The 60,948-nt window shown below is 41.4% G+C and overlaps 4 protein-coding genes across 5 annotated transcripts in view; 3 read left to right on the forward strand and 1 right to left on the reverse strand.

Annotated features, from left to right (window-relative positions):
* il17rb (interleukin 17 receptor B) overlaps positions 1-1,460 on the forward strand; it is a 9,208-nt gene extending 7,748 nt beyond the window's left edge. For both annotated transcript variants that reach the window (XM_080470516.1, XM_080470515.1), the window contains one exon: positions 1-1,460. This exon is cut by the window's left edge and continues 345 nt beyond it. In XM_080470516.1, coding sequence (XP_080326642.1) covers positions 1-78 — 78 coding nt within the window. In that variant the 3' untranslated portion in view covers positions 79-1,460.
* Positions 1,461-1,746: 286 nt separating this feature from the next.
* On the forward strand, positions 1,747-6,935 carry actr8 (actin related protein 8). Its single transcript, XM_080469632.1, has 13 exons — positions 1,747-2,022; positions 2,669-2,839; positions 2,952-3,062; positions 3,171-3,275; positions 3,389-3,562; positions 3,728-3,821; positions 3,984-4,116; positions 4,226-4,379; positions 4,469-4,564; positions 4,665-4,805; positions 5,034-5,355; positions 6,301-6,464; positions 6,560-6,935. Exons 1-13 carry the CDS (start codon positions 1,888-1,890, stop codon positions 6,701-6,703), a joined length of 1,944 nt encoding a protein of 647 aa, XP_080325758.1. The 5' UTR covers positions 1,747-1,887; the 3' UTR covers positions 6,704-6,935.
* Positions 6,936-7,199: 264 nt separating this feature from the next.
* On the reverse strand, positions 7,200-10,400 carry selenok (selenoprotein K). Its single transcript, XM_080469633.1, has 5 exons — positions 10,337-10,400; positions 9,840-9,930; positions 9,213-9,287; positions 8,773-8,868; positions 7,200-8,478 (listed from the first exon to the last, which is right to left on the reverse strand). The coding sequence occupies exons 1-4, from the start codon at positions 10,353-10,355 to the stop codon at positions 8,778-8,780; spliced, it is 276 nt and encodes a 91-aa protein (XP_080325759.1). The 5' UTR covers positions 10,356-10,400; the 3' UTR covers positions 7,200-8,478; positions 8,773-8,777.
* A 30,909-nt stretch (positions 10,401-41,309) lies between these two features.
* Positions 41,310-60,720, forward strand: LOC308113433 (uncharacterized protein). The gene is given in 11 exon segments (XM_080469724.1): positions 41,310-41,392; positions 43,513-43,568; positions 44,219-44,845; positions 45,118-45,744; positions 45,974-46,705; positions 46,897-47,063; positions 47,067-48,679; positions 50,043-50,219; positions 50,636-50,803; positions 59,189-59,235; positions 59,444-60,720. Coding segments are annotated over 9 exon segments (4,605 nt in total). The 5' UTR covers positions 41,310-41,392; positions 43,513-43,568; positions 44,219-44,346; the 3' UTR covers positions 60,019-60,720.
* The last annotated feature ends 228 nt before the right edge of the window (positions 60,721-60,948 follow it).

Genomic DNA, 60,948 nt, shown 5'->3' on the forward strand with positions numbered 1-60,948 from the left:
GTAGAAAAGCTGAGTAAACATCAGCCAGGTATTTTCCCAGAGAAGTTCCCTTTGATATCTGGAGTTAACAATGTTTGAAGAGGCCAGTCTCACTGTTGTTTCAACTGAATTTGAAATATATCTGATTTAACATGGCTCACCCAGCGAGGGAGAACCTGTATATTGTGTTTTGAAGTTGTGCCCATCGCATTCTCTGTCACACAGTATTTCCTAACACAATCTACATTCTGATCCAGATTGGTTGTGAGGCCCAATATAGGTCATAATAACTAACTAATATCGTGATAAAGCCCAGAAGGAATGTGTGAAGTGCTTCACCACTGTTGAGTGACACAGGTGGAATGAAGACTTCCACTTAAATATTCAAATATTCAAACAATCATGTTTATTGCAGCTGAAAATGTTACACATGAACTTATTTGCTATGCACCAGCTAAAGATGAATGTAAGATACTCCCTGTGAATCTGTGTGACCTAAAAGATAAAAAGAGGGATTTCTGCTCCCAAATCAGATTTAAATGAAGAGTTTCTGTTCTCTAAACACTGTTTTAGTTTATACATTATACTTATACTTCTGTTATGCTGCATTGTAACAGTCGTCTGTATCATGTGATCAGAAATGCTCATAAAGTCTTATTTTTTTGTCTTGTATCCTATTAAACCCTGAGGCATTTGTATATGTATTAGTGTGTGATCTTGGCAACAGATGTGTATCTGGATTCAAAGCTGGAAAACAATGTGACTTCCCTCATTTTATCTCAAGAATTTGACAGATCGTGATGATAAGGATTGATAGTTTTTCAAAACCTTAGAGTCATCTAGATTGCAGAACAATCACACCCACTTTAAAGAGACAAATGCTTGTTGGGAGAGATAACAGGATTAACAAAATGGATTTTTTAGACCGAACGAGGAGACACACTGGTAGAATTGTGGTAATCTCAACAAATATCGAAGGATTTACCGTAAACATTTTTTTCTTTTATTATTTTGCTTGAAAGAAAAGTGTTAATTTGGCTACTAAACTTGACAAATACTTGTACCCAATGTCCTTCCTGGATCAAGTGAGGTTCAAACCCAGTTCCCATCTCACCCAAGATCAAGACATTACATGAGGTGAGCTTATGCTCATTTTTACAAAAGAAATTACAAATAGAATAATAATATGCAAGCACATATTTTAATAAGAATAGTTAAAAACCTAATTGCCTGAAAGAAAGGCAAGATACACAAAGGTAAAAATATATAAAAATGATAGTTGATTGTTTTTTTTTACTTTAAAGCCCTTTTACATATTTATATTTGCTCACTGTTAAACATTATACATATTCATTTAAATGTATTGAAAATCTTATTCTTTCTTACCTGATATTTCATATTTTGTTCTGTTGATATTGTTTTGCGTGGAGCAGTGCTGTAAGGAATTTTCCTCTGGAATTAATAAAGTGTTTGTAATTATCTTCTATTTTCAATGTCTATCATCCATCCATCCATTGATTCATTCATGGGGGAAGGCGCTCAGAGACGCTTTTCAATTATTATTAATTTTTTTTTTGAATTAGCCTTATATTCCTAATATTTATTCATTTTTAATATCAATAGGACAGTATTCAATATTTTCATAAATTAATATAATTATTAATATAATATAGTTTCTCAGATTGTACCATAGGATTGTACACTGCGGACAAAAATAACGGGAACACCACAAATTCGTTTGACAAATAGAAATCGTCGTTTCGTGCCACGTGACCAAACACGGAAGTATCGTCAGTGCCTTGTTGCATGCAGCAGCTCTCCATCCAGAGAAAGACTTTTAACCTTTTCAGACTTTTAGGCGTTGTTACCTGAACTGAACAATCGTGCCCGGGTTATTAGGCAGTAAGGATGACCCAGGCTGATAAAGAGCAGGATAACGGAAAAGAGAAAGAAAAAGATCGAGAGAAGGAGAAAGATAAGGAGCAGCAGCGCGGCGTGAAGAGACCCATCGCTCCTCCGGTCATCCCGGAGCCCCTGCAAGAGGTCAGGGCTCCTCATACAATCTCATCTTGCACTTTAGGTTATTCGACACAGTCAGACTGCTGTGGTTCTGCCAAAAGCCTCAGAATATCTTAGAACAGGTGCCGTGGGCCAAAACCAACCTACAAGAAACTCCAATCCCGGTGTTGTGGCAAAATGTGATTTTAAAAGGGATTAAAATAATGTAGAAGCAATTATTACCCAAAGCCTCTATTTGAGGGATCAATAACTATTAAAAATGATGTAAAAAGCTGGTGGCGTCCTGTCAACCACAGTGTGTCAGAGTTATTTTAGAGGCGGCAATATTTGAAAAAAAAAAGAGAGAACGCACTGTAAATTGTAAGTCAGTAGGTGCTGAGGCGATGTTTGTTGGAGCTGAGTGTTCACTGAGTCGAATCTCTCAAGCTGCTGGGAACCTTTTAGAGATATTTTGCTTTGAAGAGGCCATCCACCTGTCAGTAGGATGAGTTCAGTGATTTGTTTTTTATGATGATGATGTTAGAACTAATTCTGCATATGTTCTTTAAAATAGTCCCATATAAACATTATTCTCTTGTTCCTCCATAATTATAGATATTAGGCCATGCAGTATCCCTTCTGTTCACAGTATTTTCTGCTCACTTTGATAGTTTTCTCCTTTTTTCCACAGCAAATACAAAGCAACTTTGTTGTCGTCATCCACCCGGGTTCAAGGACGTTACGCATCGGTCGAGCCACAGACAATCTGCCGATCACCATCCCTCACGTTATCGCACGCAGACACAAGCAAAGCGGACAGTCCCGATATGAAGACGCATGGCTTCTGAGAGGAGGTTTGAATGTAAGATTTACAAAGTCCGAAGCAGCGGGTGTGCAGTCATTCAGTCTGTGCATGTTCCTCTGATGGGTGGCAAATCAAGCTCTTGATGCCGTCATGTTGCGTTTGCCGACAGAAACCAGAGAGCAATGAGCAGAGGCAGAATGGGCTCAAAATGGTTGATCAAGCCATCTGGTCCAAGAAGATGTCCAATGGAGTGCGGAGAACACCCGTCTCGTCTGAACAGGTCCGTTTACTCAGGAAACAAACCTGCTGTGTCTATTCAAGTGTGCAAACTTCACAGCAGGCAGCATCAGTGATCAAAGTATCTGTTTTGTCTGTGTGTGTCCATCAGGCCAGAGCGTACAACTGTCAGATCCGTCCAGCAGTGCTGGACAGCGGCTCCAGAGTGAAGTGGACGAACACCAACCACCATCCTCTGTACCTGGTGGGAGAGGAGGTCAGTGCTGCTGTCTGAATCAGATCAGATCTCTATCGATAAAACAAGACATGATTCTGGTGATCAGTTTTTCTTTTGATTGACCGACTGTCCTCCATTCGGCCATCATGCAGGCTCTATATGTGAATCCATCTGACTGCTACAACATCCACTGGCCAATGGTCAGAGGTCAGCTCAACGTTCACGCCGGCCCCGGAGGCTCGCTGAGCGCCGTGCTGGCTGACCTGGAGACCATCTGGAGTCATGTCATTCAGAAGAATCTGGAGATCCCCCTCAAGGATTTAAAGGTGGGACAAACCTTCATTATTTCTGTGTTTTCTGTGGAGGCAGCGACGCTGGAAAAATCTGATATGTGGTGATAGATTTATACCAGCAGTGAGATCCAAGTACACTGATGGAGGAAATTCACAATTCTACTCACTTTTCTTTTCTTTTTTTCCTCTGCTTGCTAGTATTACAGATGTATTCTTCTGGTCCCTGACATCTACAACAGACAACACATCAAGGAAGTTGTCAACATGCTGCTGCTCAATATGAACTTCTCAGGTACTACATATGGAAACATATTTAGCCACACACAGTACAACAACCTACATTAACACACTCTCTGTTTAAGCCTCGACCATGGGTTCATCATTCTGTTCTACTATCAACTTCTCTTTGTGTGTGTGTGTGTGTGTGTGTGTGTGTGTGTGTGTGTGTGTGCAGCTATCATTGTGCACCAGGAATCTGTGTGTGCTACTTTTGGCAGCGGCCTGAGCAGTGCCTGTGTTGTGGACGTAGGCGACCAGAAGACCAGTCTCTGCTGTGTCGAGGATGGAGTTTCTCATCGAAACTCCAGGTACAGCTGAGAAAATGAAAGTCTGACATATAATAGTAAATATCTTAAAAAAAAAAAAACACACGTGAAAAATTTCAGTGCCTTTGATTTTGTGTCCATATTTGTTCAGGTTGTGTTTGGCGTACGGTGGGTCAGATGTGACTCGCACTTTCTTCTGGCTCCTGCAAAGAGCGGGCTTTCCCTACAGAGACTGTCAGCTGTCGAACAGACTGGACTGTCAGCTCTTGCAGCACTTAAAGGAAACCTTCTGCCACCTCAATCAAGTGGGTTATTTGTTGAGTGGAATGGTACCTGTGCATTTAGTGTTTGGACGATAGCCAAATTCATATTTCTTTCCACTTACTCACAACAGGATATATCAGGACTGCAAGATCATGAATTTCAGACACGTTTCCCAGAAGCCCCAGCTCTTCTGTACCAAGTTCGACTGGGAGATGAGAAATTACAGGTACTTGTTTCTAACAAAGTAATGAAAGACTATATTGCTCAAGACTAAAGCTGAAAAGCTCTGTGCAGTACCCTTCGTTCTGTGTGTTTCCCCTCTTTAGGCGCCCATGGGTCTTTTCTACCCGACCACATTCGGTATTGTTGGTCAAAAAATGTCATCGCTTCAGTACCGTTCACAAGGTGATTCAGAGGATCCTCATGATGAGCACTACCTGCTGGCCACACAGAGCAAACAGGATCAGGTAATGTATAAATATGCGCACACACACACACACACACACACACACACACACACACACACACACACACACACACACACACACACACACACACACACACACACACACACACACACACACACACACACACACACACACACACACACACACACACACACACACACACACGTTTAAATGATCACTTCTGGTATTTTGTCTTATTTTAGCTTAAGATCTCTTTTTCTCCAACAGTCTTCCAAATCCACTGCAGACCGCAAGGGTATTTCCAGACCAGGTGGAGGTTTGGACGGTGAGATGAGCAGCCAGGGAGGGATCGGGGAGCTGTCAGATCTGCCCAGGGGCTGTGGGAGCGGCATTGGTGGCGGCAGTGGAGGAGGAGGGGCCCAGGGCGAGATGGAGCTTGGGCCTGCACACGGGGAGTGTCTGATGGGGGCAGGAGAGGTCGAAGAGCCGCTGTCTGCTCACCTCTCCAGGAAGACTGCCATCATGAACCAGTTTGAGAGCAAAGCACTCGGCCTGGACAAGGCAATCCTGCACAGCATCGACTGCTGTGGTAAGAAAGTAGAATTGTAATCCAATGTTGATGTACCAGCACAAGGATCGGGAACCTTTGGCGTCTCACGTTTGAAATGGCAAATTAAACAAAATGAGGTAAAAACTGGGGAAAAAAAGTAGACACTTTGTTGACTGCCTCTGGTACAGTCACTCATGTTAGGAACAGAGAGCTTTACACAATTAAAATATTCAAAACTGATTGACTTTAGGTCTGCTACAATGGCAAGCATGTGTGTCGTCTCAGAGTGAGGTGGACAAACGTCTGTTAATGAGCTATGTTGTGACTTGCATAGCTTACAAACAACACTGTTATTATCTTAATCAAATATTCTAGTTTGACAAGACGTATTTTTATTGTATAAAAGCATCCTGGATGACAAATACATAAAATGGACTGAAAATTCAGTTATGGTTATTTTAATCTGCATCCTCAGCAGAAGTGAATGCTCTGGAAGTGAAGTGGGTTCTCATCCAATATGGCTGCCACACTGATACCTCCATACCTCCAATCCAGTCAATAGAGTCTACTGACAACAATAGAAAAAAAAACCCATTTACAACAGATGTTGAATTTTTTATATGAAAGCCTAAGACATTTAAGTTGAAGCTGATAGAGGGGGGTCGGTACTTTATCTCGACTACCAAACACAGAATGTCATTCATATCCACGCTCTTCTGGGAGTCCTCTCCACGAGGCTGTAACGCCCTCACTCGTGGTTTTAGCAGCGTTGCAATCAGATGCGAGGGTTCATCCTAAATATTGTGCAAAACTGATTCATCTATGACTGGTGATTCTAAACAACATGCATATTGAGAGTAGCTGGGGCTCCTGACCCCGGCACCAAGATAGAACAGCAAAGGGAAAAATGGACATGGAGGAGGACCGCTGCTTCATGTGTTTTTGTTTCAGCTCTGCTTTTTTGTTTTGTTTTGTTTGCTACAGCATCAGACGAAACCAAACGAAAGATGTACAGCTCCATCCTGGTAGTGGGAGGAGGGCTGATGTTCCATGGTGTTCAGGAGTTTTTGCTTCACCGCATCATCAACAAGATGCCTCCCTCTTTCAGAAGGCTCGTCGACAACGTGGAAGTTATCACACGTCCAAAGGTAACCTGGAACCGTCTCTTCATGGTTTTTTTCCCCAACCGTGTCCTGGAAGCACAGATTACGAAATTCTCTCTTAATCCTCTAACGTGCCGAAGGACATGGACCCTCGGCTGATCTCGTGGAAGGGTGGAGCAGTGTTGGCCTGTCTTGACACCACCCAGGAGATGTGGATCCACCACAGGGAGTGGCAGCGCTTCGGTGTTCGGATGCTCCGAGAGAGAGCAGCCTTCGTCTGGTGAAGCGCACTGCAGCGTCATTGGTGCTGTGTTCAGGGATGTCAATTTAAAGTGTTTTTTCACCTCGTGGGACAAACGACCTTTTGTGAATAAAAAAAAAGCATAATTTTAGCTGTATTAACACCTTGTTCAAAACTTTAGTACAAAAATCCTTTTAGATAAAAGCATCTTGTATAAATCAGATTCTTTTCTGCAGCGGAGTGTAACCCAATAAAAAATTTCCTAACTGATCTTCCATTGCTTGAATTCATTTTCAGATACCAGATTATCTGCGACTGACATGGCTGTGGCTCAGATAAAGTGAAGTGAAAAAGTGAGACGTGTAAAGCACCATATGAATGTAGCCAGGTTGAAAATTGTTTAAAATAATATTTTTTTCATGTATTTCATTTGAGTTAAAATGTCAATTTCAAGTCTGTGATTTTTTTAGTTCCTTTTTATTTCATTTGAAGCAATGCTTCATGTTGTTCTGTGTTTGATTCGTTGTGTGAACCTTCACCTGTGACGGGGAAAGGAGCGTCAGAGATCAGGTGAAAGGAGTTGTTGATTTAATTAGGAGGTCAGCTGGAGACTCGAGGGGCGTTGGCGATCCAGACACACCGGTCCGGACACGGGGAAGCAGGCGGGCGTTTTTGCGTGCCCCGGTGGACAGATCTGTCGGTGAGACGGTAAAAGGACAGCTGGGTGTGCAACAGATAACTTCCACCCGAAGTTGCGATCTGTGGCTCTGACAGCTGGAGGATCACTCACTAGTTCAGTGATTAATTCACCTCACCACCGGCCACCGAGTTCAGAGGCGGCTACCACAGCTGAGCAGGTAGCTCACCCTGCTGTTTCCCACCTGGAGACAGCGAGACGAAACCAGATAGCGCGCTGAGTGACCGGAAAACTGGTGCTGCAGTGTCGCCGATCAGCTGTTCCCGGACTGAGCCTGTCAGACTGGTAGGAGGGAATCCTTCCAGTTAAGTGGGACCAGGTACCGCTTTGTTTTTTCTCCTCCTCAGCGAGGAAAAGACTGAGGATATTCCTTATTTTGATGTGTGGAATCCCGGGCAACGAAGCAGGCCTGCGCTTTGAGTTTTTGGGTTATAATTATTACGGACTAATTACCAGTGTGCACACTTTGATTGAAAATACCTTTTATTTAACCCGATTATATCAATTGGCTAATTTTGAGTTATTGTGAATTGTTGCAAGTATCTTTTGTTTACGCACCTGTTTGATGGATTTAGTTTTTTATGAAAGTGGGAATGATTTTAGTTAACTGTTTTCCAGGAAGTATTCATTTCAAATAAGTAGTTGTGCCTTTAGTGTAAACCATATCGCAAGCCCAGGCACAGAAAGACACAAAAGATGGTCAAGTGAGACTTATCAAAATACGAGAGTTATGTGTCACAGAACTCAGATCCCTTTCCAATAGAGAATAGGAATAGCTGGGCTACATGAAGTCATAATTATGTGATACGACAGTAAGAGGGTGTTAATTTTTTTTTTTATTGAAACAAAAAGATTCAAAGCAAAGAAACAAGGTAATAATTGTGACCTCTAACCACTTAAATCCAAAAGACTTGTGTGACTGAGCTGGAAGGGCAGAAGGGAGGAAAAAGAAAATGATGTGGTTGGCTGCTTTATCGGCCGTTCTGGCCCCTACGTGTAGGAATTCCCAGAAAGGCGTCACAAAACTGCTTGTGGCAGCGGCAGCCGATGGAGAGGGGCTTCAGCACTGTGGCAGATGCTGTTTAATGCTCCGTGCCTACACTAAACGTGTAGGCGTTTACCTGGAGAGGATGAAACAGCAGTCAGATATTGTTTTCAATCCTTTTAAGAATATTAGTGGTACTTAAAATTAAGCTTGAAAATTGGTTCAACACTGGAGTTTATAATGGAAATATTTCCACGGGATATTAAAAAGTATCAGGTAGAGTTTGTGTACGAGTGCAATGTGACTTATGACATTAATGAAGTATAATAACTGTAAATGGCAATTTAAAGAAAAAAATAAAATTCTTTGCTGTGTACTACTGTGATAGAAGCTCTAGAACTATAACAAGGGGTTTATAAATTCTTCTTACCTTCCTCATCCTCCCCCACCCATCGGTGGAGCATTGGGACCTGCCCCATGGGTTATTCTTCCCATCCGCCTCCTGCCACCAGGTGGGCCTGGAGGGCTGCAACAGATTTGTGAAAGTGTGTGAACATGACTAACTAAAATCATCAAAAACAAGTAGAAAATAAAGCTCCCCAGAGAACAATCTTTAAACTATGACCGGATAGAAAAATGATCATGACTGGTGTATCTGTAATGGCGTGCCTGTTTTTGTCACAGTTGAATGTGATTCCCCGATGGAACTGTTCTACTCAGCTAGTTTCCCCCCTGAGACAGGTACGTGCCACTATTCAGAACGCTCCGGCCATCAGATCGAGTTACTTACGGTGTTAAAGAGGAGGAAGCGTTTCAGTCGGGTCCCCAATGGGTGCTAACAGTTGTAAAATGAGTGTTTTAGGGACTTACCCTCTCCCATCACTGAAGCGTGACGCACCACTCTGTCCATCTTTCGTCATATCAGGATGAATCAGTGTTTTAAAACTGAGAGAGAGAAATAAAGAATATCAGCAGTTGTAGCTCCCCCCCCCCTCCTATTTTACAGGATATTATTATCAAAACACATCAGTAGAAACACAACCAGCAAGAAAGTGCCTGAAACTAATGAGCGTCACATTATTGTTAGACGAGTGTGTAAAATCAAACAACCATTTTACAATGGAAAATGAAACTGTACACCTGCTCCTCTCAGTGCAAATTAACAAAATGAAACATAAAAATAGTACAATATAACAAAAAAGCGCGACGTGACAATAAGTTTACAGATATTTGTGTAGGTGAGGTTTGTGTTGTGCAGAATGTACGGGAATCAATGAATGTCTGAATTTATGGTGGCTATGGCTCTGGAAACATACTTTAAAATCATCACTGCTTTTAATTTTCCCACCGAGTAGGAAACATTGTGTAATGTGTGTTACAGTGCCATTCAAACGGCACAATCAAGATTGATTGACAAGTTACCACAGTCACGACAACCAGGTTTCACACAGCTCAAGACTAAACTGTCTATTCACGTTCCAGAAGTGGAAGACTTACAACAGGCCGACGAACTCCACAGCTCCCCAGAACAGATCGACCAGCAAGGACAGTCTCCATGGCGACTGTAACCTGTTGTCCAGAACCTGACCTGAAGGGGACACAGAGAGACAGGTGAGACAACAGAGACGAGAGGATGTTGATGATCAAAACAAATGTGAGCACTGTTCAGTACAAAATCAGGCAGTTTAACCCCTTAACGTAGAGCGTTTGTCTCATAAAATGATACGACTTCGTTTATGGAAACCATATCCTGACTACCCTAATTAGACACATGACGCCTATTATAATCAAATGTCGATAGTTATGTGAGGACATATCCTGTTACGCAGATTCAGCCGGGCTAACAAGCTAACTGGCTAAACGTAGCCTCGCTCTTTTCGTTCCACATTCAAAGTGTGCCGTATACTGAACACTCATACATACAATCATATCAGCGGGAAATCTATGCAGAATTTCTGACAGTAAAGTGATGGAAAACGGGACACAGCACTCACCGTTGGACACGTACACCATCTTCGACAACACAGCCACAACAGCTGTGTTTACGGATGCACTTCCGGCTTTGGGCTTGCGTCATGTTTGGACGCGCATGCGTAGTAAATGTTAAAGAGGCGATTTAAAAAAAAAAAATCACTATCATGAATTAAATTATGCAATACATTAAATTTAAAGAACATACGGGATTTATTGTAGTGGGTTACAACCCCCGCTTTCTATGGCCGAGGGCAGGATGTAGACAGCCCTAGACAGGAGCAATTTAGCGTCTGTTAAACTCACATGCAGGTATTTTGGACTGTGGGAGGAAACCCATGGACACACGGGAGAACAAGCAAACGGCACACAGAAAGGCCCATCTAGTATTTGAACCATTCACTCAGAAGAAAGCAGGCAAGGAATTTTGATTTAAAAAAAACAAAAAAAAAACAAAAAAAAACAAACAAACAAACAAAAAAAACCAAGAAAAACTTTATAAACCTGATCATATACTACTGAACATGTTTTAAAAATGTAGTTGTGAATTGGTTATAGTTTCATCACGAAAGGTTTGAATAATGGTGACAATCCATACTTTGCAGAAGAAAAAAATCAGATGAATAAGTTTTGCCAAACATAAATGTGTATACTTTAATGTATTTCCATCATTTTAAGCAAATTACATTCACAGTACAGTGTGAAAAATCACAGTCTTATATAATGCTCATGATAAAATAAATACATCTCAAAATATGAAGGTTCTATTACAACAAATAAAAGTTGTTAAGGTGCATTTTGATCTCAAATAACATAAAAAATGTGTATATATATTAGGCCTTCTATTTTCGCTCTTTTGTAAGATGTGATGGTTTTCTGTGCCCTCTTCTTACTTTGAGTTAATGTTGTATTGTGGGTTCACATCTTTCTGTAATGCACTCCTGGAGATGTGGCCTGTTTTCATGTATGGTATCATCTCTCACAGCTGCTTGTGTGGGACACTATTTGGCAGCTGTCTGCAGCAGAGGCCGCGTCCTCTCCTCACCGGGAGTCTGTGCCTCTTTATCTTTCTCCGGTCCAATGTTGTGTCTCTGTGCGTCTGTCTCTGGCTTCTGACTGGACGCTCCTCTGAAGACGCCAGCTTTTTGAAGCTCGCGCCGTACAGTCTTGACCGAGATGCTGTGAGAGAGGTGTCTGTTCAGCTCTGAGGTGATTTTTGAGGCCGTGTACTCGGGGTGCTCGTCCACCATCCCGAGGAGTGTCTGCCGGTCGTTTTCAGTGAGCTTTGACTTGCGCCCGCTGTTCTTCTTTGCTGATGCAGTCCGCCCGTGTTTCACGTACACAGTCATAACCCTGGAGACTGTTCCTCTTGCCACATTAAACAGCTGGGCAGTCTTTGTGACAGATGCCCCCGACAGACGAGCGGCAACTATCTGGCATCTTTCGAACTCTGTTAGATCGCTCATATTAGGAGTTTCTATTGAATGATGGATGATTTGGGTCCAACGGGCAGCTCATGGGGAAGCAGCAGTCTCTGTCTGTACTACTTGCTTACATTTTCTATGATTTCAATGAAGTGGATTCATCCAATCTGGGGGAAAAAGAAAAGAAACGCATCATTCATTTGTGGGCTAATGTATGATCTAGTATTAGCTTCTTACATATCATATAAAATGGGAGCTACATAAACCAAGCAGACTAAACCACAGTGTGTATAATGAGACTGCAGAAGGTAAAACAGGTTAAAAGCGAACAGCTCGGTAGTTTGTTGACATGCATGATATTGAAGACATGACACTGATAAAAGAGGCAAACCACATCGGACGATCGCGTTCATATCAAAATACTGCGCTACAAATGCAACACACAGGAGAGTGCAGTAACACCAGAGTCATGTACTTACAGGGTGAAATGTGTCAATTCTAGCCGCGAGTTCACATCCGAGATGAGGACAAGCACAACTTCCGGTTTCCGGTATAGCTTTTTTTTCATTTATAAAAAGGAGATATCATAACTTCCGGTTTTAGTTCGAGCGTATTTCGTCTTTTTATTCATAAAACGAGAGACTAAATTACTATGAAAATATTAATACAGTTAGGACAAAGGTTCACGAGATCGTCGGAGAATTTATATAATTGATGGGTCTAAGAACAACACATTAACAAGAACTGCTTGGATTAGAAATACAGCAAAGGGCAGTCAAGCCAAAAAGTAAATAAATAAATAAAAAAACAACAAAGAATAAAATAATGTATAAAAGAGTAAATGGATAGAAACTTTTGTCAAAGTTTTATTAACATTTTTAAAGGCGTATGAGATAATACAATAAAGCTTAAATCAATTACTAGTGTAATAATACATTTAAATAAATAGATAGACAAATTATAGTAAGACTTCCCATGTGATTTCCCCAGTGTCTGCTGGCATCCAACCTGATTTCTACAGGCAGTTTTCCTAAATGGCAGGAGTTTTCAGAAAAAGTGAGAAAAGAAAACATGTTCCTTTATCACTTTTAATGTTGGATGAATTCCAGGCCAGTGAAACCAGTGAAGAGGTGCCAGTTCGTCAGGTCAGGAAATGGCTGAAAAGCAGAGGGTGGAAGGAGCTTATGCAAAACTTTGTGAGGACATGGAGGTGAGTGACGCTGAAACAGGAAACTAGAACCAGTGACTGAAAAACTCTACCTACAGTGAACAATGTTTATAGGAATGTTTCCTCTAAGTGAGTGATAACAAAAGTAAAAAGACATGATGTTTTCCATATTACGTGGATGAGATCATAATGGACCAGTTAATTACAACAAGCCACCAATAACGTTATAATGTGTACTTTTTGTTTGGTTGATTTCACAATAACACTACCAATGTTGCTATATATGGAGAACTAAATGTGCCAAAATAAAATCACTGAATACACCATTAAATAATTGGAGCTGTAACAATCTGACATTGTATGGGTATTTAGCTGGGGTACAGTCTTCGTCTCAGCATGACCTTTTACCCAGAATTACATCGTGGCGAGGCTGTGAGTGCAGGGTGTAACCCCGAGAAAGAGACGACTCTTGACCTGGAAAACAGGGTTGAGACTGATGTGTTGGCCGATGTGAGGGTGGCTGATGTAGCCTTCTTTGCAGAATACCCATTTTTGCCTTGTTGATTTTATTTTCCACCAGGAAACATACTTTCTGATCTTTAATTTTTTCCCAGCTCCTCAGCCCAGTATCGAGCCGTGATGAACTCTTCCGAATCCACTTTGTCATCCTCCATTGACTTCACTGAAGTCATGATTTTTAGATGTTGTTTACTGTCTGTGCTATCAGAACGTTTCCTTTTATGTTTATAACTGGGCTTATGGAGAGGCTTTCTGGCAGTGAATAGGTGAGTCGATGTCGACATTCCAGCTTCTGAGGCTGTTTCATTGGCCTCCGAGTCTGTGTCAAAGTTGTCATGCTGTGTTTCTTCTGGCTGGTCTTTCATGTCTTTAGTTGATTCCATTACATCTTAAAGTAAATAGAAACAGCATTTAAAAAAATTACATTCTTCTTTTTCCAGATGCCATCAACTGTAGAAGACTGGCTGGAAATCGCTGAAGGCTTTGAGAACAGATGGAATCTTCCACACTGCTGTGGTGCCATTAGCGGAAAGCATATTGTAATCAAGGTACCAGACAACAGCGGCTCCAAGTACCAATACTACAAGGGCGGTTTCAGCATTGTTTTGCTTTCTCTGGTTGATTCTAATTACAAATTTGTCTTCGTAAAAGTCTTTGCTCACTCAGCTTTAAGAGTGGGGCCTGATGAAGGTATTGTGAAGTGCCAAAAGCAGACATTCTGGACAGAACCGATCTGGAATTTCCCTACTTTCTTGTAGCAGTTAACACCTTTTCCACGATCACTAAGAGAGGAAATGACAAAGGAACAAGCCATTCACAAGTATAGGTTGTGCAGAGCCCATAGAATAGTTTAAAATGTATTTGGTGTTTTAGCCAGTTGGTTCAGGCTCTTCTTCACACAGATAAATATCAATCCAGACGTTGTGGAAGTGCTGTGCCCGGCTGCCTGTGTTTTACACATGTTGCAAACGCAGAAGTCAGAGGTACATGTACCGGGGCCTGGCAGACGGTGAAAATGGCGACAGGTCTGTCGCACCAGGGGAATAGAGAAATGGTCAGTGCCTCATGTTTGATTTGGAATCCACTAAAATTCAGGCAAAAGGATCAAAGTATTGTGGGATGCTTGCGCTACATAGCTGAACTCCCCTGTTGGTGCCGTCTCCTGGCACGATTCAATGATATGAATCACAGCGTATCATACAAGCAGTTGGAAAACCCAGATTTAAGAATCACCTTTAGTTGTAGATTATTGATGCGTCTCAAAATAAGGTTTTCCACCCGGACAACCAGGGATGCAATGTGAACTGAGATATGGGATCAGAATTTGTAACTGAGACACATAATTTGCTAGAATAAATCACATCAAAGTAAAAGATTTAAGCTCACCACGTTGGACTTGGATTCACTTTTGTTCACATAATGACCAGTCTATGCCATATGTGCCAAGATCCACTCTGATTTGGCACTTTTTTTGCGACTGCCCCCGCTGCCACGTTGCCCAGGCTCTTTTGCTTTGCTGTACTGTCACCGTAAAAAGTCCATCCGTTTCTTAATGAGCTCAACTGCACAAGAAGAACAAAATGTATTTTGCTAGACAATATTTAGTCATTTTGTGTGTTTGTATCCAGAGCTCTCATTAGTCACCACCTGATCAAATACCTGAACAACTGTAGCATTTATTGGGATGAAACATGGAACAACCAGGTGTGACATCACAACCTTTTGACAAACACCTACTTTGAACTGAAGTAGCTCACCATACAGCATTACACATAAACAATGCTCGCCTGACTTGTTCAGGGCCTTCACTCATTTCTTTCAGTGATTTATCCTGAAGGACGACATTTTGTTTATGCCACTCATGACCCGGTAGAGGCAGGGATAGTTTTGCCAAAGCTTTATTATCCTCTTTTCTCCATTCTTCTTCTCTCTCGAAATTGACAATTTCTACAGCAATAATATGACTTTGTGCATTGCTCCTATTGGTCATTGAGCAATGAATCTCGAGTTGTCCTGGACCACAGCAGTCAGGATCAATACATTTTAGTCCGGGGGACCAGCCCGAACAAGTAAATATCTACATTTTTTGATAAAGCCACCTGATCCGGTATGGAACCAAAAACTCCTTTCGGCTCTGTTCGCGGCCTGGGAAATGTGAGAAAACGGAGGTCCTGTAATGACGCATGTTTACCATGAGAGGGCAGCACAGCGCTGAGACAACTTCCAGTCTCCCTCATCCCGATATCAGAAGATGCAGAAGACTTAAATTGGAATAGAGTGTTTGAAGGTTTTGTCTGTTACTTTATGGTAGTAAAATACAAATGTGCAGAAAACGTTTATTGGCTTGTTTCTTTTTTTCCTTGACTGTCACGCGTTACTTCGGTCTTTCAGCCACTAAGGACAGCAGAGACGGATTAAAGTATTTATATCTGAAGTTTGTGGACTATTGATAAACTAACACAGATAATACACTTTTTCTTATTTTCATAAGAACCTTTATGACCCCCGTCAGGTTAAGAGAAAAAAAAAAGCTTTGGGAAAGACTAATGAATAGAAACATCTTTGAAGCACCTTGTAACCACACTGGTGTCCATCTGCTGTCGCTCCTCTGTGCTGGTCATGACCTCAGACGGAAGGTCAAAGGTCAAAAGTTCAGTCAAAACAGCTGACGTTCTGATGGCTGACTCAGGCAGTGGAGTCAAATTACAGCCACAGACGGAGCAAGTGGAGGTTTGCATAGATGCATTTTATTCTGATCCTAATGTGAATTAAAGTGGATGCAACACTTGGTGAGGGGAAATTGCAGCTGGATGAATCACTACAATGTCGCTCACTCCTATATCACCTCTTCCTCTGCCTCATATGAACAACTTCCACTCTTCAGACACATGAAAATAAAAAATATGCCCAGCTGTAACATGCAATGGAGCCGGTTCTTTTCTTTTACTCGGAACTGTCTTCAATTTGAGCGCTCTAGTTTACAGAAGACAGTTGCACACACTATTGCTATTTGGGTTATCATGGTTTGAGTTGGGAGTCAAAATATGTTGCAGATCTGTTTGTGTATTTATTGCATACTTGGGGTTTTTCAGCTTTCAGTTTATTGAAGTTAACAGCTATGAATTCATCTACGTCATTTTGTTCTGGTTTGGGTTTGTACTTAATCATTGTTTGCATGGTTAAGCCTCATTTTTTAAAAAGACAGTGTTATGTATTTTCTTTTACCTCTAAAGTTTATTGTAATAACTCAGTTTTTTCTTTTTATCTCATGAATAATGTGGGGAAAAAGTTAGTTGCAAAAAGTATAAAACTGAGTATCAAAACTGATGTGCGTGTCAAAAAAACACTAAAGTGCAAATTCCATGCTTTAAACAAAAAAAAGTTAGCCCAGGTTCTGAAATGTGCTCAAGTTAAAAGTAGAAACGAATGAGCTGGCCCACTACTGGCTGAGTAAGTTTTTGAAAAAATAGCCGACTGAGCAACTTAACACTTTATATAAAGCGCAATGAATTTAATAAAAAAATGTAAAGGATTTTATGTTTGAAACAAAATTATAGTTTCTACATCCAACCTTTATTGATGTAACATCTTATCCTCCGCTGGGGTCTTTATGCTGATGATATGATGCATGATAGTTAATGTAAAGTCATCATCATCCATCTTCATCCTCAGCCCACAGCACTGTGAGGGCCAGCCTAAATCTCTCTTGACACGCTGAGGCTGATCTTTACTTTAACGTTGCTGCAGTTACAGGACTTGAGCTAGTTGGACATAAAGTGCTGCTGCAAACACGTAATCATGCACTAGGTGAATCTCCCATGAAGACGTTGCAGTTTTTGGCAGTCACGCTGAACTCTTCGGAATGCTTGTCCTTGAAAGAAACAATATATGATGTAATGACAACGAGAAAAAGCCCAAACAAAACATTTACATGCACGTGGCTCTTAGAGAAGTCAGCTCATGTTTATCTGAGGCCATAACTACTGTGGATGGGGGTCAGTGTTACTGTCACCTTCCGATCATCACTGAGGTGCTCCTCCTGTAAACAGGAGTCAAGTGAAATGGTAACCACCAGGATAACAGCCATGATTGATACTGTCGCTCACAGCAGTTGTACAACCAAAGTATTACGCGCTTGTTACAAAATTCTATTCGAACTCAAAAACATTTGCACAGTTGTGCACTTCCTGTTACCCGACTCAAATTATCCTCAAATTAATCACATATCCAAAAGCAGCTTTCAAACAGCCTGGACTTCATTCCAGAGCGTTTGTTCTTATTATCACAGACAGTTAGACTAACATTTTACTAAGCAGTAAAATGACGGTAATCTTAAATTGGCAGCCTCGCTGCTCCGAGTGGCTTCGGACTGACTTCATTTTAATTGATGAGACACGCAGCTGCAGCAGTATTTTTCTCTTTTTTTCTTAACATGAAGGAGGGCGAGCAGCAGAGACGGAGATAAACGAAGCCAACTGATGACAAAGAGACAGAAGAAATGAAAAGAATGAAAAATGCAACAATAAAAAGAAAGTCCTTAGTGCCTGTTTGTGTTGATGTGTTTCTCAGATGAACACGCTCACACACATGCACAAGACTCTCTGGAAATGATTACAGAAGATTGGTCTCGCGTGCAAATTTGAGGAACGGAGGAGGCTGTTTGCTTCCCTCGCTGCATTGATTTCAGAGATTTGTGTTTATGATGTGCGTTCTTTGCAGGAGTGTGACTGAGAGGCCGTCAGCTTGTTTGCTGTGTGGAGAACTTCATCTGGGACTTATTTATAAGACAAATGCTATTGTTTCATATTGATTTAGAAAAGATTGCTGCTTTCTATTGATATTTATCAGTTCCAAGATAATTCTAATCTACATCCTGATGTTTACCATTGAGTCATAAGCACCCTTAAAGCTTGAACAAAGCTTGCTGAAGAGCTCTGAAAAGGGAATCTGCCCTCCTACGACGTAAACAGTGAGCAAGGTATTGGTAAAAACAAAACGTTAAGTTTTTGTGATGTTTGTAAGGAATGTAAGTGAGTCAATCTGCGATCTTAATATGTGATCCACACACAGAAAGATTGCTAATCTGTTTACACAGGATGTTGTGGGGCCAGTTTATGAAGCAGACGTGACGAAAATAGCTCAAGTTAAATGGCTGGATTAGTGTTTCTGCAAAAAAAAAGATCTTAAGGGATGTGTCCAGTCTGCTGTGGTCATTGTCCATCCAAAACACTGAATACTGACAACTGCTTAATCAGCGATATGGCCGTGAAAGGCTGGCTGAGTCTGTGCTGGAGGAAAAGTCTTCCATCTTTAGCCCTAATCACACAGAAGTTACTCGATTGGCAAAAAAACAAAAACAAAGGTCATCTTGATAAAGTGCTGTCCCTCCTCTCAATGCCAGACCAGTCATAGCGCTCACGTGATTGGTGCCCACCGCAAAAAGTACAGACGACCGTCCACTTTATTTAATACTGGGAGAACTCAAACAGTGATACAGTATTGGCACTGGTATCACCTAATCCTCTTTAATTAAAGTTTAGTGCTGGTGCCACATTAAAGATCACATCAACCCTAATAGTGTGCGCAAAACTACTGACTAACACTGACTTGGTCCCTTCATATAAAACTATGAGCGTGATGAGGATGACGCCACCTTTTAAAATGAAAACTTCCAAATAACATGAATCAGGTCGTTGTGCTCTGGATTTCCTGATACTGGCGGGAACCCAAACCGTTTTAACGTGAAGCACAGGACTGGGCTCGGAGTGACAAAATGTGAGAGTGACAGTTTAGAGTCGGATGCAGGAGTCTCAAGCAGTGAATGTGAGATTTGGCATCCTTGATGGTTTTGCTTTCCAAATGCAGCTCTAACTAAAACTCATAATACTCTTATCTTCATCACATCTTTAGATAAGCAGACCTCTAATATTCTGGTGATCCCTGGCCTCTGGAGTTATACCTTGATGAAGCAGCTTCGAATAGACACGTATTGATAGAGCGTGTCGCAGCGAGCTGTTTAGGCTTCTTCTTTGTGTTTTCTCCAGGTGCTTGAAAAACTTTTGGGTGTCTAAATGTTTCCAGTGGAAGAATTTAACCTCCGACCTGTGAAGGAAAGTGTTTTTCATTCATCAGTCACAAAGTGGACATGCACTCATGCACACATACAGTCAAGAGCACTAATAAGCACATATGGGAATGAGGCACAGACGTACGCTCAGTTCTAAGTTGCCATGATGATTCATGAGGATGCAGCGTGTGATCATTTCCCCAAAGGCTTGACCTTTGACCCCCCCCCACAGTTGCAAAGTGCAGTCAAGTTCTCCCTCTGAGCGATCTCATCCGTAAAACGGCCTGCGGACTCTTTTTTTTTCATCCCACTTTGTCCCATCCATCGCTCCTCACCTCCTGCTCACCTTTACTCTTTGCCTTCTGCAGATTTCCCAGTGAAACTTCCTCCTCAGCCGCTGCACCTTCTCAGGGAGGAAAGACAGAGACAGGAGGAGATTTCGACTCACTTTCTAAAATTCAGACAGCTTTTTCCTTTTTTTCTATTAGGTACATATTTTTGTTCTTGTACATTTAGCAGATAAATATACACTGGTATGAGCATCCATCCGTCCATCCATCCGTCTTTCAGTCCGTTAACGTTTAGCGTTCATTTATAGGAGCTGTCTGGATGTTGGTAGATTATCTCAGCTTTTCTCCAACTAACTAAAGTAAACTAGCTAAAGTTAATCTCTCACAGCACATTATTACAACAAATCTAAATCAGATGATTGAAAGAAACAGGTTACTTTCCCTAATAACCACTTAAATTGTATTATCAGTTGGTGATAAAATAACTACATTAAAGTAAAAAGTCACATTTAAGTGTTATAATCTTTATTAAATTGCATAATGCTGGTTAAAAAAAACCTGTAATGTTGCCTGTTTCCAGTATCAAAGACAGTAGAAGTCAGACTCACGTAAACCCATAGTATTTTAGTTAACTAGAATTTATTACTGAACCAGAACTGAATTAAATGTGTTCGATAGTCTTGTGGGGTTTATGACATTGTCAACACTCCATAACCACGGTACAAGCCCTGCTTTCCTCTTTCTATCTCTGAAGCTCTCTTCTCTTCTCTCTCACCCCTCTGCGGTTGTCAGTTTCTCTCCGACTGTCTTCCATCTTCTTAATTTGAAGTAATTTGTCCTCTGTTTTCTATAGGCTATCATTATCCACTCTTATATATACATACACAATCCATCCCCAAACCCTGCCGGCAATTTCATTTCCTTTCTTATCAGCTGGAGCCAAATATTGTGTCTCGATGCAAAGATCGCCAGCCAAGTATTGTCTCATATCTAATCTCCAATAATCATTAACAGCTGAAAGTCTCATGGCTGCAGATATGAGAGCGGGAAGAGGGGAAATGAAGGTGAACGAAGGAATGAATGAAACAAAGAGAGCTCAGCCGTCTCCAAACATTCCTTCGTGCTTGTCATCCTCTGAGATTTTATTTTTTAAAACTTTCCTTTTCATCCGCATGCCTCAAGCAGCCCTGACAGACTTTTAATGAAATGTAGACTACAGATAAATAATCCACCCTGTCCATTACGGAACTCAATCACTCGAGAACAAAGTCCCAGAATATTCAAACTATTGCTCACTGACTCATGCTCACACACGTCTGTTTTTTCAATTCCTGGACACATGATTGAGTTACAGGAGGATGTGCCAATGTGAACTCACACACACACTTTCATGAAAGCAAAAATACACTCCTGCTGTCAACACCATCTTTTACTTCACACATAGGTGTTGAGAGGTGGGGTCAGTTTTCAGCGAGGAAAAAATATTTCCACTTACTTTCTGACAGTTGCTGTTGATTCTAGCAAACCATACTTCAAATTGGTATAGTTGCCTTTGTGTAGTCACTGTTAATTATACTATGTATAGCAGACCACATCATTATGCTTTTTTTTTAATTGGATATTGTCGGATGGCGGTGTGTGCTGATGGGAAAAGATACTGGGACAAGATGAGAGTGGCGGACAGTGTGTTGACTTACGAGTATTTCATCATGTAAAATGATGACCGTGTTGAAAGCGCTCCTTATTGTGGGAGGGCCGGCCCACTTCTGGCCAAGCGAGGGTGTGAAAAATAGCTGACCCCGCTACTTAACACTAATGGACTCATCCATTACAGTCTTGTGAAAACACAGTCTAAGTGGAGGAGCATTAGCATCAGGGGTCCACAGTACTGCTGTGTGTGTGTATGTGGGTTAGAGCAGCAACCGATTGTCTAAATGATGGATGCGCGCGTGTGTGTGTGTGTGTGTGTGTGTGTGTGTGTGTGTGTGTGTGTGTGTGTGTGTGTGTTTTAATTGTGTTCCTGACTTCCTGTCAGACCATGTTAACCAGTTATACTGAAGTTATAATAAAGTGAAGACGACCAATGAGCGTGAATAATCATTATACGATTATCACTCAGCTAAACAAGGCAAACTTTGTCTTATTGTCTGTGGAATATCACACTATCTTGGCCCCAATAATATCACAGCGTTTCCATCAGCCTGCCTGTGTGGAGTAACTTAAAAGATTAAAGCATATTTATCCCTTTCTGCCAGGTCCTTTTTTTATGAATTGGAGTACCAGTTATGTATCTGAGTAGCTGGGAAAGGTGCAAATGAGTCGTGATAAGCAAGCATCAGGCATAGATAAAGTAGGGAAGTTTGACACACTTAAAGAAAGGAAAGAGATCATTTTGTACCTACAATCTAGTCAGCCACACTCGCTGTCTGATTAATAATTCATTGATTTTCCAAACTAAATTTCAACATGATAACAAATACAGGCCAGGGGTGCATTTGTATATATTTTGAGCATGCAAACGTGGTTCATATTTCATGATTGGAATGAGTCTTTCAGGAAGTTCACTACTTTAAATTATGGTTTTGTGGAAAGATGTTACTTTTTTGTTATATGCTATAAATATGGTCAGCACAGGCTTATCAGCTCGTAACAATAGATGTATTATATGACTGCAGCTGTCCTCTGACAAATGAAAGGAGCCTAAACTACACTAATAAAAAAAAAGGTTTTGTAGTCGGAAGGACAAGGGTGAAGATCTGAAGAGATAAGGAGAAAGAGGAAGGATCAGAAGTGAGTGAGTCAGGATATGATGGTAATCAAGTGATGTAAAACTGAGCTGTAAACAGGTGTTGCCCACATGTACACAGAGTAAATGCAGTGAAATGACGGGCATTGACTCGTGCAATTTTGCCTGCCTCCCTCGTGCCTGTGTGGACCTCGTGAGAGATCATGTGTGATGGAGTGAGATCGAAGAGGTTCTAAATTCTAACATCTCCACAGGCTGCTTTCTCAATTATTTATCTTTCCTGTTCCATGCTTTTATCCTGAAACAGACATACGCAAAACACAGAGGGACCCAAAATGCCTGACATGCATCCGCCAGCACACATGTGCACATAGAAGTGATTTAGAGAATTTCTAGTCTGGAATCAGACATCTGTGCAGGCGCCTCTTGGGCCTGTAATGGATGGCGTTTCATTTCAGGGTCAGTGAGGATGAACTCCACTTTAAAAGTAAGGACGTGGGGACTCATCACTATGACAGTACAATTCAGGAATGTGCATGCACGCATCCACACACACCTGCGTCGTCATCACTTTAGAGGACATGACATTGAGTTACTCTTATTCTATGCAGAATTGCTCTAATTCAACTCATGTACAGAACTTACTTTGAATCATGTTTAGTCTTCATTTCCGATGTCATGATCCATGTACTCGGGACTTGAGTCTTGTCCTGATATTGAGGAAAAGTCTTCATAATAGGAATGTTTAAACAGTTGAGTACCAGGCCACACACACACAGGCATGCAGACTGGTGGATGGAAGATGTGAATTTTCAGGGAGAAAGACATTTGTTACTAACAAAGTACAGAACAGCAAAAGACAGTAAAAGACATTGCATTGGTATACATATCTGGGTCGTCCACAAGAGCACACACAGGCAGATTGGGTTTTCATGCCTTACAGGGACTTTCTTTTTGTTCCCACAGTGACAATAAATGTCAGTATGGAGAGTGTGTAAACAAATATACACTACAACAGACCCTACAACAACCATAAATGCATGCATGCACAGACAGGAATCAAAGATGTTCAGTCTGAGAATTTTGACAAGTGAGATTTCTGGATTGTAAGAGTTACAAACCACATACAAGTTGCTGACATTTGTGAACAATGAGAATCATGGAGTCCAAAATGTGGCAGAATATACTTTTGAACAGTAAATATGTGCACTATTATCGTGTTTAACAACAACATGCTACACAGAGGAAAAGAGGAAAGACTTACAGTCCGTCATGACAGGACAGGATAAACAGTTTGAATTAATGTGGTACATTGCTGTACAATTGATAACTGGACAACAACAGAGCACATGTAGACACAGTATCAGTCAAAAAGAGATTACCCTTTTGTTAGTGTTGTTTTTCCCAGAGGGGAAGGGGCAGAAGTTAAGTAGATTTTATTTTCATTGTTTTATTATTTGCAAAAAAGGCTCAAACATAGTTAATTTGATGGTATAATTTGTGCATTAGGATGTTTTTAGTTGGTTTAAGTTGTACCTTTGCATACTTGCAAAGCATCAAGAATTGAATTAAATAAGGAATACATTTTAACCGCTTTCTTGCTTAGAAGTGAGAAAATGGACTACTTCATACAACATATTCAGTTTCTTTAGTGTACAAAACAGTGAGTTGATTCCACAGCAGACATTAAACTGTCATGGTGCACGTTTTCTGTCTCTTCTCTTTCCTGCTTTATTTTGAAATGGCACGTCTCTTTTTCAGGCTCATTGACTTCCCCCCCTTGTGTCTGATTGCTGCGCCCTACCCTGAGTGTCGCCTGGTGCCTGAGGCCTCAGTCACACATACCCGGGTATTTACACAATGGTGATATTTCTCTGCTTTTACACATAAACGCAGCTACGAGTCACCACAAATGATGATTTTTGAAAACTCCGGCCACAGTGAAGGTTTTGAAAAACCGTGTCTCGAGTTGCATCTAAAGGGGGGTAGGCAGAGATTTACGTCACAATTCGCATTGTCATTTTTTTCCCCAGGATTTCGATTAGCTATCATGGCTTCATGCTTCTCGTTACACTGCCCCCTACAGGTTTGGCGTGTTCAGCTTGAACCAGGGATATATGCGGGTCCGTGTAACTGAAGATTTCTTTGTAAACATAGAGGGAGAAATATAATTTTTTCTGAAAACCCAGGAATGTGTAAACATGGCTTCAGTGTGTGATTGTCTTCACCTGGTGACAGCACTATATATCGGGATTCTGTTGTGTGTTTCTGCATTTTGTCTCTGGACTTAACATTCTGTTTGCTTCACTCACCATATTGGAATCACTCCGCAATGCAATTGGGTGAAATAGTCTCTGATTGATTTCACTAATGCAATTTTATCAAAACAGTGACGATGATATTTAATTTTCTTTATTATTTAGGTACAGTAATAGACAAAACAGGTGGAGGAGTTGCTATGTATTGAAACAAAATGCAGACGTCAGTATTTTAGGTGTATTAACAACCGTTACCGATAATCTTCTCGCTTGCTTGGTTATATTTCGGATGTAACAAATAAAAACAAAATTAGTACATTGAATTGCCCGAAAATGAAAACTTAAGTCTGAAAAGGAGTAGGTAGAAGCATAAGCTAATTAAATCATAACCCCTCTCCAGTCAGTCTGTTTGCATCCTGTGATCTTTTTTTCTTTTTCTTGCAACCGATCACATCGTCAAAAACCTTCAGAAACGGAAATAACCACTTCCAGTTCCGCCCCTCAGGCGACTTTCCAAACCCCCTGAACCACATCCTGTTGGCTGTCAAAATGAAGTTTGATGAAAGGGCTGCACCCTTTCTCTCTAATATCCCTCCGTCGCCAATGATTCTGTGAGGACACAAAACCAACAAACAAAAAAAAGAGAACAAGGACAGTTTGGCATGTATATATGTGTGCATTGTTTGGGTTGAAGACTTTTTTTTTCTTCACCGGAAACATTCGAAACTCTGAGTGATGTAGGCAGTTAAAAAAGGGGAGGTTATTAGATATTGATGAGTGAGGAACGGTAAATGCTTTCAACCCAAAGCACAGGCTGTGTTTGTGTACTGGTGTGTGTCGTGTGCAACACTTAGTTTGTGTTTCTGCGTCAGGATATTTGTGCTTAAGCCCCTCACTACAATATTGGTAAGAGCGTATATTATTAATGCAGTCGGTGTCAGAGTGTTTTCACTGTCGACATTCAGGTTCAAACACGAGACACCCTGGCTTGAGGAAGTAAAAATCTTCGTTGAAAGCACAGGATCTTTAACGGTGCTGCTCAGGTTTTCTTTCAGCTTTTAAGCCGCTCATATTGTTTTATCCGTTACTATTCTAACTCGCCGTTGCCAAAGTTAGTATTCATGCCTACATGACTGTTTTCAACGTCCTTCTGCTGAAACACATGGATCTAATGATTGTGTGACTATGAAGCTGTATAGAAAGCTTGATAATGAGGCACTCATTACAATGAGTTGCGCTGCAGGAGACTCATGTTGAAGCCGTGCAGGATCGTGGACCTCCGGGATTTGAAATAGCAGAAAATCACAGCCTCCTAATTTCTCCTGAGATGTCAGTGGCACTGAGTGTGGTTATGGAGGTTTGGTTTTTCAGTGAATCCATCCAAAGAATTTCATCTTGTGAGTTTGTCACCTTACTGAGCTGTATTTTAGTTGTTTTTAGATGAAAAAAACAGCCTTCTTTTGAAAATGGAGCGTTAATTCAGAAGAGGAGCAGTATTATCAGCAGAATAAGGTAAATGAAAACTTGTGTTTTAAAAGTATGGCGGTATGGCCACTGAGTGAAATTGAACAAGAGGCATCTGGCTGCAGGCCTCCACTCTCGGGCTACCTCCACTTAGGGTTGCCAACCGTCCCTTGGAAAACTGAATCGTCCCGTATTCGCAAGCAAAAGTCTACGTCTCGTATTGAGCTGAAAAGGGACGCACTTTGTCCCGTAATACCGTGAGAATCAAAAATAGTCTGTAAAATGTCAATGGAATTTATGACAAACAGGGCGCTTTATATCAAAACTTACGGTAAACTTATTCACCGCCTCTCCTGCTCTGTGACCCATGAGCTGACAGCATTCTCACACACGAGTATGACAATACAGAATCCTGCTTATCTTATCGGTTGAGGTACAGTTACTCACAAACAAGATACCGGAAGACAACAGAGGAGCATACAAAGCAGCATGGTGACAGACTCGGATAGTACACCTTCAACCAGCAATGCTCCTCCGGAAAAACATATAAAAGGCTGCAGATGTTGACTTCTTCTCATTCCTCCCTGTATTTCTGTGCACTGCACTCTGTGCCGGCGCACTTTTTAATCCACCCACTCCCTGCATCTGGGAAGATCTCCTTCCCACTGCAGAACCTCACTGCAGAACCTACCAACTGTAGTTTACTGTCATTCACTTGGAGGAAGAAATATTTTATGTTTAGAACTTTTCCACAGACTTTCTGTTTGCACTTTTCTCATTGCACTAAATGTGCATTATTACAGGAATGTTCTGCGTTCTATTGTTTTCTATTAATTTATACAATTTCAAGTCAATTTCTATTTATTCTGTTGTAATTTAAGCCAGACAGAGTTCTGATAAAGAAATATGTATTTTTATTTTATGAAGCAAGAAATGTAGGTATTTTGCAATGAAAATAAATTGCTAAACAATTTGTTTTCAATGTGTTCATATCACAAATAAGATGCATCTACTATAATTCAGGTTCAAGTCAGAAAGTAAAAAAATTGTTTCACACAGAAAAAAAGAGCTAAAACAAATTTCACCACGAAGGGAACGGCGAACGCATCTGGGGCGGCCGGCTCTGCCAGTGAGGTGTCCCTTTTTTTTTTATCAGGGAGTTGGCAACCCTCCTTCCACTTTTAGCATAGGAAGTCAAAATGCTTGATATTTCCTAAGCATTTTGACAGTTTTCATTCAAATTGTTTCTTTATATTAAAACAGAATTTCAGTTAGAGATGCAATTGTGGTTTCTGTGTAGAACCCGGCTCACTTTCTGTTCTCGGTCAGTAATGATGCTCTCTGTTGTAGTGATGTGCAGGCTGAGGTCTGTGTGCGGCTGCGTTGTGCTCCGCTAAGCCCCATTCTTATTTTCTACCCACAGAACAACTAAACAACAAACTACGTACGACTGCAAATGAAAGCTTTGATTATTTTTAGCCATAAAGTGAGCCTTTTGATGGTGCTTCATGTGAGAGAGAACTTTAATCAGCGTGTGTTTACGTAGGTAGCTATTGGAAATTGGCTTTAGAGCTCCGTTCTGTCGTTGTACACCTCCATTCCTCCCCGACGTTGAAGCATTTGATTCAGACAAATCCAGATATAAAGTGAAAGAAACAGAAATTCACAATGTAATGCCGAAATGTTGAAAAATTAGACCCAAGCTCATTCGCGCGTTGTTTTTTTCTCTCTCTCTATGGTCACGGGGACGAACGTGAAAAAACACAATAGAGCGACAAGGAGACGCAATGTTTTCTCGCTCTTTGGTCTTTGTCACGAGACAGAACCGATGAACACAGTCCGTCTCCTCGTTCCTGTTTGAGCGCTTACATTGGTGAAATCAGTGATGTACAACGTTTTGTAGTGATGCAGTGACGTGGCTCTCACTTGACTCCGTTGATAATGGAAACACAACCGGTTCCTTGGCGGTGCTTATTTAAGAACTGGTCCTGGCACCGGCCCTGAACGAGCTCCTGGTTCTTTTTCATTAAAAAGCCCCATGAGTCAGTCAGTCCGTAGAGTACACACACCGTTTGTTTTGCAAAGCTTGTAGAATTAAATACATGAATGAATACATGAATTCATGAATAATAAATAATGTTAAAATAGGACTGTAGCATGTTTTGTGTTGCCTTTAATGCTGCCCCCTTTAATGAGTTCCACTCTTTGAACGTCACGTTATTCATCAATACTAGTAAAACTCTTTTTGGAATTTGTAAGAGGAAAATTTGAATTTTAGAGGAAAAAAATGTAACTTTAAAATCATATGCTATACATATGCTATATTTACCTTTATGTTTAATGATTTTTTTTTCAAACTTAGTTCCTGGTTCAAAGAGACCTCCAAAACAACACAAATTATGTAAAATAAACAGACCAGTGCCACTAAAAACTAGTGTACTTACTGTTTATTTCCCTCACAAATGTTTCAGCAGCTTACTATTGACACGTGATGCTCCTCCTAACCCAGCTGAGCGTCCAGGTCCTGGAGAGCATAGACATGTATATGTATACATGTATATGTCTATGCGGGAGAGGGTGGAAATGGTGTGCACGTGCGCAACTGACTGAAGTCACTCATGCTTCTTGTCACTACTCCGTTTACTGGAACTGCACTGTTGGAGGCGTGTTTCTGGAGCTTCTTGAGTGAAAAAGAAAGTGAAAGGACAGAAGCTGCTTATGAGCTCTGCAGTCTGAGCTGCAATGCTGTTTACTTGTTTCTGTCTCTCCTCCGCAGGTACGTTTTGTTACTTCTGTCTTCACTGAAGAATGTTCTCAAATGTTTGCTGAATTTTGTAATTTGCAGTCTCTTTGGTTCTTACTTTGTGGAAGTCCTATTGCTCTAACTTCACAGAAGATTGATCTTCTAATTTGGTTTCTCAAAACTAAGAGCAAAGAGACCTCATGGTATCTTAAACACATCGTGGTTCAACCACATTGTGTTTATGAGGTTGCTTTGTTAATGATTCTTTCTGCAACCACAGTGCAATGTTACGGAAGAGTTTTAGGGCCACCGAAGAAAAAAATAATTTTGAGGCTAAAAAAAACAAAAACCTTTTTTTTATTTTCTTTTTTTCTTTTGCCCTTGTCCTGTTCGGCAGCTTGGGCCAACAATATGATGTGATTGAGAGCCTTCGGAGTCAGAACAGATTTTGGTCTTGCAACAGGGAGAGACCTGGAATCTCCTCCTGTTGCCTTCTCCGTCAGAAGATAGCATGGCTGCCGTACACGACCGGGGGGGAACGCTCAAAGAGAGAGAGAAGAGAAAAGAGAGAAAAAGGTTGAGGGAGGAGGGAGGAGGGGGGAGGGGGTAGGGGGATAACATACAATATCCTTGTTGTGCTACATATATTATTTGCAGTTATCACACTGATCCAAATATTTTCCAACTGTTTTTGGATTAAACCAGCCTGAGCTGCTCTATCTAGACAGTAAAATGATTTCTTGGATTAACCAGCCTGAGCAGCTCTATCTAGACAGCAACGTGAAGCAGGAACATGAATTAACAAAGAGGCGACAACAAAAGAGGAACATGACCTCCAAAGTTTGAGCAAATGATGATAGAGAACAAGCAACTTCAGAAGCACCTTTCGTGAGGAGTGGAAGTGTGTGTGTGTGTGTGTGTGTGTGTGTGTGTGTGTGTGTGTGTGTGTGTGTGTGTGTGTGTGTGTGTGTGTGTGCGTGTGGTTTGTCCACTGGGTGGGACCGGAACTGCTGTGGGGGGACCCGTGGCGAGACCCCGGGGTCCGAGGCCATCGGGCCCGGACACCGCCACCCCGGCAGACGGAAGCCCCCCAGGCCCGGGGAGACCCCAGCGAACCACCCCAGAGAGCCACGTCCCCGCCCAAAAAGCACCCGACGGAGAATGCAGAGAGGAATCCCCCCCAGGCAAGAGGGGCCCACAAGAGAAGGATAAAGGGCACAGGGCCCCAGGCCCCGACCCAAGCCGCCAAGCCGAGAAAAGGCCGGAGCAGGGCCCCCGGGCCGAGCGGGTCGAGAGCCCCCCCAACCCCGGCGGCGAGTCCCGCCGCACCCCCGGGAACAGGCCCACCCACCGCCCCCCCCCAACCCGGCAAGGCAGAGACGGCCCCAGCCGCCGCGCCCCGGACCAGCCCCGCCCCCAGACCCAGGAAAGCGAAGGCCGGCGCAGGCCCCGGTCGGAGGACAGTCAACTCTACACCCCCAGGAGCCTCATATCCCACCCGCCCCATGACCCTCCCCCCCGGTTTTAATTGAAATACCCAACCCCTGACCCACCCCCCACAGACACCCACCCCTGACGCAGATGCAGACGCACACACACACACACACACACACACACACACACACACACACACACACACACACACACTCGGGACGGTGGGGGAGTGATGACTCTCGCCCCCCCAGGCCGCCGGCCGGGCCCCCAACCGGCCACCGCGGTGTCCCAACCTCCACTAATCCAACAGCAAATGGAGAAGGAGCACCGCGCCCCAGCCCCCCCACGAGCGCCATGCCCGAGGGAGCGCGCCCCCCGCATCCCAGCCGCACTCACCCCGGGCCGGGGCGGGACCCCAGCGGGAGGTGCTGGGGGGAGCCACGTCTCCCGCCCTTCCCCTGCCCTATATGTGTGTTGGATGTATGTAAGGGTGTGTCTTTGTGTTTTGAAGAGGTGGATGCAATGTGTGTGTCTATGGTGCGGTTTAAAATTGGGGGGTAGCGGGGCCCGGGCGTTCTACCGCTGACAAGCGGCAGAACCCCGAAAGCGGCTTACCCCCTCAAGACCCTGCGTGACTAAGTGTGGTTAAAATTGTGGGTGGTGCAAAGTCGGGGGAGGACCCAGACCGCAGTTAAGTAGCCCGGACCCCCCACCTAGGCACCGCCCCACTGTTCCCTATTGTGGAGTAATATAAGGTGAGGTAAGGCAGGGAGGGTTCTGAGGGAGGGGGTCCCCCCGTCGCTAGGACCTTGGCCCAGCTGGACCCCCCGCGCTGCCCCACCCCACCCCCGAGCGGCCGGCCTAGGACCCGGGGAGCCACACCCCCCCCAACAAGGCGCCGTAAGGGGACCCGGGCAGGGAGCCCCCACCCCACCCAACGGCCAGACAGCAGAGTCTGAGACCCGCAGGGCCCAGTGCGAGCCCAGCCGGAGGCCAGTGGTCAGGGCACCCCCCCTCATTCGCCCACACAGCCCCACCCCCCAACACACACACACACACACACACACACACACACACACACACACACACACACACACACACACCCATCAGGCCCTGGAGGTCACTCTCAGTCAACCGTCCATCCAGAACCCGGAGCCCCCCCGTCCCCCGCTCCCCCCAATCCAGGAATGAGGCAGACCCGGAGCGCGGCAGCAGGGGCCAACCCGCCCCACCGGGGGAGGGGGCCAGAGGGAGGACCCACCCCCAGCGCCACAGCGGGCACCCCCGCCGGAAAGGGGGAGGCCCCGCACCCCCAGGGCCCGGACGACCCGCCCCCAACCCCCCCCAGCCGACAGCCAAGCCGGGGCCCGACGCCCAGCCCCCCCACCCCACCCCAGCGGGCCCAACCCCCGCCCAGGGCAGAGCCCCCCCCACACCCCCGCCCAGGACTCCCCAGGCCAGGCTGCAGCCCCCCAGCATAGACGCTAGGACCCCCCCGAGCCCACAGAGCCACCAACCACCAAAGCCACGACGCCCCAACCACCGACGGTCCCCAGAGCCCCGGGGTGGAGCCACCACCCCCCCACAGGGCTACATGGTGTATTTAATTATTGGAGACCATGTGGACTCAAATTGTGTCAAATGATTTTTCCTACAAGCAGACATTCTCTCCAATGTGATGTGGTCTAGAAGTAAGTTTTTAAATAACTTTATATTCAGATTACTTTTGGATTTCCAGTTCATGAGGATCGCCTTTTTTGCGACGCTTAGGGAAACCAGGAGCATGCAGGACTCATTTTTTTCTCTTTTAATTTCTGTGAGATCTCCTAACAAGCAAAGTGAAGGTGAGACCGGAATTGGGTAGCCCAGGCATAACGATAAGTCTTCACAAATCTTTTGCCAGAACGTTTGGACTGGCGTACACAGCCAAAGTGCGTGTAAATAGGTATCGGGGAGATCACCTGTGCAGTTTGAACATATGTTAGTGGGAGTGAGCCCCATCTTGAACATCCTTTGTCCTGTGTAATGAACTCTGTGAAGGACCTTGTATTGTATGAGCTGTATATTGGGGTTTTTGCTCATTTTGAATGTATTTGTACAGATTTCTGACCAAAACGTTGGGTCTCTGTTGATGTTGAGATCTTCTTCCCATTTGAAGGTGGGAAGGGATATTGAGATATTTGAACCTGACAGGATTGAGATAATTTTAGAAAGAGGTTTAGGAGCTGAGATCTTCAGGAGATTTGTCACTGTCTGAGGTAAGTTCAGGTTAATCTGTTCTAGTTTGAACTTAGTTTGTATTATTGACTTAAGCTGAAGATATTCCAGATAGTTGCTTTGACTGATGCCATATGTTTCTATTAGCTCATTAAATGGAATAAAAGAGTTATTGGAGATAAGTTGTTCTAAGTGTCTTATTCCTTTATTTTGCCATCTTGGGAAGTTTATTGGTTTCTTTCTTTGCAGGATGTCGGGATTGTTCCAGATGGGTGTGAGTTTGCAGGGAATGAGTGAAGATCCATTTATTTTAAGAAATTCCCACCAAGCTGTCAGCGATGTGTTTATATTGATGCTTTTAAAGCAGCTGTGCTTTTTAATGACAGGACTGAAGAAGGGAAGATCTCTGACTTGGAGATCTTCACAGAATGTTTTTTCAACGTCTAGCCAGCCTTCATCTAAGGATTTCTGATTGATCCATTTTACAACATAAAGTAGTTTATTGGCCAGATAGTAATTATAAAAATTTGGGAGTTCTAAGCCACCTTGGTCCTTGGTGTTCTGTAGTGTTTTTAAACTTATACGTGATGGTTTATTTTTCCATAAGAATTTTGAGACATGAGAATCAAGAGTGTTAAACCAGGTTTTTGGTGGTTTTGCTGGGATCATTGAGAAGATGTAGTTAATTTTAGGCAAGACCATCATTTTGATTGTTGCTACTCTCCCCATAAGTGAAATTGGGAGTGTCCTCGATCGAATGAGGTCCTCCTCTATTGCTTTAATAAGGGGGGTGTAGTTTAAGTGTACCAAGTCTGAGAGTTTGCCTGAAACGTTAATGCCGAGATATTTGATGTTCCCTGGTTTTAGTGGGGTGTTCGGTGTGTGCTGAAATGTAGAGTTGATAGGCAAGACGACTGATTTGTTCCAATTTATAGAATATTCTGAGATTGAGGAGAATCTATCTATTAACCCTATTGTTTCTGGAAGAGAGGTCTGTGCGTTTTGCAGGAAAATTAGCACATCATCTGCATAGAGACATATTTTATGTGTTACATTTGCTGTTCGTATTCCTTTTATGTTATTGTTCTGTCTGATGGCTGCTGCTAGTGGTTCGATAAAGATTGCAAAGAGAGATGGTGAGAGTGGACACCCCTGTCGGGTGCCTCTCTCAAGATTGAACCTTGAGGACATTTGGTCATTGGTTTTAACACAGGCACTGGGTGAGGTATACAGTATTTTTATCCAGGAAAGGTAATTTTCTCTAAATCCAAATTTCCGTAGTGTAGCAAGTAGAAATTTCCAATTTACCCTATCAAAGGCTTTTTCTGCATCTAAGGAGGTGATAATGGCTTTTTGTTTATTGTGGTGGCAGTGGTCTATAAGATTAATTAATCTACGTGTATTGTTAGTGGAAAACAAAAACCTTCTTGCGCTTCAGAAAAAGTCGAAAATCAATGTTGAGATATTTTTTTTCAGAGGCTAAAAAAACCCCTTCGTGGTTTCAGAAAAAGTCGAAAATCAAAGTTGCGATTTTTTTTTTTGGCGCCAAAAAAAAACAAAAACCTTCATGCGCTTCAGAACAAGTCCAATTTTTTTTTTTTCTTCGCAGAGAGACGTCTATCTATCCCTCATCATTTGCCCGTAGATGTGAATTCACATTAAATCACTTAATTGTGACTATATCGGGTTGCTTACTGCTTATGGACGTGTGATTTTACACCGGATTTCCTTGATTAATAAGAACACGTTTAAAAAAGCAGCCTGGGCTCCGTGTCTTTGTCCTTCGTACTCGACGAACTTCCGCGACGGAACCAGGCAGCAGGCTGCTCCGTCTCTTCTAGTCCTGATCCTGATGATAACTGCTCCGTGTTTATGAGCGAGATTCTGTCCTGAAGCATCTTTTCATCACTTTATTAAACCGCTTGATATGCATTTTGAGGAAGCAGTCACACGCGCTGGAATGTGGATGGACTTTTTTTTTTCCACCGTGAAAAAAAAAAATCTCGACTCTGATTTTCGACTTTTTCTGGAGTTCATGAAGATTTTTTTTTAACCTCGCAAAAAAAAAAAAAAAAAAATCGCAACTTTGATTTTTGACTTTTTCAGAATTTCCGAAAAAAAATTTCTTCAGTGGCCCTAAAACTCTTCCGTACAATTTAACGTTCGGCCACTTTCACTCCTATATTTTGTTAGGAGTCTTATTCTTTTTGCCATTTCTATATTTAGTTAAGTTAAGGTTAGTTAAGAGTCTATATTATTTTCTGTACAAAATTTTGGTCGGAATTTTATTTACTCTTTTTGCCATTTGGATATCTAGCTAAGTTAAGGTTGGTTAAGAGTTTATATTATTTTATATTTTTTGTACTATATTTTGGTAGGAGTCTAATTCCTTTTGCTGCTTCTATATTTAGTTAAGTTAAAGTTTTTTTCTGTAACTCATCTTTGTTATCCTCTGTGTGCTGCTCCTCTTCTATTAAACTGCTGGAACTCAAATTTAACTGACAGAGTCATCCCAAGGGATTAATAAAGCCAAGTCTAAGTCTAAGTCTTGTCAAAGTTTCCATTCGAAAAATATTTGTTAATGTTGGATGTGGATGTTTGTTGCAAGTCTGATAAATGTCTGTTTTCCAGTCCTGTGATGCTTCTATTAAATCGTTTGACATAGGACTAGAGTGAAAGATTGCCTCCATACCAATGTAATATTCTGTCATATGAATGAAAATAATTTCCACAAAAGCCCATTCACAGTCTCAAATGAGAACATTTGCATTTCCTGCACAAAAAGGGTTACAAAGGTCACGGATCTCTCTCTCTTTTTTTTTTTTTTTTAAATCATTAACAACCAGATCTGCTTGCAGTTCAAACAGTAACAAGACAAAAAAGCTGTATTACTCACGGTTCACACAAATTGTGTTCAAAATGAACTAATATTTTCTTTTTGTCAGATTGATTTTTCTTCCATTTCTTTGAACTGAACAGACTAAACTGATCTGCATGCAGCGGTGTTGACACGAGGAAAGGTAACTCCAAGGCCAAACCAGAAAACTTGAGGAATGGAACCAAAGTAAGTAACTGTAGTGACATTTTTGCTTGTTCCTTCTCAAATGAAAACCAGTCAGAGGACTTCTGCTCAAGCAGTACAATACACCGTCTATTGAACAAACATGAAAATTAAGCCTAATGACGATTCAGGGACAAAGTCGAATGAATGTTTGTTTCTCTTCAGATGATTTCAATGTTGTAGCGCATGTTATTTTATGATATATATACATATATATATATATTTTTTTTTTTTAACTGCAGCTTATCTACAAAGGAAGAAACAACAATGTAATGTTTAATATTCTATGTGTGATTTTTTTTCCCCAGTGAAATAGAAGCGCTGCTTCTCTCACAGTACAAATAAAGAAATTGTAACAAACAAAAAAAGGTTGTGCAATTTAACAATAAATGTGTGCAATATGGCCATAGGTTCACAGATGTTTCTCAGGAGATGTTTCCTGTGATCATGTAGAAGGTGTGTGAATCAATGAATGTGTGAATTTAGGGTTTCTGAGTCTGTTTGTCTTTGCTTCGATGCAGCTGTAGTGACTTCCAGCCAAAACTCTTCTGTGCTGCTGCATTTACCGTCTGTAACCTCCTTCTATCTTCCACAGTGCTGCTCCTGCAATATAATGTACTACAATACGACTGCAGGCTCTGGATACACACTACCTGACAGGAAGTGAAACACAGCAAACAAGCCAGTGTCAAAAGTTTGGTGTCCGCTCTTAAATAAGCAGTCTTATTTTAGCGTCACACATCTATAAATTAACATTGCTGGTGTTATTTTAAACATTTTCATGTTGTCAAAGTGTTGATTAGCTGCTGTCAAAATAAGCCACGCCTACACATCATGGCTGAAAAATGAGAATCAATAGAATAGAATAGTTATTTTCTGTCAGTCTGAATACAGTGTTGCACAGTACAGCAGCAGTTAGCACTCTTGACTCACAATGAGAATATCATGGGTTTGAATACCACTTGGGGGTTGGTATTAATACCTGTCAGAGTTATTAAGTTTTCCAACACAATATCTTTTCATGATAACACTAGGCTAGTTTTATTTTTTAACATTGCATTTTAACACAAGTGGAATGTTAATATAACAACCAGTAGCATTGGATATTCACAATAACGGTTGTTAAGTCAAAAAAAAAAGAATTGGTGTCAATCTTTTAACACTTTAGGAAATGTTACTTTAACACCAGTTAGCGTGGACACGTGGTGTTAAAATGAACAATATGGTGTTAAATTAACACGGGCATTTTTACTGTGTAGTCTCTGAGCCTTCCTGGTCACTGCTGGGATGTTGTTCAGGGGAGTTAAGCGGAGAAGAGGACAGTCCCAGGTTGACCAGCTTGTTGATCAGGATGCCTGGGAGGATTGTGTTTAAATCCGAGTCCAGCTATAGTTCACAAAAAAACATCTTGACATAGCTCTGTCATTGCTGCAAGTGGCGATGGCGTCTTCCGTAGATCTTTTATTGATATGTGAATGGGTGGGAGTCGAAGGTGGAGGGAAACGACCTTTGATATGTTGGAGGACCTGTCTCTCAAAGCACATGATTAGACATGTGATGGCAGTAATCATTTAGTCTGAATGTGGGTGACTTCTTTTTCACCGGGATGATTGTGGCAGGTTTTAGGTTGTCGGGGTATGACTGCTTGGGCCCGGAAAAGGCTGAAAATGCTGAAAAAGATGTTTGGCGAGCTGGTGGGTACATACTTTGAGCACTAGCTGGGTACGCCTTGTGGGTCAACAACCTTTGAGGTTCACATCATGCTCTTCCAGTGAGTGGGCGGATGCTGGAGCCAATGGATGCAGGGCTGGAGAAAGTGAATGCTGCTTTGGTGACTCAAAGCGAACCAAAAAAAAAAGTTTGTTCCTGTACCAGCGACACACACCAGTCACCTGTTGTCATGGTTCTCAATTTTCCACTTATAGTCCGCTTTGGCTTTTCTGACCAAATGGAGATGACATACTGTAAAGAAATGAATGACTGTATAGATCACCTTCACCCACATCAAGCAATGATTCACTGAGGAATGACTGGTCTAAAGAAAAACCTCCTGACTTAGGGAACGATGTGCCAAGGTAGGACATAGAGGTGTTTGCACTGTAAAAGAGGTTTGTTTACAAGTGAAAAGTGACAATAGGTGACTACATTAAACATCAACATCTAAATGTTGATTTAGATTTTTCAATTTGTTGTAAAAAAATTTCACTTAGTTTTTTCGTTGCCTTTTTTAAAACATTTATTTTTTTGACTGTATAGACCATCTTCACCTGTGTGCTTTTGTCTTTTATGGTTTGACTATATAGATCAGCTGCACCTGCATCCAGCACTGATTCACAGAGGAGTGACCGGTCCAGAGAAAACCCTCCTGACTTAGGACATGATGGACCAAGGTAAGACCCTGAAGAGGCATTTATGTTGTAATAGACCCTTTACACAGTGACGCCACTCAACCAGCCTGCAGGTGAGCATGCACATCATGGCGTTTCTTTCCAACCTCTGGCACAGCAACAGAACAATAACAATCGCGAATGGGATTTATTGTTATAAAGATTACTGCATAGTAACATACCATTTAAAGACATTGGCCCTACTTAAGACAGGCTTTATTTAATGACATTTTTTGTGTTGTCTTTTTATTTGGAAAAGTATTGAACTTCATGGTGGTATCGGTATCGATACCAAAATGTTGGTATCGTGACAACACTAATACTGACTATTCTTAATACAGAAAAATTATTATGAACTATAACTGTTATGTTTGAGAAGGGGTAGGATTTGATAAGTTTACTTCTTCCTACCCCTTTTCAGGCATGTTAATCAGATGTATGAGGCATGTATGTGTATGCCTATATGTGTGTATGTGTGTGTATTGACATATTGGTTATGTATGTGATTTCACAAATTGTTTCAGACGTCACATGCCTGATATTATTGAATAAAAAAACACCCAGTGCTTCACCTGTGGAAGGTTAAGTTGATTGGACATGATTTGGACAGACACACACCGTCTACATGAAGTCCCATAGTTGACAGTGCAATCAGAGCACAAACCCAGCGTGAAGGAATTGTCTGTAGTCCTCTGAGACAGGATTGTCTCCAGGGACAAATCTGTGAAAATGTCCGGAAAACATTAACATTATCATTATGGGGTATAGTGTGGAGAATCTTGAGGAAGAAAAATGAATTGAATCATTCTTTTGGAGTAAGGCTGTAACATGAATGTGGCTGAATGTGGGTGACTTCCTTTTCACCGGGATGATTGTGGCCGGTTTTAGGTTGTCGGGGTATGACTGCTTGGGCCCGGAAAAGGCTGAAAATGCTGAAAAAGATGTTTGGCGAGCTGGTGGGTACATACTTTGAGCACTAGCTGGGTACGCCTTGTGGGTCAACAACCTTTGAGGTTCACATCATGCTCTTCCAGTGAGTGGGCGGATGCTGGAGCCAATGGATGCAGGGCTGGAGAAAGTGAATGCTGCTTTGGTGACTCAAAGCGAACCAAAAAAAAAAGTTTGTTCCTGTACCAGCGACACACACCAGTCACCTGTTGTCATGGTTCTCAATTTTCCACTTATAGTCCGCTTTGGCTTTTCTGACCAAATGGAGATGACATACTGTAAAGAAATGAATGACTGTATAGATCACCTTCACCCACATCAAGCAATGATTCACTGAGGAATGACTGGTCTAAAGAAAAACCTCCTGACTTAGGGAACGATGTGCCAAGGTAGGACATAGAGGTGTTTGCACTGTAAAAGAGGTTTGTTTACAAGTGAAAAGTGACAATAGGTGACTACATTAAACATCAACATCTAAATGTTGATTTAGATTTTTCAATTTGTTGTAAAAAAATTTCACTTAGTTTTTTCGTTGCCTTTTTTAAAACATTAATTTTTTTGACTGTATAGACCATCTTCACCTGTGTGCTTTTGTCTTTTATGGTTTGACTATATAGATCAGCTGCACCTGCATCCAGCACTGATTCACAGAGGAGTGACCGGTCCAGAGAAAACCCTCCTGACTTAGGACATGATGGACCAAGGTAAGACCCTGAAGAGGCATTTATGTTGTAATAGACCCTTTACACAGTGACGCCACTCAACCAGCCTGCAGGTGAGCATGCACATCATGGCGTTTCTTTCCAACCTCTGGCACAACAACAGAACAATAACAATCGCGAATGGGATTTATTGTTATAAAGATTACTGCATAGTAACATACCATTTAAAGACATTGGCCCTACTTAAGACAGGCTTTATTTAATGACATTTTTTGTGTTGTCTTTTTATTTGGAAAAGTATTGAACTACATGGTGGTATCGGTATCGATACCAAAATGTTGGTATCGTGACAACACTAATACTGACTATTCTTAATACAGAAAAATTATTATGAACTATAACTGTTATGTGCGAGAAGGGGTAGGATTTGATAAGTTTACTTCTTCCTACCCCTTTTCAGGCATGTTAATCAGATGTATGAGGCATGTATGTGTATGCCTATATGTGTGTATGTGTGTGTATTGACATATTGGTTATGTATGTGATTTCACAAATTGTTTCAGACGTCACATGCCTGATATTATTGAATAAAAAAACACCCAGTGCTTCACCTGTGGAAGGTTAAGTTGATTGGACATGATTTGGACAGACACACACCGTCTACATGAAGTCCCATAGTTGACAGTGCAATCAGAGCACAAACCCAGCGTGAAGGAATTGTCTGTAGTCCTCTGAGACAGGATTGTCTCCAGGGACAAATCTGTGAAAATGTCCGGAAAACATTAACATTATCATTATGGGGTATAGTGTGGAGAATCTTGAGGAAGAAAAATGAATTGAATCATTCTTTTGGAGTAAGGCTGTAACATGAATGTGGCTGAATGTGGGTGACTTCCTTTTCACCGGGATGATTGTGGCAGGTTTTAGGTTGTCGGGGTATGACTGCTTGGGCCCGGAAAAGGCTGAAAATGCTGAAAAAGATGTTTGGCGAGCTGGTGGGTACATACTTTGAGCACTAGCTGGGTACGCCTTGTGGGTCAACAACCTTTGAGGTTCACATCATGCTCTTCCAGTGAGTGGGCGGATGCTGGAGCCAATGGATGCAGGGCTGGAGAAAGTGAATGCTGCTTTGGTGACTCAAAGCGAACCAAAAAAAAAAGTTTGTTCCTGTACCAGCGACACACACCAGTCACCTGTTGTCATCGTTCTTAATTTTCCACTTATAGTCCGCTTTGGCTTTTCTGACCAAATGGAGATGACATACTGTAAAGAAATGAATGACTGTATAGATCACCTTCACCCACATCAAGCAATGATTCACTGAGGAATGACTGGTCTAAAGAAAAACCTCCTGACTTAGGGAACGATGTGCCAAGGTAGGACATAGAGGTGTTTGCACTGTAAAAGAGGTTTGTTTACAAGTGAAAAGTGACAATAGGTGACTACATTAAACATCAACATCTAAATGTTGATTTAGATTTTTCAATTTGTTGTAAAAAAATTTCACTTAGTTTTTTCGTTGCCTTTTTTAAAACATTTATTTTTTTGACTGTATAGACCATCTTCACCTGTGTGCTTTTGTCTTTTATGGTTTGACTATATAGATCAGCTGCACCTGCATCCAGCACTGATTCACAGAGGAGTGACCGGTCCAGAGAAAAACCTCCTGACTTAGGACATGATGGACCAAGGTAAGACCCTGAAGAGGCATTTATGTTGTAATAGACCCTTTACACAGTGACGCCACTCAACCAGCCTGCAGGTGAGCATGCACATCATGGCGTTTCTTTCCAACCTCTGGCACAACAACAGAACAATAACAATCGCGAATGGGATTTATTGTTATAAAGATTACTGCATAGTAACATACCATTTAAAGACATTGGCCCTACTTAAGACAGGCTTTATTTAATGACATTTTTTGTGTTGTCTTTTTATTTGGAAAAGTATTGAACTACATGGTGGTATCGGTATCGATACCAAAATGTTGGTATCGTGACAACACTAATACTGACTATTCTTAATACAGAAAAATTATTATGAACTATAACTGTTATGTGTGAGAAGGGGTAGGATTTGATAAGTTTACTTCTTCCTACCCCTTTTCAGGCATGTTAATCAGATGTATGAGGCATGTATGTGTATGCCTATATGTGTGTATGTGTGTGTATTGACATATTGGTTATGTATGTGATTTCACAAATTGTTTCAGACGTCACATGCCTGATATTAATGAATAAAAAAACACCCAGTGCTTCACCTGTGGAAGGTTAAGTTGATTGGACATGATTTGGACAGACACACACCGTCTACATGAAGTCCCATAGTTGACAGTGCAATCAGAGCACAAACCCAGCGTGAAGGAATTGTCTGTAGTCCTCTGAGACAGGATTGTCTCCAGGGACAAATCTGTGAAAATGTCTGGAAAACATTAACATTATCATTATGGGGTATAGTGTGGAGAATCTTGAGGAAGAAAAATTAATTTAATTATTTTTTTGGAAACCTCCAGATTTAGGGTATGTTTACACTATGTTCACGGCAGCCATGGTCGCCCCGTTTGCTCGAAACGTAGTGCGGCGTGAGATTTTGGGAAATTTTGAGGAAGGCGTGGCACGTTTTTCACGTTCTGTCAAGGCTTTCGACGGATGAAATGTGGACGCCGGACCATTTTGAAAGTGCGTTTATGCCCCAAAGGGCCACCAAAAGTGAAGGCAATCATTGTATCCTGAGACTTTTGCTGGGTGCATACATCCCTCTTGATTTCTTTTTCGGTGGCAGAGCTTGTAGAAGATGTTCTGCCGTTGATTGCTCAGACTCGAATGAAACTCCCCTCCGGGCCCGGCTTCCTCCCAGACCGTGCGCGCCGTGGCAGACCTGGGTAGAACGCAACTCATCGGGTCCACAAAATGTCACACACCGGGATAAGCCGCGCTTGAACGTGATGAAATGGCTACCATACAACGTAACTACGCCGTGAGAACCGTGACCACGCGTGGCGCGACATGATAAAACATGAAGCAACCGTGAAACAACTGTGATAGAACGCGCACTAAACGTCACTTCCTGTAAGCCTGCCGTCCCACTACAGACCGCCTCCAAGTTCTATAATGGCAAATTACGTGCGGCCACGTTTTGTGACGTTCACCCCGTTTTGCTATGAGCTACTAAGTTTCTCATCCACACTGTGGCCGGCGTGGCAAATTTTTTGGCAGTTTAAAAATCTGGCTTGGCGATCACGACCTGTTACGTTTGCCCATCTCGTCCCCCTGCGTTGTCTCACGTTCATCCCGTTTTGTTCACGGTGGCCTGAAACAGGGCTGTGGCCGTGAACATAGTGTAAACGTACCCTTAGGAAAGAAAAAGCCAAGCGAAGAACATTTTTGTAGATTTAAAGAAGAAACACATTTACATGCGTAGACAAAGGAAGCAAAAAGTATAATAAAGTTTAATCTCTGAGCGTGAAGTGTTTTCCTCTTTGTGCTCTTTCATTGGCTCATTGGGTTTGTTTCACAAAACATCTTTATTTGCACCCAGCAATGTTTTGTAGAAGTCCCTGGTGAAAGAGAGATGTGAAATGAACGCCCAAAGTAAGAAGTAAAGAGCTCAGAGAATTGATAATGTGGTAGATTATACAACATTTATTCTGAACCATGATGCCTCCCCTTAGAAATTGTTTTATTTCCTCCCCTTGAATAAAGCAACCAAACACATTTCGCAGAAGCTCAAAATGTGTAAAATGTTTTAAAATGATCTCGCTGCATTTGAAAACTCCTCTTATGTCAAATCTATCACAATGTCTTTTTGACAGCCTGCCTGACCCTCCAGTGTCGAAGTCCAAAGAGGATGACCCTCTCAACTTTACAGGTTTGCACTAAAAAGACGGGTGCACATTTTGCCTTTTATTGGAGATGTGTTTGGATAAACATTTTGGTTTGACCAGAGAAAAGAAACTGCCCTTTTCTCCCATACATATGGGAACACTTTAGTACATGAATGATATACCTGAAATTACTACAAAAAGGCTTAAGTTCAAAAACATCGCCTTCACACCTCAGTATTTGCCATCTCATCACATGACTAATGTCTGTGTTTCCCCTGGGAGTCGACTCAAGACACAAAGTGTTTCTTCATTTGGAAACAGTCAGAGAGCTCTGTGTTTATTGACATTTGTGCCCACATGCCTACTACAGGTATCACCAACAGAGTTTATCTCAGTTTTGGCTTTAATTAAGGTCCTTTTACAACTTTTTGGGGCACTGGTTTGTTTGTTGGTATACAATAGTTGAATTGAATTTCAAGTTAGAGAACAGTAGTCCTCATGTTTGTTGAAAAATCTAAATGACTGACTTTGAAGAACTTTCATTAGCCTACACTAACATATAAATGTAGCTTGCAAACTTTTAATTGGTCAACTGAAAATGTTAACAAATACTCTTCAACAAAATATTCAAAGTACAATTACATTTCGATTCACTTCTTTTTTTCACTTTATAATCTTTGTTTTATTTTCTCAGCGGACAGCCCCAGACAAAGACTAAGAAGCGATGGGAGAAAACACATCTTGGCAAAGTATGAGGATGTACTCAGTAACACAGAGGAGCAATCAAATCTCTATGATATAGTCAAAAAAAAATTGAAGCCAATGCAGTCTTACGATGAAATATTTATAAAGTCAAAGAGCGATAATGCACGAACTGTGCTAACAAAGGGAGGGGCCGGTGATGGTAAAACCTTTCAGACGAGGAAGGTCATGGTCGACTGGGCAAAAGGAAACTCCAACAAAAACATTGACTTGATCGTCCCTCTACATTTTGATGAGCTGAATGAAATGAAAGATAAGGATGAAACCATGGAGAATCTGCTAAACCATTTCCTGAACAACACCAAACAAAGTGACATAAGCTTCTGCGACTGTAACTTGGCTATTGTTCTTGATGGCTTGGAAAAGTGTCAACTTCCTCTTGGATTTAAAAAGAACCAGAAACTCGCAGATGTCAAAGAACGGGCCTCAATGGATGTTCTGCTCACAAACCTCATCGTGGGAAACTTGCTCCCCAAGGCTCATCTCTGGATCATCTCCCAACCTTCAGGAGTCGACAAGATTCCTAAAAAGTATATTGACAAAACGATGGAATGTCGAGGTATGAAACTCCTTCAACACTAATGATGAGTAATGATTGTAAGGGGGAACTGCATTTCTATATTTACAATTAATATTTAGTGATGTGAAGATCAGTACAATGATACTGACCGTTTCAATACCAAAGATATTTATTGTCTCAGCAGATTTTAAGTTATACTTAGAAGTATGTTTCTTTCACTATTTCATACCAGGATGTGAGATGATTTCCATCACAGTATACGAGTTCTTGAAAGTCACTGAATCATGTCATTTTTTATGATCCCTATTTAGATGACACCAAGATACGACTCATAAACGAGGCAAAGAAAAAACTCTTGGATCAGTATGAGATTGAACTGCGTGGGTTGGAAGAGGACTCCGAACTTTACGAGATGTCTGGGAATAAGGATGTACCACAAACCTACAACAACATTTTTGTTAATGCAGAGAAAAAAGATGTGCGAACTGTGCTAACAAAGGGAGTGGCTGGCGTTGGTAAAACATTTTGGACGAAGAAGTTCATAGTCGACTGGGCAAAAGGAAACTCCAACAAGAGTATTGACTTGATCATCCCACTCAGTTTGAGCAAGTTCAAAGCCAAAGCAGAAGAAATCCAAAGTATGAAAGACCTGCTAAGTCCTTTTCTGACTGATGAGAAATGGAAAGGAAGAAAAGATTACATTTCTCAGTGTAAATTTGCTTTTATTCTTGATGACTTGGAAAAATGTAAAAGTCCTCTTGCCTTTGAAGAAAACAGTTGTCTTACTGATATCAAAGTATCAGCCTCAATAGATGTCCTACTAACAAACCTCATCAAAGGAAATCTGCTTCCCGATGCTCGTCTCTGGATCATCTCTCAACCTGCAGGAACTGTTAAGGTTCCTCCTGAACACATCCACAAAGAAACACAATGTCGAGGTGAGAAACTGCTAAATCACTGCAAATGTAATGCATATTCACAGTTGGGATCTATACTATGTGTTCCTGTTTTGGCTGAATAGTTGCCTTTATTGCTCAAAAAACATTGAAAAGATATTGAATTTCAGTTCAGTATTTTTAGCAGACAAAATAAGAAAAATACTTTTATGATGTATTTTGATCACTGACAAATGTTTAGTAATATGTTTATATATTTTTTTCCTATCAGAGACATCGAAGCGCAGAGAAGGCCTGGCTTTAAAGCTAAAAGAGCGATACCGTCGAGAGTACACTCCAGTTGAAGACCATAATCATCCTAACCAGAAAAACACAGAACACATCTTGAGGGAACACAGCACTGAGGTCACTGAAGACGGGAACACTGATGCACAGACCACAACAAAATCAGTTACACCAGTAACTGTATCTGATATCTTCAAAGAGGGAAAAGACAGAAAAGTCAGAACTGTGCTGACAGTAGGAGAAGCTAATATTGGAAAATCCCTCCAAGTACAGAAATTCATAGAAGCATGGGCAAAAGAGAAACATATAATTTCTCGTCTGTTTGACTATGGAAAACAATGGTGGAGCAAAACTGAAGATGTAGAAGTCATTTTCCCGATTGACTTGTCAAAGTTTGATTTGCGAGAAGCGAAAACAGTCAGTTTGGTGGAACTTCTCAATAATCTCTTTGAGGAAACCAAAAAATATGTGATATCTGACTACTCAAAGTTCAAACTTGTGTTTCTATTGGACGGATTGGATGCCTTTCGACTTCCTCTTGATTTTGACAACGAAGCCATCTTGGATGATATCAGAAAGCCAACCTCAGTAGGTTTGCTGTTGACAAACCTCATCCGGGGAGACCTGCTGCCTTCTGCCAAGCTTTGGATAACATCTCAACCTTCAGCGGTTAAAAAGCTGCCGGCCCACTGTGTTGACAAGAAGACAGAAATACGAGGTAAGATAATAATTGCTAATGCTATAAATTGATGCATCATGGGATTTTTACAGTCGTTTGAAAATGTACCGGAAAGAGTGGTTGAGATAGATGATTTTCAGTATATATATATCTAAAGTCACAAAAAAGCAGAACTTCTTAGTTCAAATTCAGCCCACAGTAAAAAAAATTTTTTGAAATATTCCTTACAGAGAAACCTCACATTGCAAGTAAACGGAACCTGAAATCTCAACTGGTGAGGCAGCTGACCTACGTACCTCAAGGGACTGACAGAGGAAACACCTCAGCTTTGCTAAATGAGATCTACACAGATCTGTACATCATAGAGGGTGACAGAGCAGACGTCAATAAAAAGCACTAAGTCAGACAAGTCGATGATGCAAGATCAGCGAGAGAAGAAACGCCCATCAAATACTCCGACATCTTCAGTAATACATCTGTTGGAAACAAACACATCAAATCTGTGCTGACAATCGGAATGGCAGGCATAGGAAAGACATTTGCATCAATGAAGTACGTACTGGACTGGGCTGAGAGTCCAGCAGACGAAACTATTGATTACACCTTTCTACTTCCGTTCCGGGAGTTGAATTTGAGAAGAGAGCAAGAACACAGTTTCGAGGAACTGATTCATCAGTTGTTTCCAGCAATGAAGAACTCAGAAATAACCGACTATGACAACCACAAGATTCTGATCGTCTTGGATGGCCTTGATGAATGTCGCCTTGATCTCAATTTCAATGACAATATCGATTGTACAGATGTGAAAAAGACAACTTCAGTGAATGTTCTGCTGACAAACCTCATTCGGGGAAAACTGCTTCCAGAAGCTAAAATCTGGATCACATCTCGACCTGCAGCATCAAACAATATTCCTCCTGACATGGTGACTCGAGTTACGGAGGTGCGAGGATTCAATGAAAGGCAAAAGGAAGAGTACTTCAGGAAGAGATTTACCAAGAAGGAGTTGGCTGAACAAGTCTTCTCAGAAGTGAAGAAATCCAGGAGCCTGTTTATCATGTGTTACATACCTATTTTCTGTTGGATCACTTCAAACGTTATGGAGGACATCATGACAAAACCCCAAAAAGATGCGCTGCCAAAAACTTTGACCTACATGTACACGCGTTTCCTTCTGCAGCAGTGCGAACAAGCAAATGTGAAATATGAAGAAACTGAGACCAGTGAGAATCCTGAGGCCGATTCATGCTGGAATACAAGAAACAAAGAAACAGTCCTTGCTTTGGGAAAACTGGCCTTTGAGGAGCTTGAGAAGGGAAATCTTCTCTTTACTGCAGAACACCTTGGTGAGCGTGGTATTAACATTAAAAATGCTGCGGTTCTTTCAGGGTTATTCACACAAATCAAGCGAGAGAGCTGCGGGCTATACCCGCAGGAATTGTTCTGCTTTGTCCATCTGAGCATTCAAGAGTTCACAGCAGCTTTGTACGTGTCTCACAGACTCACTAACAATGGTGAAAATGTGTTCACTCCCTCCACTGGGAATTCAGACTCACCTACATCAGACTTCTACAAAAAAGCAGTGGACAAAGCTCTGGAAAGCAAAAATGGAGACTGGGATCTGTTCCTCCGCTTCCTGCTCGGTCTTTCTCTGGAGACTCATCAGAATCTACTGCGGGAGCTGCTGAAAACACCTGAAAACAAAAAGAAGGCATACCAGGAAACCGTTGAGCACATCAAAAAGAAGATCAGAGAAGTTGGTGATGCAGAAAAAAGTCAGAATCTCTTCCACTGTTTGATTGAGCTGAATGATGACTCACTTGTTGAGGAAGTCAAAAAGTCTCTGGAAACACAGAACTTTGAAAACTTCTCCCCCTCCGAGTGGTCAGCTCTTACGTTTGTCTTGCTGACATCAGACGCAAATCTTGAGGTGTTCGATCTGAAAAACTACGTGAAATCAGAAATGGTGCTCCTGGGAATGCTGCCGGTGGTCAAAGTTTCTGAAACTACACTGTAAGTACTTTTGAAAGTCATTACTTCTGAAAATACTGTTTTATTGTTTTACTATGTTTCATGACTGGGCTTTGCCACAGATATCAGGATGTGTAAAATGAAATGAACCAATGAACCAGTCTTACACAAAACAATATGCTCCACACGTTTTTGACACCTATATATCAGGGCTGCTCAAGCTTTTTCTGCCATTGAAGCCACAATAATCCAGCTGAATCAGATTATATAAGCAAGTCCCCACGTGGTAAGTACACCATTAAGCTTTGCATAATAGTGGTGTACGATACTCCAAGATTTGGTATCGATGCAATACCAAGTAAATACAGGGCCAGTATCGCCGATACCAATCAGATACCGATACTTTTTAATATTCAACGCTAAGTTGATGGAGGGAAGGTGGAGTTTATGGAGGGAGGGGGAAGGTAGAGTTGATGGAGGGAGGAGGGAAGTTGGAGTTTATGGAGGGAGGAAGGGATCTGGAGTTGATGGAGGGAGGAGGGAAGGTGGGGTTGATGGAGGGAGGAGGGAAGGTGGGGTTGATGGAGGGAGGAGGGAAGGTGGAGGTGATGGAGGGAGGAGGAAAGACGCTAGTGGTTGTAGAATTGTGTCCGTTTATTCCTCTTTTTAACACCCGGCTGACTCGCACAGTCACTTCACACACACCTGCAGTAAAACAGCGGAGAAAACAGTGGGACAACAACAACTACACTCCCCAAAATCAAAACATACTACAACTCCACTTCCCACAATGCACTTGTCATTTAAAGTGACATGCTCGGCATGTAAAGCAGGCAAAAACGGCAGAGAAACTAAAATTAAGTATCGATCTTATTGCACTGGTATCATTCGATATCGATACCAACGTATGTATCAATATTATCGATATTTGGATCGATCTGCCCTATATTTGTCACTGACAATGTAACCTAATAAAAAACAATACAAAACATAGATGAGATCATGAGCAATGAGATAAATGGCAGTATTTACCTACAGGTTTGGGATTAAACCGGATCAGGACGCTTGCATTGAATGTTAATACTGACAGGTCACCAGTGTGGCTAACTGAGCAAGGCTCCAGCTGCTTACTGGAGGTTTCTGTCAGGAAGTCCATTTATAAAAGCCAAATACAACATGCAGATCACATGCTCTGCTGTGGCGATCTCAGAAGTGAGCCGCAAAAATATTCTTTCTCTCAGATCACGACGTGCCATTATTAAAGGTAGTTTAGGAATGATTCTGCCTGATATATTTTGCATACTGTTTTTGCAAAATGGCTTCATCCTTAATGTTTTGTTTCCTCTTTTCACAGTCCATAAGTGCCAAAGTGCTTCTGATTTTTTCTTTTTTTTCTTTTAAACAGACTTAGTTGGTGTGACCTCACTGAAAAATCCTGCAGTGGTCTGACAACCTCAGTCCTCAGCTCTGCATTGTCGAATCTCACTGCTCTCGACATGAGTCATAATGACTTGAAGGACGCAGGTGTACAGCAACTTGCTGAAGGGCTCAAAAGTAAACACTGCAAACTGAAACGTCTCAAGTAAGTGTGGAATGCATTTATTATTCGCTTCATGTGAGCAAGTTGCACAGTAATACAACAAAGGACGTGGCGCCTATGATGATGACTGAGACAGAATCTTTTGTCAGGCATATATGTTAGTTAGAACCATATGATACACCTTTTTTGGTGTATTTATTGATTTATTTATTTTGGGGGTGTGAACATGGAAGTCATGGAAGATCAAAGTCCACATACGTCTACTCTGCTGATGTGCAGAAGTGTTTATCAACCAGTGAGCAGGATGCATAACTCCAGAGAAGCCACAGCTCTCAGAGGAGCCCGTAGGGTTTGGTCTGCAGTCTCCTGGCACATATGAAAAGAAAATGTGATTACAAGCTGAATTGATTTTCATTGCAGAACCTATTGGAGTGACTACATTTCTTTGTGCTCTGTAGGTTGGCTGGTTGTCAGGTGACAGAGAAAGGCTGCTCCTACCTGGCGTCAGCGCTCAAGGAGAACTCGGATTCCCACCTGAAAGAGCTGGATCTGAGTTACAATCACCCTGGAGAAAGTGGAGTGAAAGAGCTCAGTGCTCTGTTTGCGGATCCAAGTATGAAACTGTGGTAAGTTGAGATGCTAGTGTGTTTGCACATTTTCAAACATACAGCGTCATTGCTAGTACTATTAGTGTTGGTGATACTGAGGCAACATCTCTAATGTAGTAACGTTTTGGGCATTCAGAAACATTAAACTTAATTTTACTACAGGTACCTGAAGTCACCAAAATGGATTAATACTAAATTTACATGGTTGTTCATCGATTGAAATACTGATTCTTTGTTCAGAAATCAGTATGTGAACTTCAGACTGTAGCTTTTGAGTTGATTAACAATACGCGAATTAGATGTAGTTCATAGGAGTCAACTTTCAGTATAACAATGCATCTGTGTAATTTGTTTTCCATTTAAAAAAAAGAACCTTAAATATAAAGATTTGTGGACTATGATGTCTTATATTCACCCCCTCATGCGTGAATGTTGCTTCAGTTTTTGGCTGGGTGTATTATAAACCATCACATCAGTGTTCTGACTGTGGAGTTTATGAATTCTGATCGCTTGGGGTAGATGTTGATCCCTAAGTAAGTTATAACTGTGGTATAACATTAAAAAGTATCTCATGGTATATATATATATTTTTTTAAACTTAATTTTTATTGAAATTTTTTCAGTTTTCACAGTTACAGTGTCAGGGCAAAACAAATATACAAAATCTATCCATCTTTCATCAACCAAAGTCTCTATTGTCCAGTGGCGGCGGTGTCCTCTTCTGTCCTCCTGAAGTCAGTCCATTTTTCCCACTTTTCTTCAAATTGAGACTCCTGTAATCTTAGTTTGTGAGTGAGTCTCTCCATTACAAATATTTCTTCAGCAACACGTAACCACCGCTCCCGGGTCGGCGGCTCCACTTTGTACCACAATCTGGTAATCACTTCCTTGCTTGCTGTTAGTAATATCTTAAACAGATATACGTCTTCTCTTTGTATCACATGAGGTATGTTTCCCAAATACAGCATCTTACAAGTTTTGGGGAACTGATATCCGATTACTTTTTGTAAACTCTGCCATATTTGTTCCCAATACACCTGTAATTTGTGACAGGACCAAAATATGTGTGTGTGATCTGCATCAAAGTGACCGCACAATCTCCAACATGGCTGTTGTGCCGACACCACTTTTGTCCTTATTTTTGGAGTTATGAAAAATCTAACAATATTTTTCCAGCTAAATTCCCGCCAAACCCTGGAGCTCGTGGCCGTGCACTGTGATTTACACATAACAAACCATTCTTCTTCTGTTATTTGTTCATTTAGCTCTCTTTCCCATTTTTCTTTAATATATAGAGAGGAATCGTCCCTATTTGACACCAGGTTTTGGTATAAAGCTGAGATCACTCTACACTTTTTCCCTTCATAAGCTTTCTGGAATATCTCCACTATTCCATTATCTCTGTCAATCTTAATCTCCTTCTCGAAATAGTGTTTTAGTTGTCGATATCGATAGCGTTCATTTTCCTTTAGTCCAAATTTTTCCTTGAGTCTCTCAAAACCCTGCAGCTTCCCCCATTCCATTATGGTGCATATTGCTGTGATTCCTTTGTTTGCCCATTGCTCAAATCCTCTATCAATCGTCCCTGGTTTAAACCTGTGGTCAAATGCAAACCAACTCAGCGTCTTTATCTCCTCCTCCAATTTATACTTTTCCACCACTACATTCCAAATTTCTACTGTAGTTTTAGTTATTATATCCAGTCTATTATCCAGTTTTCTCAACAGTCCTTTGTCTGCTATTAAGTTCCGTACCTCTATGTCCATTGTGCCCAGTTCTATATCTTTCCATCTTGCGACAAAAGCATTGTTGCACCAAAACACCAGAGGTTGGATTTGTGCTGCATAGAAATATTCTTTCAGGTTTGGCAAAGCAAGACCTCCTTTCTCTTTAGGCAGCTGCAGGGTTTTATAACGAATCCTAGGTTTCTTCCCTCCCCATATGAACCTTGATATCCACTTATCCCATTCCATGAACTGTTTTTGTGGGATTTTCACCGGCAGAGATTGAAACAGGTACAGAAGTCTTGGTAAAATGTTAAACTTAATTATCTCTATTCTTGAGCTGAAATCCAAACAAATAGCCGACCATATGTCCAGGTCCCTCCTAATATCATGGTTCACTTTTGTGTAATTTGCTTCATATAGCTTGTCTATTCTGTTCGTAATGTTGACTCCCAGGTATTTTATTATTTTAGCATCCCATTTGAGCTTATATACATCCTTTAGTTCTTGCGATGCCGAGTAATTTATCGTCAAAATCTGTGTTTTTTTAACATTAATTGTGAATCCTGAATATCCACCATAACATTCCAATAGTCTCATTGCTTTCGGAAAACTTTTGTCAGGGTGCTTTAAGAAAAACAATATATCGTCGGCAAACAATCCTATTTTATGTTCTACCCCTCCTAATCTCACTCCTTCTACTCCGTCCTGCTGCCTGATCATCTGGGCCAGTGGCTCCATAAACAGTGCAAAAAGAGTCGGAGAGAGACTACATCCCTGTCTAGCACTCACAATACCATGTAGAAGTCATTTGACTTTTCTTCCTCTAGATACCAAAGAACAGTCAATTGACTCACAGACTTTCAGCTAACACCTCACCCTCAGCTGTTTGTCATGTAAACAAGGCTAATACTGGTGCACCACAGGAGGGGGAGCCAGGTATTGAAATGCACATGTGTACATGCATATTTATTGAAATCAGGAGAACCACATTGAGATTACGCACCTCTTTTAGTACATAAAAAAGTTTGCTGTGTCTTATATTAATTCTAAATACAAAAATATTCTTAAAACAAATAAATAGCACAAAAGACAAATAGATGGAAACAATAAAAAGTACAGTCGCAGAGAAAGACAAAACTATAAAAGCCACCAAATACTTAAATATACGTTAGCTAAAACAAGAACAAGGTTAGGTTTGTGTTTCCATGTGCTGTAAAACGGCCCTAAACTCGCCCAACATGACAAACTGTGAGTTTTTAATTTTTTTCTGTACAGCATTCCATAAACATGGAGCAGAATACATAAAGGCTTTTTTGCCCAGTTTATAATGGATGGTCGGAACTGTGTGTAAAAACAAGTCTTTAGACCTCAGACTGTAGTTATTCCTGGGACACATTATAGCAGGCCAACCTGCTTGTTCACAATGACATTAGATGGCTGAGCAAAGGTAATGCATTGAAACGTTTCTGTGAACTAAGGGAGGATATTCTGATGTTTCTGCGAACTTCAACATTACAAAAAGCTGGCAAGTTTCTGTCTCTGATGGAAAATGAGGAGTTTAATGCGGCTGTTTGCTTTCTGAGCGACATTTTCCATCATTTGAACCAACTAAACATGGAGCTGCAGGGCAGAGAGAAGACAGTAGCAGAGCTTGTTGAGAAACTTCATGCATTCCAAAGAAAGCTCTCCCTCTTCTCTGCTGATCTTTGTCCTGGGAGGATGCTTCACTTCCCCACATTGAGGAAATCTGGTCTGAAAATTACCAAGGTGATGTCAGGATTTATAGAGTCATTGAAAAGCAACTTTGCCAGTAGGTTTGATGACTTCAACATCGCCACTGAAGTTATGAGATTTGTGAAGGACCCTTTCTGTGTGAATGTGGAGTCAGACTTTGCATTGAGAGGAACGGAGCTGGTATCATCATTGGATGAGGCGTCTTTACAACTGGAACTCATTGACATTCAGTCATCAGATGACTTGCAACAGTCATTTCAGAAGGCAGGTTTTGAAAAATTCTGGACCTGTGAAGTCAGCCAAGAGAAATTTCCACACTCAAGGGATCTTGCACTTTTTCTTTTGACAATGTTTGGTTCAACATACACTTGTGAGTCGTCATTCTCACATATGAATGCAATTATAACTCATGACCGCATGTCCCTTACTGACCAGCATCTGCAAAACTGCCTGCGCATTGCCTTGACAACCTATACACCTGACTTCACTGGTCTTGCGAGGTCAAAATAATGCCATTTTTCCCATTAGATGGCAAATCTTTTCGTGTTGTATGTAAGTGATCAGTCAAGCAAGCAATGAGTATTGTTTTATGTTTACTGTTTGGCTCAGCTGGACTGAAATTTGGGGTGTCTGATGCAATTCCATCAAAGAAAATGTAGTGAAAAGCCCTCAGCAGAGGAACTGCTGAACACTGGCATTGTAGAGAGGCCAACTGAGGGACGGTCACAGTGATTATTCTGTCTTCAAATAGATGATGGTTATATGTTATTTGAATCATTTTGTCTTGATAAAGTATCTTGCACTTTTATTTTGTTATAATTATATTTGGAGGCATACTATGCACTTTTGTTTTGGATTTGTTGGTGCACTAGGAGGTTGTTTGCCTGTTTGATTAATTAAATTCTAAATGACTGATTTGGTGCTTCAGTTTGAAATACCATGCACTGCTGTGTTGCTGCAGTTCTCTTTATTTTGCACTTTGTTACTTTTGTTGTTATTTTTGGTGGAGATACATTTGATGTTGCCTGTTAATCAAATGACTGGAATCATAAATATTGAGGATAGCGACCTGTAAAGTTGTGTTGGTACAGTTATGTTCAAGAAAGTGATGTTTACTGTTGGTTAATTGTTTTTCTCTAATTGCCTGTTAATATGGCCTGGATATTGCTCGCCTGGTCAGATTTTTTAATATTTAAACAAGCAATTTAAGTGTCACAATGGCAGTATGTGTCAGTGTAGCACAAAGTACATTGTTAAATACTTGCAAAATACAATACATTGATTTCTTCAATATGTTGTAATTTTTTCTTTATTTGTTACTGTAATTACTCATTTTGTCCGGCCCCTTACTTTTCATCAGTTTCATGAACTGGCCCCGATTCCAAATTAATTGAATAGCCCTGCATTATAGGTTATCACACACGCAAATATTCTACAATTTATTGCTGAGATTTATTGAGTGTGCTAAAAGAAGCTCTGAGCTTTGCCCATCCCCAAACACTCCAAAACATCCAAGGTGTGAAAAATTCCAATGCGCAAGTCAGATTCTCATTTTCACTCCCCTGCTGATCCTCAGGTAATGTCCTTTCATTTGTAAATAGAGTCATTTGACTTAGAGCTGGGACTTGGAGGAAGTCTGAAAAATCATGGTATTGCTAGTGCTAGTCCCCCTCTCTAATCTGAATTGTTTTGTCAGGCTGAGTGATATGGGTCTGTAGTTACTGCAGCATTCTCTATCCTTGCCCTCCTTTGGGATTATGGAGATGATGGTCTCCTTCCATGAGGGAGGGATCTTACCTGACCTGAGGGTACAATTGAATGAGTCACATAAATATTGACATAACTCCCCCTTGAAGGTTTTATAAAATGAGGCCCCAAATCTATCTGCTCCAGGTGATTTCCCCGGTTTTGCCCGGCTAATTGCTTCTTCTATCTCTTTTAGTGTGATTTCTGTGGTCAGCATCTTATTTTGTTTTGCGCCTATAGATGGCAAATCCAATCCTTCTAAGAACTCTGTCAGATGTTCTCCTCCTACAGAAGCACGCCGTGAATACAGTTTACTATAATATTCCTCAAAAGCCTTCTCTATTTCTTCCGGTTTATATAGAGTTACATTTGTGATGGGGTCCCTTATTTTATGTACGTTTGTTGAGGCTTGCTGTTTCCTTATACGTCTGGCAATGTTTTTTGTGGCTCTTGCTCCTCCCTCATAGTATGTTTGTTTACAAAATCTTGCCTTCCTTTCCACCTCTTCTAACAGTATATCATCTATTTCTTTCCTTACTTCCTGAATCTGAGTATATACCTCTGAGTCCTTTGACTGTTTATGTTGCTGTTCCAATTCTTTTAATTTACCAATTTGCTTTTGATACATCTCTAATCTTTTTTTGGCAAAAGCTGTGTATGATATCAGCTTCCCTCTCATCACGGCCTTCAGGGCGTCCCATAAAATTATCAGATCTACTTCCCCATTATCATTTTCTTCTCTGTATCTCATAATTTCTCCCTTCAATTCTGTAATCAGCCCCTTGTTGTTTAGAATACCTTCGTTGAGTCTCCATATTGTATTTTTCCTCTTATTATTCAAATTAATTTTTAGATAAACTGCACTGTGATCTGATATATCAGCTACCCCTATCCGACACTCCTTTATTCTGTGTATGTCACTCTTATTCAACAAGAAATAATCAATCCTGGAGTACATCGCATGAGGGACTGAATAGTGGGTATAATCTCGATCAAGTGGGTGGAGTTCCCTCCATACATCCAACATGTCCATCTCTGACACTAACATGTTTACATAACTACTAATTTTCTTTTTGCTTCCTTTTGTACTTGTCGTATCCAACCTATAATCCAGTACCACATTAAAATCCCCTCCACATATCAATGTCCCTTCTGTTTCTGAGTTCAAAAGATCGAATATTGTTTTATAAAATTTTTTCCCACATTCTGGGGGCGCATACACATTAAACAGTGTAACCAGTTCGTTTTCCAGAGTACCCTTGACCATGACATATCTCCCTTCCTTGTCGTTTATTTCTTTGATCATCTCAAACCCCAGAGCGTTAGAAATCAATATTGCCACTCCTCTTCTATGATTTTCTCCAAATGAGCTGGCAAACGAGTTCTTATAGCCTAACTTTTTAAATTTAGCATGCTCCTCCCGTGACAAATGTGTCTCCTGAAGGAAAAGGACCTGCATCTTTTCCTTTCTGAGCTTGGTTAGAGTTTTATCTCTTTTTTTTTACATTCTTCAAGCCGTTAACATTTAATGACACCACCTTTATATCTCTATGTTGCATCATTTGAATCCCTTGAACTGATCCTCAGCCCCTCAACTGAAACATTATCAACAATGTCAAAAAACACAGCCCTGAGAACACAAAAAGGGCAAACACAAAACCTGAACTCCACAGCAAACAGGGGCCGCTCACAACACCGACCCCATCTCCCCGTTGGTAGGAGTGGGGGATAACCTTCTGTAAACAAAAAAGGGCCCCCCCTAGTGTTCGGGGGAAGACCTGATGTAGGTCTTCCCATGTCACCAGATAAGTCCAACAGTTATTAATTTAGTAACTCTCTCTGTCGATTATTGTCCAAAACACAAAAGGTTCAGTGAATAAAACACAAACAAGAGAAAAGAAACCAAACCTTTTCTCTGTTTACCAGGCAGATATCACTGCTTTATCTTTTAAACTCTTGTAGTCTTTCCTTTGCTCGGTTTCCCGCGTCCTGACTCAGATCCTCTAATGCCGCAGCGGATCCGCTCTGACCCCGTTTCTCTCCGACGCGTCGCCATTGAAGCGCCTTCTGCAGGCGCTCCTCGAGCGGCGCTCCGATGTTTGCCGCGCCATCACGTCTTTCAGGTGTCTCCATCCCTCGCTTCCTCATGTCTTGTAGCACGTCCTCGGCGTTGTTATATGTCTTTGGTCCTTCCGGCCAGTGGACCCTCATCTTGTCCAGCGGTGTTTGGAAGCGGATCTTCTTTCCGTGGAGGATCTTTTTAAACGCTGCGTATGATTTGCGTTTCTTCATCACCTCCGTCGGATAATCGTGATCAAAAAATATGCGTCTCCCGTCGATTTCAGTATTCTTTTTCCATGCTTTGGCCAGAATATCCTCTTTTGTCTCGTATTTCAGGAAATTGACCACAATAGATCTCGGAGACGTCCCAGCTGGTGGTTTTTTGCCAAAGCTTCTGTGCGCTCGTTGAATTTGACGGATTCACCGTCCCTTTCAGCGACATTATAAATCCTCAAGTTGCAGCGTCTTCCGTGTCCCTCCACCTCGGTCAACTTTTCCTGTAGTTTCTTTTGTTGTTGTAATAACGTGAGGATTGCACATTTCGCCTCCACGCTCCACTCTTCCGACTCAGTCACCCGCTCCTGCATCTCGTCAATATCCTTCCACTGCTGTTTAATTTCTTCGGCGTTTCGTTCAATTTTTTTTTATTAATTTCCTCTTTGAACCCGGCGAATTCTCGTCTGACTTCTGCTTTGAAGTCATCTCCGAATTTCGTAAGGTCCTCTTTCAGCTCTTTCTTCAAGTTTCGTATTTCTGTTGTAATAACACCGAGACTCTCCATTAATAAATGAGGCTGTTCGACACTCACGTTTTCCCCTTCCATTGGTTCGACCTCGTGGTCGGTTTCTTCTGGGTCATTGGACATGGTTTTCTTCCTTGAACCTTTCTTTCCTCGTCCCCCGCTCATTTCGTGTTGATCAAATATTCGTGTTTTTCAAGTTTTTTCTAAGTTTTGGGGGATAATTCACCTAATCGACTTGGGAGCTCCGCTCTATGCTGCCATCTTGGTATGCGCCCCTAGTGGCCCCTCCATCTCATGGTATTTTATATGGTTGTTGGAGTTGCACTGTTTCATTTCCCTACCTTGACCTGTGCTATTAACAAACATCTAATATCTGCTATTTTTATTTTATAGTCTGGACTATGCTGGAGAACATCGCTTGAAGCCAGGGATAAAGAAGTGTAAGTCTATTTTTGAAACTGATTCAATATCTTTATCTCCTCAGATCAGAGATATCATTTTGCTTGTGGTTTTAGTGCTGTGGTAAAACTTTTTCTTTGCTGTTTTCTCTATCGGTCAGGTGTTTTTGATATTTTCAAAAATAGGTTTATTCTTTATGTGGTTTTTAGAATTATAACAAAAGCCTTTTTCTCTTTTTTTCTATTCCAGATGATGCACTTCTGAAGTTTTGTAAAAACACAATGGGCAGAAGGCTAGTCCTGTTAGATAAAGATAAAAACAGGAAAATTAAAACTGCGGCGTTCGTGGAACAGAAAGTGGCCAGTCCTAAATGTGAAGCGAAGTCGCCGAAGTTTAAGAGGACCCAGGTATTTTGTGAAGAAGGCCTGGAAGATCTTGGCTACTGGGAGGTGGAATGGGACGGGATGGTCGGCATTGCTGTGGCATATAATGAAATCGGCAGAGATTTGAGCAGTGCAGGGGGTCTGGGCTGCAATGAGCAGTCCTGGAGTCTGATTTGTTGCAGATCTGGCTTCATGGGAAAGGATGGACAGAAGTTCACTGGATTCATTGCCAGTCATGGGAAGGAATCAACACACATTCATATGCCATGTCACCAAAAGATAGCCGTGTACCTGGATTGGAAAGCTGGGACTCTGAGTTACTACGGCGCCTCGTCAGATCAACTGACCCTCATACACACCTTCCAGGCACAGTTCACAGGCCCGCTTTTCCCCAGCTTCTGGTTTAAAACGGGCTGGGTGACTTTGTGTGACATAGTCTGAATAAAGATGGAGCTGTGTCAAACTAAGAATGTGGAAATATAAAAACTAAACAAAATAATGGAAAGAAACACTGCACAAAAAGTTGCTTTAGTGAGTTGACGATGTCTTTTTAACAAAGTGTTTGCCTTTATATTTGCAAATATGTTTCCAAAATGACATGTGGAAAAAAAATCCCAATAGCACCATTCAACTTTATTCATGTCAACTTTCTTTATGTAGTGCCAAATACCACATAGTATCATCTGAGCTGGTTAAAAACAAGCAAATTCCATCTTATGGAAGTGAAGTTGGTATTTATGACTTTTTTTGTTGTTGCCTGAGGACAAACTGATGATATACAGACATCAGCACAAACAATAGTTCTATAATTGTTTTCCCTTCAGTTTTCGAAGCAAGTGGAAAATAAATGCTCCAAGTGTATTAGTATTCAGTGTTGTATAACTATTATGGTCTTGAATTTAATATTGTCTGCGTAATGTCATTGCATACATTTTTGTGTGAACATTTAAAGCGATGGGTTTACATTAAATTTAAATTTCTTAACCTTTCTGATATGATTTCCTTACATTGTCATTGAACACATTTCCTCTTCAAATCGCTCTTTGACTGTACAAATAACTCAAATAACCAAAAAGACTGGCTTGTAAGAAGATAGGAAATAACTACTGTAAATGATAAGTTATTTGTGAAAATAAAATGTTTAAATAAGAAAAATCAGGTTCCTGTCTTCTATGATTGTGACAGATTTTTGTGGAATGTTGTTCACATTTTACTCATTTGGCTTTTAAAATACCTGCGTAGGAAAAGAAATGTAATATAATGAACTTGCTGCTGCTTCTGATATGATTATTTAACTGTCTTTTTATTTGTGGGCCAGTTCTTCACTCTTTGAGGTTTGCATTTGTTTCCCTGTCTTTCTTGACTCATAAT

Source organism: Lipophrys pholis (genome assembly GCF_963383615.2).
Source record: "Lipophrys pholis genome assembly, chromosome: 8".
Classification (NCBI taxonomy): domain Eukaryota; kingdom Metazoa; phylum Chordata; class Actinopteri; order Blenniiformes; family Blenniidae; genus Lipophrys; species Lipophrys pholis.

What these genes read in the sequence shown, in the direction of transcription:
- actr8 (XM_080469632.1), top strand. Translation starts at nt 1,888, where the DNA reads ATGACCCAGGCTGATAAAGAGCAGGATAACGGAAAAGAGAAAGAAAAA. An exon ending in GCTCAATATGAACTTCTCAG is followed by an intron (nt 3,822 to 3,983) that starts GTACTACATATG and finishes GTGTGTGTGCAG; the next exon opens with CTATCATTGTGCACCAGGAA. An exon ending in CACAGAGCAAACAGGATCAG is followed by an intron (nt 4,806 to 5,033) that starts GTAATGTATAAA and finishes TTTCTCCAACAG; the next exon opens with TCTTCCAAATCCACTGCAGA.
- selenok (XM_080469633.1), bottom strand. An exon ending in GTGGAGTTCGTCGGCCTGTT is followed by an intron (nt 9,288 to 9,839) that starts GTAAGTCTTCCA and finishes TCTCTCTCTCAG; the next exon opens with TTTTAAAACACTGATTCATC. An exon ending in CGCTTCAGTGATGGGAGAGG is followed by an intron (nt 8,869 to 9,212) that starts GTAAGTCCCTAA and finishes AATCTGTTGCAG; the next exon opens with CCCTCCAGGCCCACCTGGTG.